Below are 72,089 nucleotides of genomic sequence, written 5' to 3' on the forward strand. Positions count from 1 at the left end.
GTTAGATTGACCACAATTCGTGTGCTACTTTCCCTAGCAGCCTCACATGGTCTTCTCGTTCATCAAATGGACGTTAAGACAACTTTTCTTAATGGAGAGCTGGATGAGGAGATCTATATGATCAACCTGATGGGTTTGTAGTTGAAGGTCAAGAAGGCAAAGTGTGCAAATTGTTGAAGTCTTTGTATGGTCTGAAACAAGCTCCTAAGCAATGGCACGAGAAATTTGACAAAACATTGACATCTGCAGGCTTTGCAGTCAATGAGGTAGATAAATGTGTGTACTATCGCCATGGTGGGGGTGAGGGAGTTATTTTGTGCTTGTATGTTGACGACATACTGATATTTGGGACAAACCTTGAGGTGATAAATGAGGTTAAATCATTCTTGTCTCAAAATTTTGATATGAAGGATTTGGGAGTAGCTGATGTTATCTTAAACATTAAGCTAATTAGAGGTGAGAATGGGATTACACTCTTGCAGTCCCATTATGTGGAGAAGATTTTGAATCGCTTTGGCTACATTGATAGTAAGCCTTCTCCAACACCTTATGATCCTAGCTTGTTGCTTCGCAAGAACAAGAGAATTGCTAGAAATCAACTGGAATACTCCCAAATCATTGGCTCGTTGATGTACCTGGCTAGTGCAACTAGGCCTGATATCTCCTTTGCTGTGAGCAAGTTGAGCCGATTTACCTCTAATCCGGGAGATGATCACTGGTGTGCGCTTGAGCGAGTAATGTACTATCTGAAAGGTACTGTGGAATTGGGGCTTCAATATACTAGGTATCCTGCGGTACTGGAGGGTTATAGTGATTCTAACTGGATCTCTGATGTGGATGAGATCAAAGCCACTAGTGGATATATCTTCACACTAGGTGGTGGTGCTGTTTCATGGAGGTCTTGCAAACAGACCATTTTGACGAGGTCAACCATGGAAGCAGAGCTGACGGCACTGGATACTGCTACTGTTGAGGCAGAATGGCTGCGTGATCTATTAATGGATCTGCCTATTGTTGAAAAACCGGTGCCGGCTATCCTTATGAACTGTGACAATCAAACGGTAATTGTCAAAGTGAATAGTTCTAAGGATAATATGAAATCGTCTAGACATGTGAAAAGACGATTGAAGTCTGTCAGGAAGTTAAGAAACTCTAGAGTTATAACGTTGGATTACATCCAAACAGCGAGAAACCTGGCAGATCCTTTCACGAAGGGACTATCACGAAATGTGATAGACAATGCATCGAAGGAGATGGGTTTGAGACCTGTGTGAGTTATACTATGGTGGTAACCCAGTCTATGTGATCGGGATCCCGTGAATTAGATCCTGGGAAGAACAAATCATTAGTAAACTAGAGGAGAGTACCAATATATACCCTCTCCAAGTGAAGATGCATGTACTCTCGTGCGCAGCAAGGCAGGTTGGCTATGCCTTAATGAGTTCTGTTGGCTTTAATTAGCGAAGATGTTGTCCTGCAGAGCATTCTTGAAAGAACTCACCTTTGTGAGCTTGACTGTTGGTCGCAGTCTATGAAGATTTTGGGTGAATCTTCTAGGAAGCTTACTAAAGACCTAGGAGTATGACTTGTACGCTCCACCCGAGGGGTAGTCTACAGACGGTCTAGTACCAGATAAGACTTTGAGTGAAACTTGCTTGCACAAGACTTGCAATTCAAGGTGTAGTCCATTGTTCAAGTTGTGAGTAAGTGCAGCTTGGAGTTCTAGGTGGATGTTCAACCTTAATCGGTCTCCATCGAATCGCTGGTATATAAACAGTACATTGGAAAAGGCAAATCTCAGTGGGATTTTGAGATTTGGTGGGGGATTGTTGGAATTAATGAATGGGCCTTAGCCCACTCGAAGATTAATTCTTTGGAAAATCACAAAAGCCCACCTCATGGGATGGCATGCATGTGGAGTTTAGTACCATCTTGCTTATTCTAGGAGAGGGGGACCTCCTTAAAAGGGAGGATGTCCTCCTAGCCACTTGAAGCATGTGTGGTGGAGAGAAGAGGGGAAACACACGCGCGCGCTCGCTCGCCTCGCCTGGCAGGGCAGGGCAGGGCAGGCGGCGCGCGTACACGACGTATGCGTCGAATGGTCCGAAAAATTGGCTCCTCACCCTTGCGTAGATGTAGCCTCCTTTTACAGTTTTGTTTTGCTGCAAATTCGGATTCGTTTTTGTTTTGGAAACGTTCCGAAAAATCCGGTGCGTGCAAACGGCGTGGAGTCCGGATAAGTTGCGCGCGACTTATCCGGTTTGGTTACGCGCACTAGATATCGTGCGGGCGCCTTGATCAAGCGACCCTTCTCTATATAAACCGACCCGCCGTCTTCACGCAACACACGCAAAATCAATCTAGGGTTTTGCCTCCTACTCTGTACTGCGCCGTCGCTCGTAGACTACTCCATCTCGCTCGCCGGCGTGCACCGGTGATCGGGAGAGCAGGTCTCCGGAACCTCTGCCTTCGACGTCCTGCACCGGGAGAAGGCGGCAATAAGGTTTTTGGGAAGCGCTTCGCGCGACTGCTCCCTGTTCGTTCGCGACGGCTCGCCTTCCTCTTCGCTCACGTGTTTCGTGCCTTCGTAGACACCTGCGAAAAGTTTCGACCAAGCAGTCGGTCTTTCCGTCACCTCGGTACGTGTTCAATATGTTGCGCATATTTGATCTGTTCATGTTATACTGTGTAGTTTACATGTGTAGATCTAATGATGCGTTCATGCTAGTTTCCATCTGTAATGTCATGATTTATTTATGGAATAGATTAAATCATTATATGCCTATAATCTCAACAGTTTTCGTGGGAGAGGACACCGAGCAGGCTAGGGTGGGGTCCACAGGGGAGAGAGGGAGAGCGATGAGATGGGCTTTCTTGGGCTCTCCCGTGTGGGCTATTCTAATCCATAAACAGGATCCAAGCCTTTGGGAACCATGATCTAGACCATTGAGATTTAATCTGATGGTTGCTGTACCGAGCGTTGAGATTCGATTGAACGACTGAGAATAAATGGGTGACGTGGCTTAACTATATATAGAAAATAGAAAGAAGGGATTTAGCATGGGGGGCGTCCAGTCGCGTTGTTACGCGCACCAACTCGGATCATATTCGCGCCATAAATTCCATCACCTCGAACCAAACCAAATGAAAACAAACAGAAACAAAGCCGTCATAATCGCTGCAGGGGCTGCTGATTGATGTAGCCGTACGTCTTTTGTTTTCTCAACCTCCCTGCAAATAGCGCCGGCCTAACTAATTCCACATTTCCACTGCATGCTGATCAGTGGCTGTCAGTTGTCACACAACAATTTTCCTTAGGGAGTGTTTAAACGAAGGAGAAACGAGAAGATTGAGAAGATACGTGAAATGAGATGAGTCATTAACGTATGATCAATTAAGTATATTAATTATTTTAAACTTAAACAATGGATTAATATGAAATTTTTAAAATAACTTTTATATAATTTCTTTTTCAAAAAATATATCATTTTAGCAGTTTGGAAAGCGTGCATACAAAAACAACAGAAATCTTCTCTATTTGTGCATGGTTCAATCACGAAAAACGACATGTCCGGTGAACGCAAACACTGCACTCAGTGCCAACTGCCAACATACACCACTTAGTTAAGTGATATCTTCGTTTTTCTTTACTCGTCACTTTTTAAAAGTTTTTTTTTCAATACTCCCTCCATTTCCCTCCATTTCAGGTTATAAAACGTTTTGACTTTGGTCAAAGTCAAAATGTTTTAACTTTGAGCAAGTTTATGGAGAAAAGTAGTAACATTTTCAAGCCAAGACAAATTATTATGAAAATATATTCAATTATTGATTTGATAAAATTAATTTAATATTATAAATATTATTACATTTGTCTATAAACTTAGTTAAGCTTGAAGACTAAAAGTTAAAATGTGTTATGACTTGAAACGGAGGTAGTACTTGTTACTGCGCGCTTGTTAAGGTGGTGATTCCTATTTTATTCATGGTGGGCCCAAGATGTATTTATATGTAAACTTCTAGATTCTCTGTCCCACTAAACATAAGCATGCTGGTCATTTTATATATAAAAAGTTAAACAACTATGATAAAAACGGTGGGTTTACGCTGTAACATATGCGTAATGGTGTAAAGAACTTATTTTATGTGGCAACACACACCTGTCGATGTGTGTATCCACTACTACTCACGATTAAATCTTACGAAAATTGGAGGAAATTACCTACGTATCCTTAAAATTTTGCCAATGAATTCCTTACCCCCAAACTTTAGTTTGCATTCCTTCCATGCTCTTTTCATTAATTTTTTATAAAAAGTCCTATTTTACCTTTTGGTATGAAAAACATATAAATTTATGAAGTACAGAAATTTGTTGTATGCTAATTATATATTTATATTTATGTTTGTAATGTGAGATGTTATCTACGACAAAATTTATTTCTAGATATGACATAAAAAATAATATTTATTTTTAATTACTAAAAATTGTATATTTTAGCATATTTTTTATAGTAGTACAATATATTTGTCCTATAAGACAAATCTATTTGTATGTCACACAAACAATTTTTAATAACTAATAAATTAATATTATTTGTGTATGTCACATCTATCTAGGGTTAATTGGATCTATGCCATTGTAAATATGCTGATTCAAATAAATGTCACTATAATGTGCCTATTCGTTGTTGTGTCATTGAGATTTTATAAAATTTGGACAATGCTACTGCTGTCACGTTCTCCATCCATGTCCTTCCTTCTCTGTCTTCTTCCTCATACGCACGTGGAACCTACACGTTAGATTCATCTTTTTCCACCATCCTCCCCTCTTCTTCGTGAGTCACTACGTGCCCGTGGGGGACGAGAAACGGAGGATCCACGTGGACACGAGCAAGGTCCTGTGCGGCGTATGGGGAAAGCTCGTCTGCTTCGAGCGCGCGGTGGTGTTGCGTTCGAGCTCCAGTGGAGGCCACAGTGACATTCGTCCGTGTTCCTCGGGCTACTCGGAAATGGGAGGTCATCATCACGCATGCTGGTGCGGGACGAGGTGCCTTGCCATTACGTCTCCACTGTAATACCGACACCGGCATCATCGGGAACCTGGTTAAGGCTCTCGCCGGCGTGCCACAAGCTAAGCGGGTGCAAGGCACCGAACCACGGATCCTTGAAGGCGACGAGGTCGTTCGGCGGTGTGAACCAGCAGTGTTGCACCGACAACGAGCGATGCGCCCTGTGCGGGTGGATCAGGACCAAGGAGAACATGTTCTTGTGTGGAAAAAAAAGAAGAGGGGGATGGAGGAAGAAGATGAATCTGACAGGTGGGTGTTAACGGCCAAATTTGGTAAGCCCCAAAGTCATCATCGGCCAAGAGTTAGTATCGGCTTTAGAGTCTTGGAATTGGCCGATGGGCATTATCAGTCCCAGTAGTCGGATTATTGAGGGGTTCAGTTAAGGAAATTAATTCATTAAAGGAAGCTTATCCAGAAGAGACCGAGTTCAAGGAGAATACAACATGGCAATGTATCTATTAATTAAGTAGAGTCAGTTAGTATCCGTCATGGTTATGAATACCACATACCCAATAGTAATCGACTAAGCTTGGTGGGGCTCACTATATACCAAATCTTATACGGAATATGAGAAGGAGTTCTGCATAAAGAAGGACAAATAGAGTTCAAGTTAGAAACGACAAGGACTAGTCGGATCGTATCCATATTTATCTCCTAAGAACAACTTGGACAAGGGGACATCTATGTGTATAAATACAAGACCCCCTAGGAGGAGAGGGGATACACAAGCCTGAACAAACCCATACGCCGCCAGACATCGACATCGGAGATGATCCTAGACAGACCCAATCTGGTGCCTGCGGAGGCCAACAAGACTATTGATCCTAGACAGACCCAATCTAGCACCTCTGATCTCGACGAGATCGTATTCGAGGAGGAAGACTACCCTGTTGTCTACTACGTGTTGGTGATCCATGCCGCAAAGTCGATGACAGCTAGATAGGTTATCCCAAATATTGTACTTGTTTGATTCTGATCAATAAGAGCAACACTGGCTTTGGCCAACAGGAGTAGGGCTATTATCTGATTCTGATGAATAAGGGCCCGAACCTGTATAAAAATCGGTCTCTATATCTTTTACCTCAATCTCGCATATACCCTAGTACCAATGATCCCTATACCATACAAATACCGTAGTCGTGACCTAAAACATCGGTAGTATCCTTTAGTTTTTAGGAAAGTGTGTTTAGTGTCCGATAAGGACTTTATGTTTTTCCTTTTATCTTTAGAAAATTAATTTTGTGTCCGATTAGGACTCTTATCGGCCTATGGGTATAAATATGTACAGCCAGGGTCCTTGTAAATTATCTCTTGATCAACACAATTTCAGTGCATCGCCACCCTTTTTATTTTCATCTTTTTCGACGAGTTCTTGTTTCGAGTTGGGCTGCATCAGCTTCGACCTCCGACGAGGGCTAAGACTTGTTATGGTTGTTTCCATCAAAGGTGCTAGGGTCTGAACACTCTAATCTTGTTGATGTAAACCCCTATTTATCATACACCCTCCGTCCCATAAAAAACAAATATAAGATCGGATGTGACATATCCTAGAACTACGAATCTAGACATACACCGTCCCATAAAAAACAAATCTAGGATAGGATGTGACACATCCTAGTGCTACAAATGTGGACATATGTATGTCCAGATTCGTAGTACTAGGATATGTCACATCCGGTACTAGGTTGGTTTTTTATGGGACGAAGGGAGTGTTTCTTAGTTAATCTAAGTCGATGTTTCAATTTACCTGTACCGACTAGATCTTTCTAGGGTTTTGATGATATTAGTTAAATTGTTTCATCGATCTAGATTAGCTAAGGTATCTATCACCCATAAAAAAAATCAAAGGCTTAATTGTCTAGATATTATGTTTCTTTTCATACTTAGTTCTACATCAATTGAGTTTGACCTACTAAGTCGTGCTTAGAACCATAATCTCTAGCCTGCTTTTTGATAGCCAATAAGGATTTAATTGGGGTTTCAGCCGATGAGTTATCTAGATGTTGCATCCACTCACAAGGATTATATACAAGTTGGATTTAGCCGATGACAACAAAGGTTTCATTGATTATCTGATCATTTGGATTTATTGACATCGGACCTCCAGCCGATTGTTGACGGTCATTAGCGATCAGTTTCGACCGTCAATATTACCGAAATAGAGGAGAACTAGTTATGCTTGGGAAAAATAGGTTTTGGGAAGATATTTCTAGTGCTCCAATTTGCAAGAAACCTAGGACGAATGATATCCATAATCCTACACTTAGGCTTATGCACAAATGGATCGCTATGACTTTGTTTCCTAGAGGTGATCTTAGATCCATTCGTGAGGATGAATTGATTATCATGTTTGCCATGGTTAGAAAAATCAAAGTTGCTCATGTGAAATGTATGATAAGGCAATGTTTTGAGATTTTCTGCTCCTGTTGAGTTCACTTCCTTGATTACTCGGATAGCAAAGGGGCTAGGGGTCATTAACAATGATCAAATTGTTTACATCTCAGCCGCTCGTCCCTTTATTGATGAGAATTATCTAGTGCAAGGGCATATTCTTAAACATGGAGTAGATGGATCTTTGATATACTTTTTCCCCGGTTGTACAAATGAAATCCCATTGCCCAACACGGGATATCATTTGTACAACTGTCATGAACTAACCATTCCCCTGTAGACCATAGAAAAATCTCGTGCAGGTGGAACATATAGGGAGACACGCAACATGGCAAGGAATGAACGAGAAGGTTGGAAACCAACTGGGGATGCACCCGGATGGATCCAAGCTCCACGCCACAACATCGGAGTCTCGAGCTGGGAGAGTGCCAGTGAGAACCGGTGGCGGGCGCCTCATGACATCCAGTGGGGAGGTATGAGCAATCAGTGCCCCAGATCAAGTACTATGTCTCCATCTCCCGGTGAATGGCGCTCAAGTTCCTCTCGTTGGGACTTGGGAGAAATCACCAGGGGAATGGATACCCTTGATATGCATATGGGAGAGATCCAGCACAACCTCGATGAACATATAGCACGGACGCAAGAATGACAACAAACTGCTGATGCTCAGTTCACCAACATCAACAACCTGATGCAGCAACAGCATGACGACCTTCAAGTATACTTCCCCTTGCAGGGGTTCAATCCTTAACAAGGACCCTGAGCGAAAGCCAAGCTTGGGGGAGATATCTCTCCCCTCACTGAGGTAACTTTAGTCACATTGCATATTTCCCTTTCTAATTGCATGTTTGCTTTTCAATTGCATTCTATAAATTTGAAAACAACATAAAAGATTTGCAAAATAGAAAATATCAAAAAGATAGGTTAGATTTTATTGTGCTAGGTAAGACAAATTAGTTCTCTTTGTTGAGATGATAGTTGCTCTGTTTTATATCTCTCATATATGGGTTCATAGGTAAGAGCTCTCTCAAAATCTGAATATAAGTAGCGAACAATTATCTGGGAACCTGAGGTAAATGAGCTGCATTTGCTAATCTGAGTCTAAGTTATTGCGAGATATGAGATAGTAAATAAGAGTTGCTATGATCTTGTTCTAAGTTTGACTTAAATTCCGGATGTTTCATTTTTCTAAATGATAAATTTTTAAAAGTTCCTCATTTGATATAAATTCCTACCAGAGCCAAAAATATTCCATATTGATTAAACTATATATATTTTGGTTACTTGCAATTCCATTGAACTTTGTCAAATTCTTGTGACTTGTGTAGATACTTCTCATGCTCTATGATCAAGATCATACACCTACATATATGCACATGCTAAACTCCTACACTGGGAGCTAGCAATTATCCATTCCATTTCCATGCTACCACCAAAATAAATTCTCCATGCTTTTATGTGCTTTCTTCTCCTAAAAAGAAAAATCCTTTCTAAAAAAAAGAGAAGAAGGAGGGAAAGGCATGATTATAAAAATAATAAAGTTACGCTCTCTCAAGCATGAGTATGATTGTTGGTATTTCTTAACGACATTACTAGAAATATAATTCCCAGCAATGACGCAGAAATACTTCTGGTATATTATGGTTATAGAGTTCATCCGCAAGCGCACGGATATACCATTGTACCATTTCACCTGAGAGTATTCCAAGGGTATCGTATTTATTTTATCCCATGGACAGATCATGTAGAGAGAACTTGACTAATAATTTATATATTACTTGGGATAATCATATTCTAAGCAGGGGTTAAGATAATCCAAAGGTAGAGTGATCATTCTCATAATATATTATCTAAGCTAAGTGGATGGAAAAGAGAAAGATAATCTATTCCTATACTTCTAATATACATAGTATACATACATTCTAGTTAACCGATATACTAGCTTATACCCTCTATCCGATGCCCTCCTGGTACTTTGAGAAGCCACCCCTGACTGCTGAGTTCCTTACGACAGCCCGTCATGACCATACAACCGGGGCTAAATACGGAGGAATACCCTCCCTAGGGAATTAACATAGAATTATATACCGGCCCGAAGGAATACCCATACTGAGCTGTCACCATCAGCGGCCCACCTCTCATCCGCAATATATAACCCCAAATAATGATATTCCGTAATCTAGACACCACGCCTAAACTACCAGATACTACTCTAGTATCATCGTCATGACATAGAGTAATTACATATGCAAACATTATACCCGCACCAAAGCATCTCCCAGATAAGCTAGCCGTATATTCAGTATACCATGAACATTATGTAAAGTAGGTAGTCATATACTCGGAGAGTATTTCTATACCATAAATGTATATAGAAGAGTATTCTAATAAAAGTACAAAGCTTACAGAAGAGGAAAGGAAAGCTACTAGAGCCGTACCCGAACTCTTCCGAAGGCTTCCGGACTCCTGATTTCTACTCTATTCCTATTCCACCAGCTAGATACTACTAAACTAAACTTGAGAGAAATGAGAGAGCTATTGCTTGAGGTGTATGAGTGAAGTGAGGAGAGGAACTCCTTAAATAGGCTGCCAATGACGGTTGTGGCAGTTGGAATGGTCGGAATTGCCCTCCAACCGTCATTGGGGAGTGATCCACGCCGTCCAGCCAAAACCTGGATCCAACAGCACTAGGGGAGGTTCGGCCGAACCCCCTGGTTTAAAATGTGTGTGTGGTGTATGATGAAAATGATATATGAAGAATAAAGAAAATGCTTTTCCTTTGTGTTTAGTTTCTTCTCCTAAAAATCCTTCTTTTATTGATTAGGAGAGGGCATGGCTACATTTTTTTTCATCATCATGCTCATGCTTGATGGAGCATAACTTTATTATTTTTTTCTTTTCATAACCATGCCTTTCCCTCCTCTTTTTTTTTGTTTTTTTAAAAATGATTTTCTTTTTTTTAGGAGAAGAAAGCACATGAAAACATGGAGAATTAGTTTTGGTGGTAGAATGGGAATGGAATGGAATATTGCTTAGCTCCTAGTGTAGGAGTTTAGCATGTGCATATAAGTGGGTGTATGATCTTGATCATAGAGCATGAAAAATATCTACACAAGTCACAAGAGTTTGACAAATTTCAATGGAATGACAAGCAACCAAAATGTATATGGTTTAATCATGATAGCACATTTTTGGCTTTGGTAGGAATTTATATCAAATGAGGAACTTTCAATTTTATCATTTTGAAAAACAAAACATTCGGAATTCAAGTCAATCTAGTATCAGGATCATAGCAACTCTTATTTACTATCTCATATCTCGCAACAACTTAGCTCATTTACCTCAGGTTCCCAGATAATTGTTGGCTACTTATATTTAACCTTTGAGAATGCACTTACTATGAACCCATATATAAGAGATATAAAACAGAGCAACTATTCATCATTTCAACAAAGAGAACTAGCTTGTCTTACCTAGCATGACTCAAACCTATCCTATCTTTTTGGTATTTTCTATTTTGCAAATTTTTATGTTGTTTTCAGTTTTAGAAGATCCAATTGGAAAGCAAATAAGCAATTGGAAAGGGAAATATGCAATGTGATACAAGTTACCTCAATGGGGGGAGAGATGTCTCCCCCCAAGCTTGTCTTTCGTTCAGGGTCCTTGATAAGGATTGAACCCCTGAAAACAGAAATATGCTTGAAGGTCATCGTACTATTGCTGCATCATGTTGTTGAAGTTGGCGAACTGAGCATCATCAGATTGTTGCCATTCTTGCGTTTGAGCTATGTGTTCCGTGAGGTTGTACTGAATCTCCCCTGTCTGCATATCAAGGGTGTCCATTCTCCTAGTGATCTCACCCAAGTCCCAACGAGAGGAACTTGAGCGCCATTCACTTGGAGATGGAGGCACACCACTTGATCTGTAAGGTTGGTTGTCCCCCCATTGGATGTCATGAGGCGAACGCCACCGGTCCTCACTGGCACTCGCCCAGGTTGAGACTCCGATGCTATGGCGTGGAGCTTGGGTCGATCCAGGTGCATCCCTAGTTGGTGCCCAACCTGCCTCATACATCTGTACGGGGTTGAGGATGATGAACTCTCTCGTTCATTCCTTGTCATGTTGCGCGTCTCCCTATATGCTCCACATGCACGAGATTCTTCTATGGTCTACAGGGAATGGTTAGTTCATGGCAGTTGTACAAATGATACCCTGCATTTGGCAACGGGATTTCATTTGTGCAGCCGGGGAAAAAGTAAATCAAAGATCCATCTTCTCCATGTTTCAGAATATGCCCTTGTACTAGATAGGTCTCATCAATACACAGACGAGCGGCTGAAATAAAGGCAATTTGGTCGCTAACGACCCCTAGCCCTTTTTCTATCCGAGTAATCAGAGAAGTGCACTCAACAGGAGCAGAGAACTTTATACTTTCTAACCATTGCCTTATCATACATTTCACAGGAGCAATTTTGATCTTTCTAACCATGGCAAACATGATAATCAATTCAACCCCCCTAATGGGTCTAAGATCACCTCTAGGAAACAAAGTCATAGCAATCCATTTGTGCATGAGCTTAAGTGTAGGATTATGGATATCATTCGTCCTAGGTTTCTTGCAAATTGGAGCACCAGAAATATCTTCCCAAAACCTATTTTTCTCGAACCCAGAAATTCATTTCTGGAGATCGATTTTACAGGGATCGTGAAAACCAAGAAGTGTGCTGAAGCCTTTCCATGTAAGTGTGTACTCCTTATGGAAAAAGCGAAAGGAAATTCCATCTTCTATTTCTTTCAAAGTGCACAGAAATTGCAGAGTAAGCAAACAAGAACCCGGCTCATCTACCACAACAAATCTCTACAACCAATAGCTTTCCAAATAGCACAAAATTCAACATCCATACCTATCTTTTTCAGCAGCTCCAGAGAGTATTCTCGCGTGTGAGCATACTCCCGGTCGCTCAGCATATAGTAGGCTTGTCTCTCCCGATCACTGACAAGGTTGAGGTCGGTGTCGTTCAGGAGTAGTCGCGGAGCCTCCGCGTCTTCCATCGAGACTTCGGCTGATGAACGAGTGCTAGACTCGTCATGATGACTTGATGAAGAGCCGGAACCCTTGAACAGATGAGATAATCGCATCCTCATTCTGCACAATGGAGCAAGAACGGACTAACTCGACGAGGGTTAGGAATGACAAGAGTTTCACCCGCCGGTTAGTTTCACCAAAGCAACTTGTATATATACAACTAAATATTTGAATTTGAGGGAAACTATCAAAGCTCTGCTGAACTTGAGAGCAAACATTGGAGAGGGAATGAAAATGTGTTGAAATGGGGTGGAGTTCCCTCTCCCGGCCGGTTGGCTTAAGTAGTGCACCCACAACGGTCAAAAATGACATGTGGGTCCCACTAGCCGTTACCCTACCAAAAGTGGCAGGTAACCGTTGCCTGGCCGGTTCGGCCGAACCCCTGGTGGGCCCAACCGGCCCCACTTTCGGCCGTTGGATTTCAACGGTCAGTGTGGTCGTGGCACAATAAATTTTCGTTGAAAATTTTATTTTGGTTTGCTCTGAAAAATTTATTTGAAGAATTTCCTCAAAATTCAAAAGTCCTAAATGCAACTTTGAAATTCAAACATGTGTTGATACAAAAATTCAAATTTTTGAAAGCAAAAAAATGCAGATACATACCAATTTATCTGTTGGCGTCATTTAAAGTCCGACGTGCAAGACCGTACCTCATTTCAGTTTAGTTTCTGGATTTTCTACCCATCTCCGGAGGTGATGGAGCGGGCGTCTTTGGCTTCTCCCTCCACACCTTCCTTGGCTTTGGTGCGGATGGCGGCTTCTTTTGAGCCGACTGCTCTAGCTTCTTGGCCGGTATGGGTGGTTTTACCGGCGTCTTCCAATAACGGTTCCTAGGCATCGTTGTTTCCTTCTCCAGGAAATTCTGCATGAACTTTACTAGGCTGTCCGTCTTGGGTGGCTCCACTTCGACCACTTGAATATTCTGCGGATTCGGCCCGTACTTTATCCTGACCATGGAGCATTGTTCCGTCCTCGGTTGAAACTCAAACTTCTCTTCCTTCCCGTTGGTGTGGAAACGGATACTCCCTGTTCCCACGTCGATGTTGGCTCCTGCGGTGCTAAGGAACGGGCGCCCCAGGATGAGCGGCGTCTCTTTTCCCGTGTCCATGTCCAGCACCACAAAGTCAACCAGGATGAAGAAGTCCCGTATCTTGACTGGCACATCCTCCGCTATCCCTGCTGGGTAATAGACTGACGAGTCAGCCAGTTGAAGGCGCATTGGTGTTGGTGCCAACACCATGAAGTTGAGCTTGTCGAAGACGTCTTTTGGCATGACTCTGATACTGGCTCCAAGGTCGCACAAGGCCTGGTCGAACTGTTGTGCCCCGATCGAGCTGGTGATCGTAGGACACCCGGATTTTTCTTCTTCTCCGGGAGCTTGTCGAGTATCATGTTGCTGCATTGCTCCGTCAGCTTGACCACCTTTGTTGTTGGGAGCGGTCTCTTGTTGTTGAGTATATCTTTGAGATAACGGGTGTATGTTGGTAGTTGCATAGCATCCAACAATGGCACGTTGATGTGGATCTTCTGGATTACTTCAACAAAACAAGCGAATTGCTCGTCCACTAACGGTTTCCTCATCCGTTGAGGAAACGGCAGCAACCGTGTGTCGTAGTACTCCTGCGGCACTATCTTTTCTGGCTGAACTTCCTTGTCAGCCAAGTCATTAGATGGCACTTCTTTTGATATTCCATTAGTTCCTGCAGGGTTAGGATACGGCGGATCACGAATGGACTTACCTCCCCTCGTCGTGATCGCCTAAACATTTTCAATGGAGGAGTCGGGCTGTACCGGAATCCTCCCAGTTTCATTTGCAGGGACTAAGGATGCCAACTAAGCTAGCTGGGTTTCTATCATTTTGTCAAAGCTCAGCTGATTTTGAAAAGCAGAAGCGAAGCCATCTAACTTGACATTAATGTTTTCAAGGATCTTATCATTGGCCGCAAGCTTTTTGCTTAGCGCATCAGTGGTTTTAGCTTGCGCAAAAACGAGATCCTTCAAGGAGGGTTGGTTAGAAAAATTACCGTTGTTGTTACCTCCTTGATAATATGAGCATGGTTGGTTCTACCCCTGACCTCCTTGTGGACAGTACCCGTTGTTGTTGCCCATGTACATCGCCTCCTCACGGGTTTCCGAGCAGTCATTCTCAGAATGACCCGTGTTGCCGCAGACCTCACACGTAATGTGAGAGTCCAAGGCCTTGACGGTGCCTTGTGGCCGTTTCTCGTGGTCATCCAATCGCTTCATGAGGAGGTCCAGCTTGGCAGCAAGTAATTCCGTCTCTTTGACGGTATGCATGCCTCGCTGACGGGTCTGGAGTCGTTCCTCGCTCCAACTCATATTGGAGACCATCTTCTCTATTAAATCAACGGCTCCTTGAAACATTTTAGAGAAGAAGGCTCCTCCAGCTGCCACGTCCAGGTGATCGCGGGACATCGGGGTGAGTCCACTATAAAAGTTCTGCAGGATCAGCCAGTCGTCCATCCCATGATGAGGACAGGCAGCCACGTACTCCTGCAGTCGTTCCCATTCTTCCAGAATAGACTCGTCCCTTGTCTGCTGGAAACTGGAAATCCTTCCACAAAGGGCATTGGTTTTGCCCATCGGGAAGAATTTCGAGAGGAATGCCGTAGAGCATTTGTCCCAGGTAATGACAGCAGCATGGTTGGCATAGAACCACTGCTTCGCTCTCCCGAGGAGGGAGAACAGAAACAGCCGCAGCCTGACGGCATCGGGACTGACGCCCTTGATGGTGTACGTGCTACAGATCTCCAGGAACTGTTGCAGATGAGCATTGGCATCCTCATTAGGCTTGCCACAGAACGGGCTAGCCTGCGCCATCGTGATGAGGCTGGACTTCAAGTCAAAATCCACGTCTCCCATGTTAATCTGCGGCCCAATGGCCACATTGTCAGCAGAGGGAGCAACGAACACGTGGAGAGTCTTGTTAGCCATAGTCTTGAAGGTCGGTGGCACTGGTACGGCTGGTTTCTCTATCGGTAGAGTTTTCTACGGAGCAGCGACTCGTGGCTTGACGCTCTGGAAGAAAGCTTCTAGATTTTCTTTGAACTTTTCCAGCAAGTTCAAACCAGTCATGCACTACCCTGTTTTCACAACAAAAAGTGAAAACAACCAAGGTTAGCCTGCAAAGGAAAATGATTATACGGAGGTAAATATAAAGTATTAGTTCAGGTAATCTCTATTATGAATCTTCCCCGGCAATAGCGCTAGGATTGCTTGTTAGTATTTCTTAACGACATTACTAGAAATATAATTCCCAGCAATGACGTAGAAATACTTCTGGTATATTATGGTTGCAGAGTTCATCCACAAGCGCACAGATATACCATTGTAGCATTTCACTCGAGAGTATTCCAAGGGTATCGTATTTGTTTTATCCCGTGGAAAGAACATGTAGAGAGAACTTGACTAATAATTTATATATTACTTGTCATAATCATATTTTAAGCAGGGGTTAAGATAATCCAAGGGTATAGTGACACACAAGCATTAGCTACTCATTCTCATAATATATTATCTAAGCTAAGTGGATGGAAAAGAGAAAGATAATCTATTCCTATACTTCTAATATACATAGTATACATACATTCTAGTTAACCGATATACTAGCTGATACCCTCTATCCGATGCCCTCCTGGTACTTCGAGAAGCCACCCCTGACTGCCGAGTTCCTTATGACAGCCCGTCATGACCATACAACCGGGGCTAAATACGAAGGAATACCCTCCCTAGGGAATTAACTTAGATTATATACCAGCCCTGAAGAATACCCATACTGAGCTGTCACCATCAGCGGCCCATCTCTCATCTGCCATATATAACTCCAAATAATGATATCCCGTAATCTAGACACCACGCCTAAACTACCAGATATTACTCTAGTATCATCGTCATGACATAGAGTAATTGCATATGCAAACATTATACCCGCACCAAAGCATCTCCCAGATAAGCTAGCCGTATATTCAGTATACCATGAACATTATGTAAAGTAGGTAGTCATATACTCGGAGAGTATTTCTATACCATAAATGTATATAGAAGAGTATTCTAATAAAAGTACAAAGCTTACAGAAGAGGAAAGGAAAGCTACTAGAGCCGTACCCGAACTCTTCCGAAGGCTTCCGGACTCCTGATTTCTACTCTATTCCTATTCCACCAGCTAGATACTACTAAACTAAACTTGAGAGAAATGAGAGAGCTATTGCTTGAGGTGTGTGAGTGAAGTGAGGAGAGGAAGTCCTTAAATAGGCCGGCAATGATGGTTGTGGCAGTTGGAATGGTCGGAATTGCCTTCCAACCGTCATTGGGGAGTGATCCACGCCGTCCAACAAAAACCTGGATCCAACGGCGCCAGGGGAGGTTCGGCCGAACCATAGACTTGTGAATTTTGGCCCAATTCATCGTGTGAATTCTGAGTTCTTGGCCTATTCATGCATAAGCCTAATTCTCGACACCGTCCGATTGATTTATCATCTGTGTTGATGTTGATTCTCCTCCACTTTATTGTCATTCTCTGCAAAAAGGTTAGTATACCTAATACTAGTGGAATATTATTATTCTAACAGATAAATGCATTGCAAGCATCACTAGTTCTCCTCTATTTTAGTTCTATTGACCGTCGAAACTAATCGATAACAACCGTCAACAATGATATAAAAAAAAGAAGAGAGAATAATGTAGCCATGCCCTCTCCTTATTTGTAAAAGAAGGATTTTTGGCAGAAGAAAGTAAGGACAAAGGAGAAGCATTTTCTTTATTTTTTCTTCACATTTCATTTCCACCATATATCACACACACACTTTGCACGATCTTGATCTTGAGTATGTTTAGTCATCTATTTTAATCTAAGTTTTTGACTTAGTAATAAATGTGAATGCAAGTATGCCATGTTTGATCCCTACCAAGCTCCATATATCCAACCTTACAGTAGGAATCAAAAAGGAAAAATGGTAAGGAATTCATATTAATACACTTGGAGAGATTGAGTGAATCATTTGAGGAACTTTGCTTTCTTTTGCAAAATCATTTGAAAACTTCCGGAATAAAAGTTTAATAAAGATTGGGTGATTAGTGCTCTAATTGTTGTTCTGTCTTTCAACCGCTCAAGGCAAGGAGAGGCAGTGTCTCGTGGGAATCAGGGGTAAAGGTAAGCTACCGTGCCAAAGATTATTTAATTTGAGGGAGAGAGTACATATACCTTGCACCTGTACATTTGAGATATACAGCATAGTAGCAACTCCTGACCAACAACCAAGTCTTTGTTTCCTTTCGTCCTTTACTCAGGACGAACAAAGGTTCAAGCTTGGGGGGTTTTGTTGACGGTCGTTAGCGATCAGTTTTGACCTTCAATATTACCGAAATAGAGAAGAACTAGTTATGCTTGCAATGCATATTTAAGTTAGAATAATAATATTTCACTAGTATTAGGTTTATTAACCTTTTGCAGAGAATAACCATAAAGTGGAGGAGAATCGACATCAAATCAGACGATCAATCAATCGGACGATGTTGAGAATCAGACTTATCAATGAACGGGCCAAGAACTCAGAAATGATACGAATAATTGGGCCAAAATTCACAAGTCTACAACAAGGATCAAGAGAGGAGGCCGCCAGCCGAACTGTGGGCTGGTTGGGCCAGCCCTTGGTTCGGCCGAACCTCGGGTACGGCCGAACCCCCCTCTCGGTTGTTTGATCCAGGGATTGGAGGGACGGCTGAGATGACTCCCCAATGATGGTTGGTGGGTATTACCGATCTTTCCAACCGTCATAACCGTCATTCTCAAGCTATATAAACCCCTCACTCTCTCCATTTCTTCGCAACATTCTCTCAAGTTAGTTTAGTAGTCTTAAGCTAGTATAGTAGAAATAGAATAGAAACCGGAGTCTGGAAGTCTTCGGAAAAGTTCGGGTATGGCTCTAGTAGCTCTCCTTTCCTCTTTTGTAAGCTTTGTACTTCATTTAGAATATTCTTCTTTATGCATTTCTGGTATTGAAATACTTTCCGAGTATATGAATGCCAACTTTTTACTTTATGTTTATGTTATACTGATTATACTGCTAGCTTATCTGGGAGATGCATAGGTACTGGTATAATGTTTGCTTATGCAATTACTCTATGTCATGACGATGATATTAGAGTAGTATCTGGTAGTTTAGGCGTGGTGTCTAGATTATTGGGTATCATTATTTGGATTATATGCTGCGGATGAGAGGTGAACCGCTGATGGTGACAGCTCAGTACGGGTATTCCTCCGCGCGTGTATATAGTCCTAAGTTAATTTCCTGGGGAGGGTACTCCTCCGTATTTAGCCCCGGTTGTATGGTCTTGATGGACTGTCGTAAGGAACTTGACAGTCAAGGGTGGCTTCTCGAAGTAGTAGGAGGGCATCGGAAAGAGGGTATTAGCTAGTTAATCATATAACTAGAATATATGTATACTATGTATACTAGAAGTATAGGAATAGATTTTTTTCTACTTTCTTTCCACTTATCTTAGATAATTTAGTATGAGAATGAGTAGTTCTATGCTTGTGTGTCATTCTACCCTATGGATTTTATTAACCCCTAATTAGACTATGATTATTACAAGTAATATATGAATTATTAGTACGGTTCTCTCTACTATAATCTTCCCATGGGATTAAATAAATACGATACCCTTGGAATACTCTCGGGTGAAATGCTACAATGTTATATCCGTGCGCTTGTGGATAAACTCTGTAACCATAATGTACCATGAGTATTCCCACGTCATTGTTGGGAATTATATTTCATGTAATGTCGTTACGAAATACCAACACCGATGTATGTTTTAACCTTCGAATCAACGTTTATTCCATCATATCATTGTTACCCGATTGGTTTCTACTGGTTTATATTTTTGTCTTACTACATTATCATCAGCCGATAGTCTTTATATCATTATTTACTCAAGTATCAGAATATACATTAGATATATAGCCGATTGTTCAAAACCCTATCGACATCGGCTAGTATTGCTCTATCGGCTCGATAGCCGATCGGCTCTTCGGTGATCAATATATTTATCTATCTTGTCAGTTGCACGATCAAATTGACTAGCACGTCCGCATCTTATCAATTTTAGGACCTACACTGGAGTTAAGCAGAACTTCCAGGCCACCGTGTTTTCTCACCAACAGTGGGACCCACGTGCCTATGAGGAAGAAGGCACAGAAGGAAGAAAATGGATGGAAAACATGACAGAAAATCGGAAATGGCAAGGTCCCAATTTTGTAAAATTTCAATGGCATGGCTACGAATAGACGAATTGTAGTGGTATTAATCTGAATTGGTATATTTACAATGATATGGTTTCCAATTAACCCTAAATAATATCTCACGTAAAAAAACTCACATCTATAGTATCATACAACAAATTTCTACCCTCCAATAATATACTACAAAATTTTGTAAGTTTCTTTTACTAAAGGAAAAATGGATATTTTAATAGGGAATGAGCAAAAGGGGATATACAAGCAAAATTTAAGAAGGCCAAAGGAGGCCATCCGAGAATATTAAGAAGAAATAAAGTTACAAGAAAAAATCGACAAAAGCTGTCAAGGTCGGAAGTGCACCAAAGTGCACAACCAAGAACCACGTGCTAACCACACAAGCACAAGCCACTAAGAGAGGACTCTGAAAACGATGGCCCCAAGAAGGTCACGACAACAAGGACACCACCATCACCCATCTATACAGATGTGGATTTTCACCCAGAGAAACTCGCCAAGGGAGAGAGGATCCTCAACAGCGCCCAAAGGGGGGTTCGCGACGCCCAAAGGTGTAGCCCCTGCCGGCCTGATGAACCACTAGGTGAGGCTTTCGCCTGGAACCCCTTCAACCTTGCTTTGAAGCTCGTCACCCATTAGCTTAGAAACCACCGCACTAGCAGTGACAGCATGAGGCCTCCACCCCACTGCACCGGCACCCCTCCACCGACAGACTTCCACACATGCTGCTGCACCTTGCCGCCACCCCTAGAGCTGGCCCAGGACTCCTCTGTCCCACCACCCGCTGGCCTCCTCACCAATTTTGGCCAAAGGAAAACCTGGGACTAGACAGCATCCTGTCGACGGCTAGAGCTTCCCCCATTAACCAGCTGCCACCTTAATTCAACTTAGAAACTCCCGGTAAAGAATAGGAGGACCTCCAAGGGCGAGGGTGCCCACCGGCAACGAAGAAGACGACCTACTGCTGCCAGCTCCCTTTGCACTGCCACCACTTCCTTGCACCTTGCCTCTAGGCCTGCACCAGTGGCGTCTGCGCCAGCGCCACCATTGCCACCCAACCTCCTGGTCATGGTGCCAGCATAGGTGCCACTCCGGCCGTCGCGATGACACCAGCGCCACTTCCGCCGCAACCGCCCTTCCGCCGAGCCATCCTAGGCCATGCCTCCACCGAGCAGGCCGCTCCACCACGCCATCCCCAGGTCACCGCACCATCGCCGTTGGGCCATTGCACCGCCGAGCCACCACCTCAGGCCGTCACGCCTAGGTTTCCGCACCTAGGAGGCCAAATCTAGACGTGGGAGGACCAGGTGCGTCCTCAGAGACGCTGGATCCACCGCTTGTCCACGCTGCCCCACCGTCTCCACCTCCGGCCGCTGAGGTCGACGTCGTCGTCTTTGCCCCATCCTCCTCGCGCCGAGGTGGATGCCACCGATCTTGATTGGCCTCTCTATCGCGTTCCAGGCTCGCCACTGGCTTGCTGCCTGCAAGCTCCGGCTGCGGCACGGTGGAGGAGAGGACAGGGTTTTGGCGGCGTAGGCGGCTAGGGTTTCGCCCCCTGAGCTGCCCGCACGAGAGCGACGCGGGGTCAATGGACCCTTTTTTCTGTAAAATCAGTTTTTACAGTTTGCCAAATTGGCTCTGTGAAATTCACGATCTTCATGGGTGGTTCTACAACTGCCTTCCAAAATTGAGGTTAAGCCGACCACCTTGGAAGATGTTTGTTAGCGAAAAAGATGATATACAAATAAAAAAAAAACCCACATTCAGTTGCCCTCTGCATACGTACGGTCCCATTTTCAGAGATCAAACACAATACAAATCAAATCAATATCACCACATAAACAAGGTTCAACAAGATTCAATATTTACATAGCCGGTTCAACATTCCACGCGGATAGGAAGAACAAATAGAGAGAAACAAAACAAAAAAATTATGGATCTGGTGCTCGTGTGGTGATGAGGTGGTGGTGGCGGAGGAAGAAGAGAGTGGTCTAGAGCCCCACCGCTGGCAAAACCACCTGTCCCAAGCTCAACGGAGCTTGGATCTGTCTCTCCTGAGCGTGCTGCAGGGGGATCACGGTCGTATTAGGGAGCCTAATCATTACTACAAGCGGCTCTCTTAAATCCTGATACAGTTTTACAGGTATGTTGTTTAAAAAAATTGCCTAAAAAATAACGAGGGTGTTATTGAAAATGGTTTTTTCTAAGTGCGGCCTGATGAAAAAATTACACCCTGACCAAGTTGTTGCACGAAAAAACCCAATTGAACCGTTCCCTTGAGATTAAGTACAATAACCCTTTAAGCACTTACCCTTAAGTTAAGTACCGTGTAAGCTTACAAGATTACATAAAAGAGAGAAATAAGGAGAGAGAAGAAGGCACCCCTCATGCTCATGCATGACCATCTCTATACAAACTAACAGAGATGAGACAGGACGATAATTTGATAGTAAACAAATAAACTAGAACTTGCTCTGACAAGTTTTGACATCTTGAGAGCATGCAATTAATTTACTCTCCTCCATTGGCTTTTTATCCTAATCTTTTCTTACCCTTGGCTGATTAATTAGCCTCGGTTCACTTCGAGTAAACTGGCACCTTTCAATATAGCGAGAATTTGGGATTTTTGTGGCAATTATATTTGCATGTGTGCACTGGTGGAGAAACCATCTTTCGTCGGTCAGCCGAATTCCACAATAATCCCGGATGCAATAAAAACCGGGGCTAAAGATGATCTTTAGTCCCGGTTCAAAAGGGTAAAGATCAAATTTGATCTTTAGTCCCGGTTGGTAACAGATCATCTTTAGTCCCAGTTCAAATGCTGTCAGGGCCTGTCAGGCCCCCCGGGATCTTTAGTCCCGGTTGGTAACACCAACCGGGACTAAAGATCGTAACTTTAGTCCCTGTTGATAAAGATCTCGGGATCTTTAGCCCCGGTTGGTAAAACCAACCGGGACTAAAGTCCCACCCCTATATATATGTCTTCTTCCTCCTTCAGCTGCCCGAGCAAGCTTCAAAATTTCTTCAAAAAAGAGGGGAGGTCATGCTAAAATTTCTAGTGAATTTATTTTGGTGATTACATACAAATCGGAGGTGCCTAAAAGGTTTGCAACTTCATCCTCCAATGTTTTTTTTGTCATATTACATTTGCAGCTATGTTTTGCACACTTTTTTGTCTCCAAAATTTAGTTGTAAGTTGATGAGAGAGAAAATTTGTGTGGGGAAGAAAGAATATATAGAAATATAGTTGATTTGCTAAAGAAGGTTTTATAAAATAGTTGAGAAGGAAAACTATAGTGAAAGTTAATCTTGAATACTAGAAAACAAACTAAAATGAAAATTAAAAGAAGTAAAACACATTACAATTAGTTTAAAACTTTAGAAATAGTAAATAAGAATTATTTGGTGTAATATTTTTTGATTTTTGTATGAATAAAGATATGTCATTATTGTATGACTGTTGAAACAGTTTGTAATTATCTTATAATTATTGTATGACTATCATTATTGTAAGAATAATTATTTGTGTATGATTTTTTTTTCGACTCATGTGGATGGATCGGCAATGGATGTACGCTGACCGGCGGTCCAAAGAGTTTATTGACAGCGTGCACTATTTTTTGAGAGTGGCCGAAGCTAACAGGCAAAGGGGTTTTATTTGCTGTCCATGCAATAAGTGTAAGAATCAGAAGGAGTATTCTGCATCCAGGACTATTCATTTCCACTTGTTTGAGTTGGGGTTCATGCCAAGTTATAACTGTTGGACATCCCACGGAGAGCAAAGTGTTGAAATGGAAGAAGATGAAGTGGAAGATGACAATATTCCGGACTTTGCTTAGTACGTTGGATTTGAAGGAAATCAAACGGGCGAGGAGGAAAGGGATGCTGATGGTAACGACGTTGCGGATGATCTTGGTCAGATGTTGCAGGACACCAAGGAGAACTGTGAAAGTAAAAAGGGGGCCCATAAATTGGACAAGATGTTAGAGGACCACAGAACTTCGTTGTACCCAGGTTGCGAGCAGGGGCACAAAAAGTTGGATACCACTCTGGAGTTCTTGCAATGGAAGGCAAAAAATGGGGTTAGTGACAAGGCATTTGGCGATTTATTGAAACTCGTCAAGAACATTCTTCCGGAGGGAAACAAATTGCCCGAGACAACGTACGAGGCTAAGAAGATAGTCTGCCCGCTAGGACTGGAAGTTCAGAAGATTCACGCATGTCCGAATGATTGTATCCTATATCGCGGTGAGGAGCATGAGAACCTAGAAGCATGCCCTGTTTGCAAAGCACTACGATACAAGATTAGACGAGACGATCCAGGAGAAGTTGACGAGCAGCTAACAAAGAAGAGAATTCCTGCAAAGATGATGTGGTATTTCCCTATAATACCACGGCTAAGGCGTTTGTTCAGGAACAACGGGAATGCTAGAATGATGCGATGGCATGCTGAAGAGCGTCAACAGGACGGGACGCTGAGACACCCCGCCGATGGTTCGCAGTGGCGAAACATCGACAGAAAATTTAAAGAATTTGGAAAGGACGCACGAAACATACGGTTTGGTTTGAGTACAGATGGCATGAATCCTTTAGAGAGATGAGCAGCGGCCATAGCACTTGGCCCGTTACGATGTGTATCTACAACCTCCCCCCTGGGTATGCATGAAGAGGAAGTACATAATGATTCCGATTATTATTCAAGGCCCCAAGCAACCTGGTAACGACATCGATGTGTACCTAAGACCACTGGTCGAAGATCTTAAACTGTTGTGGAAGAAGGAAGGTGTCCCCGTGTGGGACGAGGACAAACAGGAGGAGTTTAACCTACGAGCGCTGCTGTTCGTAACCATCAACGATTGGCCTGCACTTAGCAACCTATCCGGACAGTCCAACAAGGGGTACAAGGCTTGCACTCATTGTATGGATGAAACAGAAAGTACGTATCTTAAGCACTGTAGGAAGGTTGTATACATGGGTCATCGTCGATTCCTTGCAGCAAACCACCCGGTACAGAAGAAAGGCAAGCACTTCGAACATAAGGCTGACCACCGATGAAGCCTAAACATCGCAGCGGGAAAACAGTGTTTGCTATGGTTAAAGATCTTAAAGTAGTGTTCGGAAAGGGGCCTGGAAGCCAGCCTATAGAGAGCGAAGATGGTCACGCGGTGATGTGGAAAAAGAACTCTATATTTTGGGAGTTACCCTATTGGGAATTCTTGGACGTACGCCATGCAATCGACGTGATGCACCTCACTAAGAACCTTTGCGTAAACCTTCTTGGCTTCCTAGGTGTATACGGAAAGTCGAAAGATACACTGGAAGCACGTAATGATCTGAAGCATATGGAACAACGCGGCGACCTTCACCCGGAACCAAAGGAGAAAGGAAGCCATTACTTGAGTCCAGCCAGCTACACTCTTAGCAAGGCAGAGAAGGAAAGTATGTTTGAATGCTTGGAGAGCATAAAGGTACCGTCTGGATACTCCATGAATATCAAGCGAATAATAAGCACGAAGGAGAAGAAGTTCACAAACCTAAAGTCTCATGACTGTCACGTATTGATGACACAACTGCTACCAGTTGTAATAAGGGGTATCCTTCCAGACAATGTCCGGGCAACAATAACAAAGATATGTGCATTCATGAACGCAATTTCGCAGAAGGTCATCGATCCGGAAAGATTAGAAGCCCTTCAGAATGATGTGGTGCAATGTCTCGTCAGTTCTGATTTGATATTTCCACCTTCATTTTTCAATATAATGATGCATCTGCTTTGTCACCTTGTGAAAGAGATCAGTATTCTCGGGCCTGTGTACCTACACAACATGTTTCCTTTCGAGAGGTACATGGGCGTTCTGAAGAAGTATGTTCATAACCGTGCTCGTCCAGAGGCAAGCATCGCCAAGGGTTATGGAACAGAGGAGGTCATCGAATTTTGCGTAGAATTTATCGAAAAGGAAAGAAGGGCAGAGGGCCTGATGAGCCTAAGCGTCACGTGGTTCTCCCAGGCAAAAGAAAAATCGTCGGAGTTGAGGACAAGACTGACGAGGATTACGATCAGTTGGATGGGCAACCCCCTTTCACGGTGACGATTGACCCTAGCATCCTCCTATCAAATGAAGACACCCCTTACTCACGTAGCGATCACAAGGAGGAAACAATAGTGAGGAGAAAGTACATGCGGTCAACCGTCACCACCGATGTATTGCCGTAATTATTGTGTACACGATGTAAACTATTTTGGATGTATTGATTATCCATATAAATCAATTGATGTATGGCATATGTTAATTACGCACGATTATTAGAGGTTTTAACAAGTTTAAATCATGTATATGCTAGTTATATGCGATACTTACAATTTTTAAAAGTTTTAAATCACGCAGGTAGCAATTTCATATGTTAATTAGTGTTTTTAACATTTAATTTACTATCATTCATATGCTAATTATAATTGACTAGAGAATTTTTAAAAGTTTCAAATCATGCATGTGGCATTTACATATGTTAATTAGAGTTTTTCACAATTTAATTTACTATCATTCATATGCTAATTATATATGACTATTCGAATTTTTAAAATTTTTAAATCATGCATGTGGCATTTACATATGTTAATTAGAGTTTTTAACAATTACTTTAATATAATTCCTATGCTAAGTATATATGATGATTACAATTTTTATTAATTTTAAATCATGCCGTATGTATATACATATGTTAATTAGAGTTTTTACCAATTTAATAATATCATTCATATGCTAAGTAGATATGATTGTTAGAACTTTTATTAATTTTAAATCATATATTTTCTTATTACGTTTTATCCACTTAATTTATTACAGACAACAATAATTTTTCGAAGTAATTGTCATTAATCTTTGTACTTTAAATAATTGTAATGCATTATCTTCTATTTTAGAAACACATATGTAATGGAAAATAATATTCAGTGCGCTTATCAGTAGTCCCGGTTCTTAACCCTAACCAGGTTTAAAAAGAATTTAGAAATAGCGGGAAAAGATCTTTAGTCCCGGTTGATGAGAACAACCGGGAGTAAAGATATCTTTAGTCCCGGTTGATGAGAACAACCGGGAGTAAAGATATCTTTAGTCCCGGTTGTTCTCTCAACAACCGGGACTAAAGATATCTTTACTCCCGGCTGTTCTCATCAACCGGGACTAAAGATCTAGAGGTATATATATTCCCGATGCGCGCCCTCGTCTTCTCCACCAACACTTAGAAGTTTTTGCCCAATCGATCTCTCTTGGCTTCTCCTTCGCCGCCACTGCCTAGGGCATCCCCGCGCCGACGCCGCTGCCGTATCTCGCCGTCGTCTCACGCTCGTCGTCGTCGCCGCCGCCTCCGCCTCCTCCGCCGCCACCGCATCTCTGGGGTGAGAGCTGCCGCCGCCTCCCACGATCTCTCTCTCTCCCTCTCGGTTGGCGCCGGCCGCCGAGTTTCAGACGCCGACGCCAACCTCGTCACGACACGACGCCGCGCCACGACGACGCCGTGCCACAAGACGCCACGACGCCGCCGCGGCACGGCACCGGCGCCGCGCCGCTATGCTGCCCCCGCGCCACGCGCCACCGGCAGCGTACCGCCATGCCGCCGCCGCACAACGCCGCTGCCGCGAAACGCCGCCACTGGGCGTAGCGCCTCGACGGCACCGCGCCGCACGCCGCCGCCGCGCCACGCCGATGCCACGCGCGGCGCCACGCGCCGGCCCGATGCCGTGTGCGGCGCCACGCTGCCGCCGCGCCGCCCCGCCGCCGCTCCGCTGCCGCCACACCGAGAACGTGAACGAGCGAACGAATATGAACGAGAACAAGGTGAATGAACGTGAACGAGAACGAGCGAACGAACGTGAACGAGCCAACGAACGTGAATGAGAACGAGCGAACGAACGTGAACGATAACATGAACAAGCGAACGAACGTGAACGAGAACAAGGTGAATGAACGTGAACGAGAACGAGCGAACGAATGTGAACGAGCCAACGAACGTGAATGAGAACGAGCGAACGAACGTGAACGATAACGTGAATGAGCGAACGAACGTGAACGAACGTGAACGTGAAATGCAATTATAGGCAGGTGAATGAACATGAACGAACAAACATAGGTGAACGAAACGTGACCTTAACGAGAACGCGAACGTGAACGATATCGTGAACCAAACGTGAACGTCAAATGCAATATATCTTACTTCGCGTTTATCCTAATACATCTTTTTGTATCTTGCAGAAAAGACATTGTCAGAGTCGTCCCTCAAGCCGGAGTGGTAGAGCTAGCCCTCGAAGGAATTCGCGAAGGCAAGTGACGTAATTATATATATGATTGTTATATTTGTAATGCAATTAAGATTATTAGATTTGTAATTAGACTTAGCTTCTAAGATTGTGTAGGGTTCTAATATACGACAGTTACACTTAGCATACATGACTATTTTAGTCTTAGCATATAAGATTATTTGAGTTTTAATATAAGATTGTTAAAACATAAATGTCTCATGACTTAGCAGATGTTTCCTGTATGAACAGATGGCTGATCGCGAGAGGAACAAATATTGTACGATACAATCGCGGAGGAAAGCAGCTAGTACTGGAACGAAGAAGAGGGGAACGAGGATCCAAGCCAGTATTTGAACGAGGAAGGGAACGTGGAGAGGGATGCGGAGGGGAACCAGGAGGGGCACGTGGAATGGGATGTGGAGGGGAACCAGGAGGAGGAGGCTAGTGGAAGTCAACCCTCCGTTGGACAGAAGAGGGCATGCGGGCAACGAGGTGCCGCGAAGAAGCTTGAGGGTCGGCACATCATAACGGAAGTGGAAGAAGATGGACGACCTAGTGCCCCGGCGAAGCCGCCAAGAACTATGTACGTCACAGTGGTTGGGTTGTGCGGGATAACGTGCCTGTCAGTACGGTGTACTAGCGAAGAACAAGGGCACGCGGAGATCATGAGAGCTTTGTCCCAGATTCGGAGAAAGAGATGCTATGGACCACAATGCTCGAGACATTCACCCTTCCTGCGGGTACAGAGGACAAAGTGAAAAGGTGGACTCTGAAGAAAATGGCAGAACAGTTTCAGAGCTTCAAGGAAGATCTGTACTAGAAATATATCCTAAAGGGGCAGACACCGAACTTCGACACATTCCCAAAGCTAAGGGATCACTGGGACGAGTTCGTTGCATATAAGACAGGTGAACAAGGGCAGGCGATGATGGAAAGAAACAAAGAAAATGCCGCCAAGAAGAAGTACCATCACCACTTGGGGTCAGGCGGCTATAGCGTCATGATGCCGAAGTGGGCGGAGATGGAGGCTAGCTTGCTTGAGAGGGGTATCGGACCGGCCACCGCTAATTGGCCAGAACGATCGAAGTTCTGGTACTATGCTCACAGTGGAACGCTCAACCCAGCTGATGGCTCACTGGTCTTCGGCAATCAGATACGAGAGGTTGCGCATCGACTAACAGACGCCGTGGAAGCCTCTTCTCAGGGCACGTTCTGACCGGACAGAGAGAGGGACGATCTGTCACTCGCCCTACAGACTCCAGAGCATCCAGGACGAACACGAGGGAAAGGGGTGATTCCTAGGAAGATTGGGTTCAAGGAGGACATCCACACGTACAGGAGTCGGATAAGGAGCAAGAGAGATACCGAGGCGAAGATTGCAGATCTAGAGTTCAGGGTATCGACCTACGAGTGCAGCATGCAAGAGGAGGTGGCAAGGAAGGTTGATGAACGCATGGCAGCACATCGGTCCCATGATCCCCAGCCGACCATTCCTCCTGCAATGGTGAGCCCGTCAGGAAACCGTAGTAGCTGCGCCTCAACGGGGTAGGTAGGATCACAGAGCATGGACGCCATGCAAACCCAGGACGAATCCACCTGCCCCGTTGATGACATCACTCAGCGGACACCATGTGAGCTGCATATTCCTTTCAAGAACTTATCAATAAAGGTAGGCTCGTAGTTTATGTATTTTAGATTTGGCCATTCCGCTAGTTGCTGCTTATATATGTTGATTACTAATAAATAACCTCTCACCACATGAAGGTGGCGTCGGGCATGGCCATCCCAACGGATCCTTCAGGTACTTACCACTGCAGGCCGATTCCAGCAGGATACTCCAAGGTCGAAGTTGAGTTGGTCGAAGGCGTGTACGAGGACCTCGAGCTGGATTACCCTGGAGGAGACGGTGAGACGCATTTACGAGACATAAGCCATGCCATTATTCTATGGCGCAGGCGGTACATCATCCTCCCTGGGCGACAAGCGGCGTCTCGTGCACCATCTCCTCCGGCTCCGCCATCTCCTCCTCAGGATCCTGCACCGTCTCCTCCTCAGGCTCCTGCACCAACTCCTCCTCAGGATCCTGCACCGTCTCCTCCTCATGCTCCAGCACCGTCTCCACCTCAGGCTCCTGCACCGACTCCTCCTCAGGCTCCTGCACCGACTCCTCCTCGAGCTCCTACACCGACTCCTCCGCAAGCTCCTCCTTCGGCACCTTCAAAGTCAAGGGCCCCCCAAGATCCACTGCCTGCCCACACAAGGGCAACGAAGAAGGCGAAAGTTGACGCCGCCAAGAACAAGGACCCGTGGTACGATTGCAAGAGGAGCTTGACGCTTACGTGGCATCAGAAGTCAAGAGACAATTCAAGCCTCGAAGTCCAGAAAAGAAGATTCCTATAGACCCGAGTGTCAGGATCTTCTTCAAGGGTATGTCTGCACCTGCCAAGGAGGCCATTAAGCTATCGGACTATGAGCGAACGCTGAAGAAAGCATCTTCTGGAAAGTCCAAACCAGTCCCTCAGCTTGGAGAGCAACCAAACCAGGAGATCGAGCCGTTGGTGACCGGTGAAGAAATGACGATAGAAGAATTTATTACTGACACCGGTCTAACTACGGATCAATTGCTAGGAGTCGCACCAATCGAAAAGGCGGAAGTGAAATATATGTACGAACTCGGTAAACCGCTTGTCAAGCCTGAGCTGGTACAGTCCCTATCCACACAAATGTACAAGTTCCATCAGCTGTACATGGAGATGAGCGCCAACGGTAGAGAGATGATCGGAGCGAGGATAAGGGACACGGACTTCTTGCAAGGAGATGACATTCTCTGGATCAATTTCAAGGCAATCTACGAACTATACCAGCTGGACGCCCTCGACGTCTCTATTGTGAGTTGCTGGATTTTGTAAGTATATCGTTCAGTTAGATTTCTTACTACGTCTCCTTTAATTAATTAGGTCCTTGTATATAAGTAGACTATAGAAAATAATATACTCCCTTTTATATGTAATGCATCCCACGCACATTGCAGATTCCACTGGGTGCTTTTACTCTTCGACTTGTCGGCCTGCACCGTCAACGTATATGACTCAATGGATAAAAAAGAGTCTACGGTTGACAAGGTTTTCGAACTTATAGACAGGTACTGTCATAAGTTCCTCTGTTAATTAAGAAAATCTTGTTATGTTAATTGCTACTACGAATCATAGCTTTAAACTCCATGTAGGGCTTGGTATCGGTTCTGTCATTTGGTCCGCGGCAACTGGAGAGAAAGACTTAGGCGGAAGTTCAAATTTCCTGTGAGTACACATGCTCTACATTTATATTTCTCCGATTCAAATACATACAAGTGTATATTAATTAGATCTCTCGTCGTTTGTCATTTATTTGTAGTGCGCAAAGCAAAAGCAGGGAACTAACTTGTGCGGCTACTACGTGTGCGAGTATTGCCACTGCCTTGCAGACCAAATCATCACCACAAGAGAGCTCAATGTACGTACAAATAAATTCAAAATTTCATTACGTATCGATTTCTTGTTTAATTACTAATCAATTTCATATATTCATATAGTTTATTCGCATGAGGGATAACCTGACCACACACAAGGAATTTATCGCGGCGGTTCAAGAACAACTCATGGGATTCATCAACGAATAAATCCTTGATCCCATGGGTGAATTCTACTATGACGGAAACACAATTCATAGGTCCTTAGCTTCTGAGCTAGCGACTACTGCTACGTCGAAATCATAGCTAGCTAGGACATATAATGGATTGTAATTAATACATGACTACATATGTTTCTATATGCATATGTACACATTTTCTATAATGTAAATATATTTTGGTCATATATATAAATATACATATGCATTTGCATAACATATATATGTATAAATACATATATATTATGCATGTACATATGTATTGAAACATATATAAATATAATATAATATATATATATATGCATATATTATATATGCATATATATGTATTGGAACATATATATGCATGGTTTATAAATTATATAAACCATGCAGCAACAGGGCCATGCAAAAAAAAAGGTCAGTTCGATCTTTAGTCCCGGTTGGTAACAATAGGGATTACTTGCCTATACTATAATATGTTCATTTGTATGAATGGGATAAAATCCAAAGAAGTCAGTTCGGATCCGTTTGTGAAAGAGTAGAAAAAGAAAGATAGTGAATCTTGTTTGAACCATTAATGAAAAATAGAGGTTGGTACAATAGTTAGGAAGTAAAATGGGCTTTTTATTGGGGATAGAGGGACTTGACTTGAACCCTCACAATTTATAAAGTCGACGGATTTTTCTTTTACTATAAATTTACAACCGGGCCTAAAGATGGCTCAGCCCACGTGGCTGAGCCATCATCTTTAGTCCCGATTATTTCACCCGGGACTAAAGATAGCGATCTTTAGTCCCGGATTGGTAGTCCCGGTTTGGAAACCGGGACTAAAGGGGGGTTACGAACCGGGACTACAAAGGGTTTCTCCACCAGTGGTGGTAGTTTGGGTAACATAGTCACAGTCACCTACCTTATTATTTCCTTAATTAATTTCTCTATATACATAGGCATCATGATGTCCAGACATCAAGATTTGAAATATACAAATTGACTTAAATTTTTGATAATTTTTAACTTACGATTATATGCCCAGTGTACAAATTTGATCCATACCAGCAACTAAACAACTTAAATTCAACTTTATTTTACAATACCATACATTACTACATTTCTAACAAATTATATTTTTGGATGGTAAATATCTAAAATCAAAATCTAAAAAAAAATCCATTCCGTTTAAATTTATTTGAACTAAACAAGTCAATGTTTATACCAACAATTTTTTTTTAAAAAATTATATTCGTTTAAATTGGGTATATACTTAATTTAAAATTAATTTAAACCTTAGAGTTCGTTAAGTGAGTGTAGCTCAATTGGTTAGGTTCTTTATGGTGGAACCAATCCACCTAAATTCAAATCTTAGACTTGACACGTGTAATCACATTTATAGCTAATATTTTTTAGTGGTAAACAATATACCTGTCGACAACAGTCTTTTAGTGAGCATTTGGTTAAAGGGTTGGGTTGGGTTAAACCTATTTTTGAGTGTGTTTCGACAGCAGTCTTTTAGTTAACGTTTGGTTAAACGGCTGGGATGGGTCGGGTTGGGTTGAACCGTTGAACTCATTTTTGAGTGTGTCAACAACAATCTTTTAGTGAACGTTTGGTTAAAGGGTTGGGATGGGTCGGGTTGGGTTGAACCTATTTTTTGAGTGTGTTTGGTTTGGAAACAGGTGGGATAGGATGGTTCCTGACAGGGAATATTCTCCGAAGATCCTGATTGGCATGGCCCCTCAAAAACTGGCGAACTAATCCAACTCACTTTTTTCTCTCGCTGACATGTGGGCCATTCCTTTAAAAGTAAAATCATCTCATCCCTTATGCCAAACAAATAGATGGGATCATCCCATCAAACAGGCAGATCCCATCCTAAATATGGACAAGTACGACCCATCCCACCTTGTTCCCAACGAAACACATGCTTAGAGATGCTCATAGGCTATGAGCGCTTGCGTTTATTAATATCAATCGCTCACCTTTGGTCCTTCACGAATCAGCTTCTTTCTCCCTTGTGCCCAATACAAATCGTATCTAAAACCAGCAGATCAAGACGAGACATACCAGATCATATATATATATATATATATTGGCGCCATAAAATCCAAAAGAGAAAAACAAAATATCTTCCACTACCTGCAGCACCAATATACCAACTCAGTGATGTACACCTTTATTATTTATATTATTTTATCAATTGGAGAAGCTTTAGTATACTACTCTGTACTCTCCCTCTTATTTCAAATATACTAATTAAGTTAGGAGTATATATTTTAGTCTGTGTGCACAAGAATTAATTAACAATGTAACTGATCTTCTATTTATTTGTGAGAGGAACTATTTATTTGTGAGAGGAATGGCGTTATTTGATATGGGCAAACATGGATAAAAGAGTGAAAAAGCGCATACAAGCTCCACAAACAGCTTATATTTGGGAAAGGGTTAAAGAAATTAAAGCAAAACAACTTACATTCAGAGTCAATTTCATAAAACACCTATATAGATCCAAGTTGCACAAAACCATATGATTATTAACATGTAGCACATATATAGCCCCAGCTATTATGGCCTTAAAGTTTCACAAGACTGGACTGTTGATCATTTTGACTTTGATCTATCAGAATTTTAGATTATACAATCACATATCAAATTTATGAGAATTTTATTAATCATATAAATGTTGCATCCACTTTTTAAATTTTAATATTGGAGTATATCAAAATGGTTAATAGTGTGGCCTTATGAAACTTTAGAATCATATAATACCTAGGGTTATATGCCCCGCTTATCAAAATCCGTGATTTTCTACAACTTGAACCATAAAAATAGGGTTTTATGAAATTACTTTTTAAAAATAAATTAAAGTGAATATAAATAAATATATATATAGCGGAAACTGACATTAATTAAGTTGTGCGGACCTTAGAAAGTTATAATAAGGTAGTTAAAATATACGCACATGTTTACCTTCCAACAGAATATCTTTATTTCTACTTGGTCTATTTATTTTAAGAGCAATTTTACGGTTCTTAAGGAGGTACCATGAGGTACCACTTTTTCTATTATAAATTTGGTATCTCTTAGTACCTAGGTACTATGAGGTACCATGAAGTACCAAATTTTACACTAAATTTTTGGTACCTCATGGTACATCCTTAAGGACCGTAGAATTACTCTTATTTTAATGTACAAACATTTTCTAATATTTAAAATTTATGTACAGCATATACAATAACATAAAGGTTAGTAGGTAATACACGTCTTTATTTCGGAACTGATCGAGGCTGAGCGGGTTGCACGTCTCAGTCCCCGACGTACGAAGTGGCTACTTCACATATCCACTCACGACCTGTCTGTACCTTCCACTACTCAAGAAAAAGAAACGATGTTTTCTTCATTGATCCGATCGATCACGTACGTGCAGGTTAATTAGCTCCATCAGACACAGCAGGGAGGAGGATATATATGATGCGTATACTATCACACACGTGCACGCGTACACACGCACCTTAATTTTCAAGTTATTTTAGTGTGTCAACTTCTGATGATCGAGTGCAAATATCACAATTATTGTACTAGTGTTTTGTCAACTCTGTTGGTGAGCATGCATTTGTATAGAAAAGAAAAAAAAAACTCTGCTGGTGAGCTAGCGGATCGATCGCAACCCATGCGCATGCGCATGTACGCCGATCGACAAACATGGCGCCCCCAGAGCATGCGTGCAAAAGGAAGACAGCAAAATCCAGCTGCATCTGATCTTCATGCATATGCAGAGCATGGAGTAACTCGGTGCTCCTCTATATATATGCTCTTTGTCCTTTTTGCAGATCACAACGTGTATTATGGGCCTGCAATAATGGGATATATAGATATATGCACATAAATAATGGTGGTAGTTATTAGTTGAGAGAATCTACTGATCAGTACCACTGAGTTCGGCACAGTTCAATAATATGCCACTGACTTCGTCGGCATCCATAATGTACCATCGCCTTTCCTTTAACTTCTACGATTTACCATCACCGTCCACGGTCTGTCAACTACACGTTGTACTGTTATTTTGTTTCGTAATGACCGAAATACCCATTGAGTCATCTAACCCAAGCACCAATCGTTCAATGCCCCAACCCAGTACCTTTATTCCTCTTCGTACGCCGCCCTTCCCAGCGCTACCATGCCGCATCGCCTCCCTTCCCAGTGCTGCCACGCGCACCTCCACCCGCCACTGCCTATGTGCCCTCACCGGAAAAGCCTCCCGTCCACTTCCCCCCTCGGCTGCCTCACCGACCTTCCCCAGCGCCGCTGTAGCCAATGGCTACCCTGGTTCCAACGGGAGAGCCGCCTTCCTACCTAGCATCGGCCCAAGCGGCGTCCCAAGCGGCAGCCCAACCACCATCACTAGCGCCGGTGCAACCGATGGGAGACGACACCCCTGCTGAAGAGCCGCCGTCGCAACCGACGGGAGATAACGCTGCTTGTCATCAGCGCCGCCATCACAACAAAGGGGACACAACGCCCCTATTGGAGAGCTGATGTCATTGTCATCGTCACCCCTAGCCGATCCTCAACCTTCATCGCCGATTCATCCTGGGATATATGCTAAACTTACATGGGGATTTTTTCACCTTTTTGTCAAATTTTGCAATGCATCTTCCATACATGGGGATTTTTTCACCTTTTTATCAAATATGTGCTCATAATTATTTTTAATAATGTATTATAAATAAAGATATTTTTCACATGTTTAGTCATATTGTAGATTCTCTGTACAACTATTATCACTTTCAGCACCCTACATGGCATGGTCTCAGTGCTTCTGGTCTTCACATTCCTAAGGGCATACTTGTCTTTTACTCGATGCAATCTAATAGTTTGTGACAGTAATAGTAAATCGTAGAGGTTAAGGGAAAGGTGATGCATATTATAGATGTCGACGAAGTCAGTGGCATATTGTTGAACTGTGCCAAACTCAGCGGTACTGAGTAGATTCTCTCTTATTAGTTTGCTTATTTTTACCGTTACACGCTAGACGCATGCACATATACACCACTATACTAAACTTGTAACACCGTATTCATACTATCATGAACACATCACCTAACACGTGCTTTAAAATATAGAAACCAAGAGACACATCCCTGATCTTACTAAATTCTTGTTAAAAGTTCACCTGTATGTGTATAATATTTGTGGGTATTAGGGTTTGAACACCTAAATGTGTGCAATATGATGTATAATATTCGCCACCACCAAATCAATGGTACTTTCTCCAATATACTCATTTCTTTAGCTGTACTAGTGTTATTGCGGTTAGTTGTACTTGTGGTATTATACAATAGTTCAGTGATGAATGGTTCCCCAACACTAGCTGCGTAATTAGTTAGGATGATTATTTTGGCAGGTTTGTTTCTTTCTCTAAATCAAATCAAGTCGGAATCAACTAGTGTCAATCTCCCATTTCACTGAACCTAGCTAGCAATATGCATCATAGGCGCTCAAATTTATGGCTAATTTTTTTTAATGATAAGTAATACCAATTAAAAATGGGACGTTTATAGTGATTTTATCAATATTAAGATATATCCGTTTAGTTTCTCGGAGGTACTTATAAGGGTAGTATATACATGTGTGGTGCGTGTTATAAAGGTGATTATACACTTTTATGATCACATACTTTTATATTGTGGGAAAACTCTATATTGTGTTTCTTTAAAAATTTCAAAACAAGAGGTACACCAAACTCTTCATATCTTGTATACAACACAGATCATCCGGTGACCTAGCCTTTACTTAGTGTGTGCTTGGAAAAACGGGTATATCTATTTTCGTTTTCATGTGTCTGATCAATTTTCAATTTACCATGTTTTTTTTTTGTTACAAATTGCGATTGAATTGAGCAGACTTGGTATAACTTCCATCAAAAGTTGGATTCCAAATTATATTCATAATTTTATCCACTCTACGTTACGTTTGACTTTATGATTTCATGAATTCCCGGACTACGACAAATTTTCTTTCTTGCTACTAGGATCGTGTGGTACACCTATACTTAGTGGTTTGGTGGAACAGTTCCAAGGTGACAATGATTGGAGCTATCCCATATAAACTATCAACTCATATACTCCCTCCGTTTCGAAATATTTAACACCGTTGACTTTTTAGCACATGTTTAACATTTCGTCTTATTCAAAAACTTTTGTGAAATATGTAAAATTATATGCCTACATCAAAATATATTTAACAATGAATCAAATGATAGGAAAAGAATTAATAATTACTTAAATTTTTTGAATAACACGAACGGTCAAACATGTGCTAAAAAGTCAACAGCGTCAAACATTTCGAAACGGAGGGAGTATAAATCTAGCTTGTCCAATAATGTTTTTGAGAAATGAGGAATAGTAATGTCACTGTGTGACTTTGTGGAAGAAATAATGGCACTAGAATAATTGGAAATGAATCTCCCAGAGAACAGCACAACCCAACCGGCCTGACGATCGGGTGTATCATCAATGCTGTTTCATATGCTAGCTAAACCGGCAACGATGATGCTATATCCATGGCCCTTAGCTTCTTCCTAAATGCTTCCAGCTAGGATCACTGCCGGGGCACTGTATCTAGGAACAGACACCGGTAGCCCTTCTCAACTGGTAATAATGAGTTGTACTGTGCTAGTGCAACTTTCATTCTGAAATTCGATTTCAAATTATATTCATGGTTAATTTTATTTATTCTACGTCTGGCTCTAGGATCTTATGTACAGCGGTACACATTTGTGAATTTCTTCAATAAGCTTTTTCAGAAATGACACTAAGTAATGTCACTATGACATTGTGCGGAAGAACTAATGGCACTAAAATAATAGGAAATTAATGAATCTCTCGATTGAGATCAATGTCTTCCGTGACGAGCTTGGCTTTAAGGCTCAATTGAGATAAATGTCATCCGTGACGGGTTTAACAATAAGCCCGATTGAGATTAGTCATCCGTGATGGGCGCGTACCTATTCTAGTTTGACTCATCTGCTAGGTTAAACCTATCTGTGACACACATTATTATTGGCCCGATTGAGATAACTGTCATCCGTAACAGCCCAATGCCCGATTGAGATATTTTTTCACATCAGTTATCTTTGCTTAGTGACGGGAGCCCTTGCCGACAGAGATGAGGCTTGCCGCCCGATTGAGATGACCGATCTCGTGTTAGTGCATAGAAAGTAAAGCCAAATGAGTATATCATCAATTCCGGTTCATATGCTCAACCGGTTACTAATTATGAATGATGCCATCCAGATATACCACTATTACAAAATACTTCATAGGTATCGACTCATAGTTATGGATTCATTAATTTAAAACCGGTACCTCTGAATCTTTTTCCACCTCCATACAATGAAAAAATCTAGAACCAGTACCTTTGAGCACTATAGATGCCGGTTCAGAAAAGAGGCACCAATACTATAGGTACTGATTTTTAAAAAGAATCAGCACCTATATCAGTTAATTAAAAACCGATACCTATAATTTATTATATGCAGGTTTTTTAAAGAACCGATAACAATCTAACCAACCCTAGCCGGTGAGGTGGGAGCCATGGGGTGGGAGAGAAATTTTAGCAAGAAGCCTTATCTGCTAGCAGATCTCTATCTCCACCGCCCCTCCCCCCACCCACCCCCCTCCATTCGCTACCCCTCCCCCTCCCTCTTCGTCCTTAAATCAAGTGAGTTAGAGTTGGATTGTATTATATGCTCTCACTTAAATAGAGAGGGGGTACAATGTAACCAAGACAACTACAATGTAGCATACACACGCAAGTAGATGATGGCGGCGAGACCATGGACTCATAGTGACTATGTTCTATGTTGATTAGGGAGGAGCACCTATAATCAGAGCCACGGGGATTAGGCTTCGGCTAAACCTTGTTAACAAATATCATATATTCTTCTATCGTTGTCTAATATATCTTGGGTGATCGAAGTCATCAGGAAGGTTAGTCATCATTACGATATATCGACTAACTTTTATAAATTAATCCATATTGCCCAAAATCTAGCTACCACCATCTACTTTTGATAGTCATATTTCCAAATCTGAAAAATTTATTTTTGATAGGCATATTTCAATCCAACAATTTATCCTCTTAATGACTTTTTTAGATTTAATGCGTGACTCTCCATTCTTGCACACGAGATTGGCTACATAGGCATCGAGAAATGTAAATATTAATGAATCGCTTGTTTATGAGAAATAACTAGTATTCCCTCCATTCCAAATTGATCTACATATAGTTTTTTTAGGTAATTCCTAAATAATCTACATATTTGTGCTCTTTCATTAAGTCTATTCATTCTTTGTGCATTAGAGTGAATGGACATTGATGCATGCATCCATGAACACAAGTATTTATAACCAACATGCAATATCTTGATTTGCTATTGGCTAGAAAATAGTGGGGATGGTGCATGCATTGAGTTTGTTGCTAGAGTAAATATAGTATGAGAGAGTTATTAGCTTTTCTTGGTCTTGGTGTACCTATAAAATATGTAGATCAATTTGAAATGGAGGGAGTAGCATGTTTAAATGGATGATAAATGGATGATAAGTAGAATTATTTATCCTTTGTCTGTATGCCAAGATGAAATATGACTATCAAAAATAGCTGAAGAAAGTATATTACAGTACACTTTGTACTATTTCACGCATACAATATATGTGTGTATTATTTCGTGAACGTATATAAATACTATCTATCCCGGCCACAAATTACAATATTATTAAAATGAAATTGGACTACTAGACATTTTGGTAGGAAAAAATAAAATTGATGTGAATATTACACATGTGGCTATAATTTATATATGCCAAAGGTGGAATGAATTTTCACAGATGACCCTATATAGTTAGGGACACCTACAAAGATTAATTTTCGCATGCATACGTCTTAACCTAACCATCTACGAAAATAGGCATATGCAGGCGGCTGACTACCCGCCCATAAAAATTTCTATGATCTTTATTAGTGACAGGAGAAGCGTCTGGCCACATGTGAAAATGGCTTTCATAGTAGTGATTGGTGTTGGTTCTAAAATTTAAACATTGTGACTTTCCTTATCAGTGCCGGTATAGCAGTGCCGGTTGGCGATAGCCCTTCCCAAATGGTACTAATGAGGTTTGTTGTGCTATGCTACTGCGTTCATATTAAAATTTTGATCCCAAATTATACTAATTATTTTATTTATTCTAAATTTGACTTTAGGATCTCGTTTATACCCCGGGATACTATAAAGCTTTTCTTGCTACTAAGAACCTACATACGGTGGTACTATACGTATACACCTGGTGGCAGGTGGAACAGTTCCAATTAAAGTGCCAATGATTGGAGCAGCCCTGTATAAACTATCAACTCATATATTATTTATATCTAACTTTCTCCAATAACCTTTCTGATAAATGAGAGGACTAGCTAGTAATGTCACTGTGTGACATTGTGAGTAAGAACTAATAGCACTAAAATAATACTAGCTAGGAAAATGAACCTCACAAAGGAAGAAAAATAATAATGGGTCATGAAGGAATAGTAGCTATAGCAGTGAGTGACAGCTGAACGCCAAGATCATGGGATATAGTATATAGGTGGCCAACTCGTTCCTCTGTTAATAACCAATTAATTCGTGATCAGCTCATCATTATAGCCAACCTACACTGTCACTGTGTGGATCTTTGTCCTAACTACCCCTTGCACAGTGCTCCCCCCTGCTGCCACTCTCAGTGACCACGTGCGCTCGTGCCAATGCACTACTATTATATTAATCCATCTCACTAATCAATTCATTTGCACCATAATATTATTGATTTTTCATTGCAGCTTATATATATCAGTCATATATATCGTTGCCATTGTAACAAGATCGATCGATCGATCATGGAGGAGGAGAGGTCTCGGGCCGGCGGCGCCGCCGTCGCCGTCGACGGCGAGTCGCTGCGGCGGCCGGAGGAGGAGGGGGGGAGGAGGAAGAAGGGCGGGTGGATCACGTTCCCTTTCATGGCGGTGTCGCTGCTAGCGTTCGGGCTGTCGTCGGCGGGCGCCATGGGCAACCTGGTGGTGTATCTGGTGAAGGAGTACCACGTGCCCAGCGTGGACGCCGCGCAGATCTCCACCATCGTCTCCGGCTGCATCAGCGTCGCCCCCGTCGCCGGCGCCATCGTCGCCGACGCCTTCTTCGGCTGCTTCCCCGTCGTCGCCGTCGCCATGGTCTTCTCCGTCCTGGTAAGTGCACATCATGTGTTCGACGTGTTGTCGTGCCGTGCGAGCTAATGATGACCATGCGCGGGCCGGCGCGCGGCGCAGGCGTTGGTGGTGTTCACGCTGACGGCGAGCGTGCGGGGGCTGAGGCCGGCGGCATGCGTGCCCGGGGCGACGGCTTGCGAGGCGGCGACGGCGGGGCAGATGGCGGTGCTGTACGCGGGGGTGTTCCTGCTGTGCGTGAGCTCGGCGGGGGCGCGGTTCAACCAGGCGACCATGGGCGCCGACCAGTTCGACGCCGCCGCCGACCGCGACGTCTTCTTCAACTGGTACTTCATCTTCTTCTACGGCTCCGCCGTGCTCGGCTCCACCGTGCTCGTCTACGTCCAGGACGCCGTGTCGTGGGAGCTCGGCTTCGGCCTCGCCGCCACCATCGCCGCCGCCGGCCTCGCCGCGCTGCTCCTCGGCGCGCGCTACTACCGCCGCCCCGCCGCGCGGGGGAGCCCCTTCACGGGGATCGCCAGGGTCGTCGTCGCCGCCGCGAGGAAGAGGAAGATCGACGTCGCGGCGGCGGCGGCGTCGGGCGACTTGAAGTTTTACTACGGCCCACGTAGCGGCGACGGTGACGACGACGGTGGCAAGCCGAGCGACGACGATAATTTCGCCCCAAGCGACAGCTTTAGGTAAGAAATTAACTTAGTAAACCATTTTATCGTTTCATATTATTAGTGGCATTTTTCTTAATTAAATTATAAACTTTTTGAGTTTAATTAAGTTTATAAAAAAATATACTACTATTTTAATACAAAACATACATATTAGCATTAAAATATCTTTAATGCTAAATTTAATGGAACTAATTAATTTATTAATTTGATGTTGCAGATATGTTGCTGATTTTTTTATAAACTTTATCAAATCTTAAGAATTTTCATTAAAAAATAAAATAACTTATAATATGAGATCGAGGAAGTACTAACTTTCTCTTAGTTAGGCAAGACATCTTTAAGTAATTATAATTAAGTAGGATAGTAGCTTAACAACTACTAATTAATAGCTATTATGCATACATATTTGGACACCAAAAACACACACCATGTGCCAAGGAAGATTAATTGATCTGCATGGACCAGTAATCGTGACATATATATGTCCGTTCTCATTATATTTATATATATAATCATTTCTGAAGTCAAAATAAAATTTTCACTTCTAAGCTCTTCTTTGAAATTAATATTATAGGATTTTCACGAGATAATTCAAATCTTTCATATTGAAAATTCACGCCCCCCCCCCCCCCCCCCCCCCGGCGTGAGGTCGTAGGAGAGCTCACCGCATTATATTAAGGAGGAAATAAAGCAAAATCGCAGAGTTTGCACACAATAGAATAAACAAGTTACATAAGCTTTGCTTTAAATTAAACAAAGGCATATACATAACTTCTCTAACACGTACAAAAGGGTAAACAGCAGCACGCTATGATAATATTATACAGAGAACCGGCTAAATACTGTACTAGTTTCTTTTTAAAAAAAAAACATGGTACGTCTTCGTATAAACATGCACATATTCACACCATAAAAAACACGTAAACATATACCATATCCCTATAAACTAGATAAAACCCCACACATTAATATGGGAGTTTAGTATAATGATAATAAGTAGAAATAATGAGTTGCATTGTTAGACAATGCTCTCCCCGTCTAGGAATATAAGGTACTATGTTTAAAATAGCACAAATTAAAAAAGAGTAAGCGGTACATCCGTGTAGTTTGAGAAAACATCGTTGGCACCATAAACAAGTAGTACTAGAACGTTCTTTGTATTTTTTTTTTAGTTTTTACATGGATGGTGTGTAGTAGTACTACTACTGGACGTTCTCTGTATTTTTTTTATTTCCGACAAAAACCGATTGATGGGTCACTGCAATCCTTGCTTGCTTTGAGAGGAGAAAAATATGTGGGGGTTTCTAAAAACACCGGATGAAATATTTTTTGGTGAAATAAAAAATAAACCATATTTTCTTAATAGGGAGTTTCTAAAATATGTGGGTTTTTTTTCAATGGAATATTTCGTTCACTGTAACATGAGATCTATACATAGTGAAACATTATGAGTATACTAGGTGAAACATTTTTGGTGGAAAAAAATAAACCAAATTCCCTTAAAAGAGAGTTTCCAAAATATGTGGGTTTTTTGTTGCAAAAAGTATTTTAATTCACTGCAACATTAGATCTATAAATAGTAAGACATTGTAAATACACTAGGTGAAATATCTTTTGTGGAAAAAGGAGAGAGAAGTGGGTGGGTCCAACAGTACGCACGTGGGGGGAGGGCGCGCGGGGGAGCGTCCGATCTGGCTCCCGCCGCACCTTGCGACCGGCGTAAAGTATTTTTAGAAAAAACCACTATTTTTGGACATACATAGGGAGCAAAATCCCCTATACTTCTGAACAATAGGAGTATAAGCTCACATAAGTTGATATGATTTATGATAATTTAAATAGTATATAGAATGATGATTCAAGTGAAAATGTAACATGATGTGGCTTTATGAGAGAAGAAAAAAGGAAGATAATTTAGACCATAGATTAATTATCTAAGGGCTAAAAACAATTGAGATGATAATGACTTAATGAGAAAGGAAAATAAGAAAGATAATTTGAACCATAGATTAATCATATAAAAGCTAAAAACAATTGATATGATATGGCTTGATGAGAGGATAGAGAAATAACATTAACTAAGAGAGGATAAACTAAAAAGGTATATATGATATTATAAAAATGATGGAGAGAGATATTGAAATATTATGTGAATTATGTGGGATAATGATTTAACATGTTTATATTTTAAAGCTCTAAAACCTAAAAAATTATAGAATTATAGAGAATACAACATACTTCCATGATGTTTAAGATATAATAATTGTTAGTAGATAATGATGTGATATTTTTGCACGTTGAGTTTTAGTATTTAATTGTTGTAACTTTATAATAAGATAGGATATCTCTAAAGACTGCGATGATATATCTTGAGATTCACGATTAGTGCATTATATAGAAAAAATATTTTATGGCCGGTTGCTAAAAAAGGGCAGGGATATATGAACAAGATGGAAGGTAGAACAAGAAAAGGCGGAATATAGTTAATAATGCAGCAAGTTCATCACAGCAAATCGGATTTATTCCAAAACGCCGAAATTCCAGCTATCGTGAGTCTGACCACCCGTGCTTTATTCCGAAACACCAAAATTCTCTCTTTTATAATATATATATATATATATATATATATATATATATATATATATATATATATATATATATATATATATATGCATGTGCACGTACTACCTGCCACCATTGCTTTCGAAAATCTTTGCTTGATACATTTTAAATGTTCGAAAATTCAGAACCGTGAATGCTACTCCTTCCATCTCTCTCTTTCTAGTTTTGTCCTACTCCCTCCGTTCTAAAAAAAAAGATAAACCCTGGTTTCTGTAACTAACATTTGACCGTCCGTCTTATTTGAAAAAATTATGAAAAAAAATTAAAAAGATAAGTCACGCATAAAGTATTAATCATGTTTTATCATCTAACAACAATGAAAATACTAATTATAAAAAAATTTCATATATGATGAACTGTCAAACGTTGGCACGGAAACCTAGGGTTTGTCTTTTTTTTTTTGGACGGAGGGAGAAAGTCCGATCTAACTCTTTAATACTTGGGACAAAACGTACTTATACTTGTCGCTAGTTACCCAACTTTTACATTTCGTAGCCAAAATTGTCACTGAGAGCTCTGTGTGTCGCACGCACTCATATCACGTACTCTCCCTCCGTCCCATTATACTTATTGTTATATGTTTATTTAGCGTAGATTAAGGATTAAAACAATAAGACTATAGTGCTCTTTTTAAATAATGTATGATTGAGAGTTGAACGATGGTTGATGATAGAATAGGGAGAATATTTGATTGTCAGATGATTAATGTGATAAGTTGTACTCTACTATAACAATTATTTTTGGGATAAAACTTAAATCTTATAAAGACAACTATTTTAGAGTGAGAGAGTAGGTAATTAATTAACAGGTATTGTTAGCTATCACAAAAAATATCAATTTTGGTCCTTACGTGCGGGACTAATTCTAGCTTACTGTGTATAATCAATTGCTGTCCTCGTCTCCAAGACGTGTTTTGAATATATAGTGGTGACTGGGGGTGTCTGAATCAGTACAGCTCATTTAATTAATTATTTAAGGGAGGGGTCCGGCGAAATTAATTAACGGAAGTGTACAATGGTTAAAATATAATACTATCACTGAGCAGAGAGCACCGATCGATGTCAATGTCAAATTTAAGGACTCAAATAATGGTATTGATTCACGTTGTAATTGGATATTTATTTATTTTATTACACTCTGAAAAGTGGGTAGATTATGTGTTTTAGTTGTCCTTTCGAATCAAATACTATGAATTTCCAACAGCCTTAAAGCAAAAAATGACATGGACAAATTAGTGGAATAAGCTATTTTTTTACTAAGAGCCTTGTTACATAGCCAACGATATGGGGATCACGACACGAAAATTTTAGATTTTGTTTTCCAACCAAGACGTCAGTGCCTTGGAAATTTTAGGTGATAGATCGAACTGATTAGTCTCGCCTCACAAAGTTGGCTTTTCTGCCTTTTTTTTTCGCCGGGCTGACTAAAGCTGATCGAATTTTATTAAGAGAGGGAGAATGTACAATGTGCAAAGTATAGATTATAGCCTATCTAGCTACACAAATATTTTTTAAAAAGAAATTATGAACGTGTGTTGAGAATTGAGCGTGGGACCTAAGAGTTAAAACGGCGTATCTCTTGCAACTGCACTGTCAAGTGCAACTCAAGGAGAAATTAGTACTAACAAATAGTCTAACTAAAAAACCGAAAAATTAGGTTACAACGTTTCGTATATACGGGCTGCATGTCTCCTTTTCTACGACTTCCATTCGAAAATTAAATGACATGTACACCGAAGATGCAACCATTTCGTACGATGTGACAAATTTGAGAACGACATACCAACCATATCAAAATTAATATGTTTGTTTGCTCTACAGAACTGAAGATGATTTTGAAACTTTCAAATTAGATTTTTAGGAATAATTCGATATAGTGTTTTGCGTGTTTAGTTATACTAGCAATCAGGAAAATTGATATTGGCAATTAAAACCACTACCCCTAAAGTTAATTATTCTTAAAAGATAATCCTAAAATTTAGAATCTGCTACACGATAGGATAGATTACTTTATTGGGAGCTAATCCACTTGCTCCCTCCGTCCTAAAAATAAAGTATTAGTGGAAATGATAATGCATACTCTGCTACACGATAGAGTAGATTACTTTATTCGGAGCTAATCCACTTGCTCCCTCCGTCCTAAAAATAAAGAATTAGTGGAATTAGTGAAGATAGAGAATGACTAAAATAGCTTTGATCATTGAAAAAAGTAGTAAGAGTGATAGGTATGTAAAGGGTATTAAAGAAATAAACTTCTTATTTTGCGTGCTAAGAGTATGTAGGATAGTAGAAGTTTGTTTTTTTTTACAAAATTTAAAATTTAAACTCTATAAGTTGAGTTTTTTTTTTACTTTTACCGAGGGAGTAGGTCACACTCCGATTTGATACTTATTTAGTACTGTAGAAACACTGACTTGACAATGACGTCCACTTTGAACAATTGACGCGACCTGCATGCATCACACAGCTTCCTGAACCGCGCCGCGGTGATCACCGACGGCGACGTGGACGCGGCGGACGCGGCGGCGCCGCTCCGGCCGTGGCGGGTGTGCACGGTGCGGCAGGTGGAGGACCTCAAGGCGGTGCTCCGCATCCTGCCGCTGTGGAGCTCCTCCATCTTCCTCAGCATCTCCATCGGCGTGCAGCTCAACTTCACCGTCCTCCAGGCGCTCGCCATGGACCGCGCCATCGGCCGCTTCCACGTCCCGGCGGCCTCCATGGTCGTCTCCTCCTTCGTCGCCGTCGTCGTCTCCCTCGGCCTCATCGACCGCGCGCTCCTCCCGCTGTGGCGCGCGCTCACCGGCGGCCGCCGCGCCCCGACGCCGCTGCAGCGGATCGGCGTGGGCCACGTGCTGACCGTGCTGAGCATGGCCGCGTCGGCCGCCGTCGAGCGCCGCCGCCTCGCCACCGTGCGCGCCCACGGCGAGGCGGCGCGGGACAACCCGGCGTGGGTGTCGCCGCTGCCGGCGGCGTGGCTGGTGCTGCCGTTCGCGCTGTCCGGCGCCGGCGAGGCGTTCCACTTCCCGGCGCAGGTGACGCTCTACTACCAGGAGTTCCCGCCGTCGCTCAAGAACACGGCGTCGGGCATGGTCGCCATGATCGTCGCGCTCGGGTTCTACCTCAGCACGGCGCTCGTCGACGCCGTGCGCCGCGCCACCGCGTGGCTGCCGGACAACATGAACGCCTCCAGGCTGGAGAACCTCTACTGGCTGCTCGCCGTGCTCGTCGCCATCAACTTTGGGTACTACCTCGCGTGCGCCAAGCTCTACAAGTACCAGAACTTCGGCAAGTAGACACAGCCATGGCTGCCATGACCATGAACATCTTCAGAGCTCTGTACATTACAAAATAAACTGCTGACATGATCAAGATCATACTATCACAGAGGTTGTGTGATCAATGTATTATCGGTAGTGTATTTCCATCTTCTTCGTTGAGGAGAATTGTGCAAGCTAATTTGCCTATGATCTTCATCTGCATGCCTGGCTGAATCATGCTGCTCCAACGGTTTTACAACCATCTCCGAATTTTGCTGAAGATGTTGGGAAGGGCAGAGTTGTTGTGGCTATGGCCTGACTCGGTTCAGAATTGTGTGAACCTTCTGCTGGTCAGCGATTCTTCTGAAACATGGGTAAAATTGCACACTGAAACTTCCATATAGTAAACAAAGAAAACGCTTAAGTATGATATCTTCTATGATGCATAAAGTCAGGTTTTACCATTCAAGAAATCTCCATGACAGAGACTGATGCATTATATATCTTGTTTTTTGGCATAAATTATTTATCAACTGGCCAGCATGCCTTTCAGAAGCACCAACCAAATCAATCTGGCATGGCGAGAGAAATCTTCACAGATAATCTGACCACAAATCAGAGCTCAAGACAAGCAAAGTAATGTTCGCAGATAGACTACTCCCAACAGTTTAATATTCCTGTGTCAGAAATCTCAGAATTATGTCTTGTATGGCGAGGATGCGCCCCCACCAACGCTACCGCCCACCTTCATCAGGCTGCCATCAGCATTTTTCTCAAACAGATCATCGAAGTATTTGTTAGAAGAAACATAAGATGGCCTGCGAGCTCCTGCAGACATCGGTTGCTTAGTGCTCCCGTTTATCGGCGATTGTGGCCCGGCACTTCGAAGCGGAACCCCGAAAGAATTTGATTGCTGTAGAGGCCTCAAATTCAGTGGTACATTAACCGGCGAGGCGGAAGTAGGTTGGTTCTTCAGTGAAGCTGCAATGAAAGGGTTGGACTCGGCGGTGTCCTCCGATGCCCATGGCGGTGGCGGGTAGGGAGATGAGTTGTAGGGCAATTGTGACTGGGATGGTTGTTGATGCTGCTGAAGCTGAATGCCTGGAGTTTGACATTGAGGCTGAGCCCAAGGAGCAACATAGCTGTTGTATGATGCAGCAGCAAGTCCTTGGTTTGAGTAACTAGGTTGTGGATGATCATTGGCTTGCGAGCCACCTTGGTTCATGGTGGTGGTAGCTTCAGGTGTTGGTGGAGTTTGAGGTGGTGAAGGGTTTGATATGGTGAGTGCAAGAAGGTCACTCATAACTTGCTCTTCTGCAGTTCTAACAGGAGCTGGAGGATCAGGCAGTGCCAATGCATGGCTTTGAACAGGTGGTGAAACTGTAGAGGTACCAGAAGATCCTGATCTTGTTATCTCATCGTCATGGGCGGTCGACAAAGATGTTGCTACGCCAGAAGGGGTGCTCTCAGCATTTGTAGACCTGAATTTCGAATTCCTGATCACAAGATTGACTCAGGTCTGGATGATTTCAAGGATAAATGGGTAGGAAACAAGAATATTGTCGGCAATCAGAACAACCTGCGAGCGAGCTGAGAGAACTCGTCATCTTCATCTTCCTCCTCTTCATCGAAAACATTAGTTGGTACTATAGCAGCAACTGCAGCTCGAGGAGCCCCTGTTGCCACTGGAGTTGAAGTTGTTTCTGCTGATGATTCATTCATGATATCTGTTTCTTCATCTGGTAGAGGAGAACCTGATGCAATTGCATCATGTTTGCCAAGCAGAATCTGCATCCTATCATTCAAGTCAAGAGCTTGGCCCAAGAGCTCCTCATCTCTGTAATAATGCAGCAGATGAACTTGAGACAATGATAATAACACCAAAATAAAAAGAATAATGTATATATTTAAACAATTTTAAAAGGAAACTGGTGGCTCATTCTTTATTCCCTCCCTCTTCCACATCCCTAAAAAATCTCTAAACAAAACAAAAAAGTAAAATCATCTCCTTGGAGAATATTTATGTCTCTAAAAAAAAGTGGGAACAACACCTCCCAGGCTTCCAGCAGGAAAACTAATTACAGTTTTATAGTTACCTGAACCCCTCCCTCTTAAAAATCTGGTGGGGCATGGTAATAGTCTAATAGAGGCTTAACGAGTGCTAGAATTCGGGGAAGCATGGTTGGCAGCAGGCCAAGGGTGTGTGAGTACTGAGTGAAATTATGGTGCCTTGTTGTTGTAGGCAAACTCAATAGGTTACATCATATTCTTATGAATGAGTCATAAGGTCACAAGCTTTCAGTTCATGCAGCAGAACTTTCAAGCAATACACAACTTTTAACTTTTTAATTTTTAATTTTTCGTAGCCATTATGCATAGCTTCATCTAACCAAGTCGCATGGCTACTAGATCCATATAATATCGTATAGAGTCCATCTTATACATGAATGAGAATAATTTTATTATCTATTCTCCTTCAGGTTTTTATGAACAAAATGGCTAGAAGATGTTCTGTAGACCCAGGATTTTAAGATGTTGCTCTGTTCTTTTCCTCACTTTGTATGCATTGCAAACCAATCAAATTTTATTCACGCCTAGCTTCATACATTTATACTCTAAAGTAGGTAGATTCATGTGTGTTAGTTCTACTTTGGAATCAAATAGCAACTTCCAGCATCCTAACAGCAAAAGATGACATCACCAAATCAATGGAACTGTCCAATCTGAAAAGATAACAGAGTAAATATGCAGGGCAGAGTGTTTATAGAAGTATATACCTTAATGAAGTTACCAAACTTATTATCTTTTTCTGGTCTGACCGGCATTGTTTCACAAGCTCTGTGATAATTTCATCGTTGACAGCCTACATTGCCAAAAAGGTTTTTAGTTTCAGAAAAAGAGCAATAAAAAAATCACTTGAAGTCTTCAACACCAAGTTAAAAGGAAGGTACATGGCAGCCAAGGATTCTACAGTAAAAAACTGAAACTGTTGATCTGATAATAACGATGACCCTTTTTAACATTAAAATAAAATAGGGACAAGAAATCATCAAATAGACATCACATGTCATACCCCACGATCATGTGGATTCACTGCTTTCAGCATCTCGCTTAATAGTTCAACAGCACCTAACATGCGTTCCATCTCCGATGAACTAAAGAAAAATTAATTGTCATACAACATGGGAGAGAAAAGGAATAGTATTTCCATTAATAAAACATATTAAAATGATTTTACCTCAGGGAAGGCCCGTTAGATGGCATTGCCTCATCAAATCTAGAGGAAGAATTAACTGGCATTCCATAACTTGGTTGATGATAAGATTCCAAAGATGTTGGGCGTGTGATTGGAGGAGTAAGTATTGGTGCAGCATCAGGTGATCGCCGAGGAAATTCCAAGCCCAATTTCTGCAGATAAAGATACTCATTGATTTGTGCGAAAATAATGTTCCAGAATAGAATAGAACAATGATACAACTTCATTTATCTGAAGGTTTCCATATAGGTATAATATTGATATATATTGTAAACATGAACAAATTGTAAAGCATGGATCCTCTCTTGGTTCATATCAGGGTAGCTATTGTGCAAAAGATGGCCATATAATAGCATGGCTAAAGGGGAGGGATGGAGAACATGGGACCATAAAGGCTGATAATTGAACTTTGAGAAAAGGATCAACAATTATTCCTTGATTGATAATAATGCACATTATCCCTCTTGTCTTAGACACCTAAGAAACAATCCTAGACAAGGGAAATGAATCAATCTTATAAGGAAACTAACTGTTGTCGTCTCTAACTCATTCTAAATCTATTCATACATGTATGGAATTTTAGATTCCTCATAATCAAGCTTCTTTAACTTTGAGTGCTATTATAGAAAATTGTAGTATTCTACTATTAGTTGTCATGAAAAGTATTTTTCATACAGGGATGTATTTCAAAGATTTTATGAAGTCGTCCATTTGGTAGTTAATCATGTGTTTAACTTATGATAAATACCACACAAAATAGTTATCCTGACAGGAGCCAGACAATGAAGGTGCAAAGAAAAATCCAAGTTAAACTAACCTCAAACATTAATTGTATTTGTACCATAAACTCATTGAACTTTTACACTTGTTGTTAAAATTTGACAGTATAACAATTAAATAATCCAGTCATCAAGCTGCAGGTTATCTAAAATCAAAATGTAGTCACAGGAATCCCTTTAAAAGGCAGCATAAATAATTCCCATGTAGCATGACAACAGTTCATGACATATTGAACAGACCTTCATTTCAGCATATGCCCAGTAGTACTGGGGATGCTTCCCACCATTCCCACCAAATGCTTCTTGCCAAGATTCAAGGAGTACTAGAATTTTGTCCCTCAACTGCATATCAGTCTGAAAACAGCCATGACTAAAAAAAATTAGATCAGCATGGCGAAATGAAGAAAGTTAAAAGTAAAAGATCTTCAAAATTATTTTTGTCGGGCCGGCATAAGCCGGCTGAAAGATCTTTCAAATTAAGGACCTCAAGTCTCAGAAAGATCTAGTTTGTATGTGATGATTCAGTTATCCAAATATTATTACCAATGGTCCCAACAGTAAATTATTAGCATGTATAAAGTTTCCTGTGAGAGCAAAGATTAGATGAATGGATAAAAACGCCAAATAAAAAACAGATCATGCGATGTTATTGAAAAGAATATTTGCTCCCCATGAAAAATTGAAAGTTCAAGGAGTATGATTCTCCCATGACTATTCGGTTCCTGCTTGTTCAATAACTCAGAGATAAATCACTATTTCTAAGTCTTGCAGCTATGTGATGAGTGATTTTAATAGTATTCATTTAGACCTTTTTTTTTGCGGGGAAGTATTCATGTAGACTTTGGATAAGAATAAAAAAATTATAATCTGATTATATGCATCTTGCAAAATGTAAATTACAGCAATGTATCTCATAGACAGGTTTGGTGTTGAATCAAGTCACATCAGCTATAACATTTAACCATATATGTACCAAAGAAAAGGAATTTCACATGGATACCACCAAGAATGTCTTGATTCAGAAAATTCCCAACAAACTAGTATAAGGCCGTAGGAACACATGGCAGTGAAAGATCAAGTGGCATTTTATTACAGTGGTGCGTAGATAAATGACCCCAAAATTGCCATAGGGAAAAAATGTTACCTTCTTCTTAACAATTTTGATCATCTCCTGCAGTATATCACGCTCTACAACTTGTGAATGCACATGATCCCCACAATTCTTCATTAGAGTTTCCAATAGCTGCAAAAGCAATTGCATGGTGTTCTCACAGAGACAAATAACAGAGGACGTTCGAGAACATAAAGGTTATTTAAGCAGGGAAGCATACCGTCAAAGCAAAAAACTGAACCTTTGAATTTTTGTGCTGGAGACGCTTCTTCAAAGCTTTAATCACCTCTTTTGCTTGCCTGCATTATTTTAAACTCAGCCATTTACTCTTGTAGTATATCATTGATATACGATATTTTGTATTGTTTGTACTTTCAATGGTGAAGTCTCCAAAGAAGGATTCAAACATGAACAGCTATAGCCAATTAGCTATTCCTATTGGAGTTTCCTACTGAGATTATAAGCCGAACTTCTCAACATTGGTTCAGCTACTATAGTGGTGAAGTTTTGAATCCTGACAATTTGGAACTTATTGTTGATGACGAATTAGCAACGCGATGTTTGGTCAAGTCAGTCGCACAAGTTATTCCACACATGTATCATATTTGTATATCAGAAATCAGATTCCCCTGCATCCTCAACCGCTTAAGCTTCGCTGGCTAGCCGTGACATGGAACCAGAGATATCATTATCATGTATCATGGTTCAGTGGTCCTGTCTGTCTCTCTAATATTTAAGGAAAAGAATAATGTCAAAAGGATGAAGGTAATTTAGATTAAGATGGTCCATCTGTGCCTATGTTGGGTCTAGATTGACACCTGGTTCAGTCTAAACAACAGGTGCTGCATTGAAGTATGAGCATCATTCTTGAAAGGGGGAAAAGCCATGTATGTTCTCAACTTGTTTACCTGTTGCATATGCATTTTTTTAAAAAAAAAAATTGAGAACTGGTAACAGGAAACCATCCACAAAAATGAACTAGACCGAAAAGGTATAAAGAAGGAAGACTCAGATTTTATATTTGTGGGTTCTATTAAAGAAGGGCTAGTTGAACCGATATTTGAAGTTCAAGTTTTCTGTTGACAAAATGATCGTTCACGCCGCCTGTACTATCCAGTATTTGCCATGATCAAGCAAGGGGCAACTTTTCCACAACAGCAAAAGTCAAAAAAGAAAGAAGAAAAAACGAAGAAAAACGAACATACTGATGATGTGCTACTGAATAGTACTGATCATGAGAGTAGGAGTAACCGATCAGATCCTAAAATTCTGGCGATTTGACGACGAGTGGAGCAAAAGGCACCCTTCTGATCATTTGCTTTCGCCCGTTTCTCACGAGACATTTTCAGATGATGATGATGGTAACGTTGGTTTTTTCACATACCAAGAACCGATTCTTTAAGCCCCATCAACCCACGCCCTTAGAAAAAATAACACTAATACGCATATCGATCGTAATTAGAGAGAGATAAACCCACTTATCTTATTTCTTGAATTATCCATCCATCGTGATCAAAATCCAAATAAGCAGAGGATTCCATTCCCATTATTTACACACCATAATTTTGGGTTGCACGAGAACCAAGAATTCAAAACTAAATCATCGAGAGAGAGAGAGAGAGAGAGAGAGGAGGGGGGGGGGGGAGTGACACACCCGTGATCGGAGTTGACGGCGTCGCAGATGTCGATGTTGAGGGTCCAGTCGGGGCCGAGCAGCAGCTCGCTCGTGGCCTTGTCTACCCGCACCGCCGCCGCCGCCATCGGTCACCGATCGCCGGCGCCGGCGTCTCCCTCTCGCGGGTGGTGGCGGAGGGAATCCGAACCCCGCGTGGGCTGGGGCCTGGGTGCGGTGCGAGTCGGAGGGAGGGAGGGAGGGAGGGAGAGACGAACAAACAAGCAGGTGAGAGAAGCGAAGGAATGAGGGGGGCGGAGGGAGTATTAAAGATGCTGCTGTGCTGTGTGTTTTTGTTTTGTTTGGGTGTGGGTGTGTGACTGTGCATGCGTTGCCGCTGTCTACGCAACGCGGCGTGCGCCTCGAAGCGGCGCGGAAAGGCGACACACAACGGACGGCTCTGGCTGCTACTGCCGCTGCCTGGGTGCGGCCGTGCGGGCGATATGATCACTATCTCGGTTGCGAATATGATCATATTCTGAACGGAGAGAGTACTATGTATTTATTCTGAACGGAGAGAGTTTTATGATAGTTTAGTTACTAAATGTGTAGTTTTGTAACACTTTATCTTAAATGTATAGTTTTATGATAAATTTGGTATTAAATATGTAGTTTTGTGATACAACTCCTTAAATCTATAGTTTTGTGATAGTTTAGTCATAGTACCTGTAGTTTTGTGAAATTTACTCTTTATTTTATTATATAGCTGGTGCATATTTTTTTATTAGACTTATTTTATAAATAGATACTAGATAAATTTAATTTAGGGATACATCTTTTTCTTGGAGCCTTTGATCCTAGTGTCTAGGTCTAACACCTTGATGTCGACCTCCCTAGCAGCTGAAATATACTACTTTCGTCCCATAAAAAATCAACCTAATACCAGATGTGACACATCCTAATACTACGAAACTAGACATACATATATCCAGATTTATCGTATTAGAATATGTCACATACGGTTCTAGATTCATTTTTTTACGGGACGGAGGGAGTATAAGGGTAAGGCCAAAGAGAATAGTGTCAAACTTTTTCTTCAAAAAGTTCAAAATGTAAATATATTTTCTTACATATTTCTATGAGAAAGGATTGCACTAAATAGCCTATTTTAAACCACATCTTTTAATTTTTCACCCTCTTCAAGAGAATATATTTTATAAATAGGTTCTCAACATAATTTATCAACCTCTTCACATCAGCGACTTAGTTACCATGAAGGACGAGAGTGTTAAGGTTATTGGTGTCGAGATATAAAACATCGGCATCAATAATCCTGACACTGATAAATATATTTTATTCCTAAATTAATAAGCTTTTTAAAATAAGTTTTACAAACACTAAAATGTTTTAAAAAAATCTAGGGTCGGTCTCGTGTTTTCTTTTCTACCTTCCAAAAGAGTAGAATCAATGATACACTTTCTTTTTCTGATTAAAACAGATGATACATATATTTGTCTGCTTGAGATGTAGGGGAGACAGTCGTCTCACACGCCATGTACGATAAGATCACACAAATACCACATTGCCCACAATAGAGACAACCCTCATATGTGATTCTACTTTTTTTCAACCCTTATGATATTTCTTATTACAAAATCAACTTGAACTTTTATATTCGGACCTTATAGCAATTAAAAGAAATACATATATAACCTAGCCTACACACGAACCCACTATCAGCCTCTCCCACCTTTTCCTATCTCTTCCCCACCCTCTCTCTATTCCCACCAGCCGCCGATCTCGAAACCACATCCCCTTTTCGCAGCGGTGCCGCCTCATTGTCCGCCACTGCAACGCTACCTCCTCTTCCATCACCACAGCACTGCCTCTCCCCTTCTCCCCATCCATCGTGGTGCCACTCTTTTCTTCCATTGTCGGCCTCTCCTCCACTTCTCCACATATTTCTCCCATTGCCTCCTCTTCTTGTAGTTGTTGAGGGGCCACAGAGGCAGCAGATCTGGGCTATGAACTCATTGGATCCGGCCATAGGTTTGTTGGATTTGCACCTACAATGATCTCGGCATGAGTACTCCTCGGCGATGGGGAGCGGTGATGGCCTTGACGGTAGACCTTAGTAGCGGTGGGAGCGACAACGTCACCTCGACGTTGGAGAGAGGGGACGATAACCATGGCAAGTTGGGTTCTTGCTACTTCTCTTTTTTTCCAAGCAAATTGTGGGGCTCCGAACTTGTCCAATGCACGGCCATGAGCTGTGTCTTTAGCTAGAGCTCTCGAGATGATGCATGATGAGGCAACCGGGACCTCTACAGGTCCCGCGTGTTGCCGTGAGACCACAGATCCTACTGTCATGAACGCTCAGCTCTAACGTGGAGGTTTGAGACCACTGTTCACAGTGTTGGATTGAGCAAGACCACTGTTCATGCTGTAATGGTTCCCTGTGTCAGCTTGGCACCTGCGTGGCTGTGACCATTCTGGTGGGGTCCACCTACTCAGGATAATTTTGTGATCATTCCACCCACAGTGGATAACGTGGCCATGGAGCGTGAGGTGCCATCAGTTGACCATCCACCGCCCATCGATTGTCCACGTCAACATATTTCAGCATATATATACACAAGTTGACAAAAGAAGCTTTCATAATTGAAGCGTTTGACTCAGAATCCCATTACCGTATTTTTCTTGTGCGATGACGATGTGGCCGATATGGACCTTTGGTTTTTGCTCTTGATAGTGATATGGACAAAAGGTCGGTGCGGCTTTAAAAAATGGAGAGAAATTTACCTTTGCTCGAAGAGGGCAACCGATAAAATCTACGAGCCCAACTGTGTAAAACTTTGTTTGGCGATTAGTAGCCATATTTATACCAACGTTAAGAGTAATTAAGAAGTATGGGCCCTCCCTTCATTGATTTTTTTTATATGACGTATGTTACTCTTTAAAAAGCTAAACTTCATAAATTTTGACTAATAATCACTAGTCAAATTTATACAAGCGGGCGTATAAAAATTATACCGATATATTTACATTTCAAAGTGTTTTCATACAATAGTATTGTTTTTTATAGCAAAGGAACAATTTGATAAGTGAGAAATCAATTATCAATAGTATTTCAAAATGTTTTCATACAATAATATTGTTTTATAGCTATCAAGAATTTAATTTATGATAAATCAATTATCAATGTTTAAAGGCAAAATTTGCGATCTTTGATGCGACTGTAAAACACCAAAAAAAGGGGTAATTTTCTGAGGACACTAACTAGTATTTTATCATTTGCAAACCAAATAGAGATAGAATTCGTATTAAACAGACGATGTTGTTCCTTGGACCCTGTTGGACCCTGCCCATATGTATAGGCCGGACCATACAAAGGGCACAATCAGAGACTGGCCTGCCATATTTGTAATAGACCCGGCTCACTAAGGCCCATTCATGGAAATTAAAAGCCAGGATTAGTTGGGAAAATGATAGCATTGCGGCAAAAAGAAATAATAAAATGAAATTGCTAACCTTCTGCTGACGGAAAATGCATCGCTAAATCTTGCAGATTTTAGGCTGCCAGATGAGCTTCGCGATTTATGCTCCAGGCCTTTTCCTCCAACTCTGACAACCTCCTCTTCTTCTCCGACGCCGGCGACACTCTAGACTCAAGCAGAGGACCCCATGTGTTAGGTTCCCAGGTTGGGGTGAGGGTAGCACGCCCGCTTTAGAGGGATGGCCGTGAGAGGCGGCAGCTCGGCGGTGGGCGGCAAGGCGTCAGAGCCATGGGGACGGAGGACAGGAGGAGAGTAGTTGGCCGACATTGGTGGTGGAGGTATCTTGCCTCCGACGACTCGAGGAGGAAGGAGAGAGCGGAGAGGGGGAGGGGGAGGGGTGACGCCCTCCGGCTAGCCGGCGGAGGCGGGTGGCCGCATGGTGGGGTGGTGGCGGCGGAATGCGTGACGGGGAGAGGAACATGAGGAGGAGAATTAGGGTTAAGGGCTCTACACGAATCTTAAAACATATCCAACGGTCTAAAATTCAAAAGATGAGAGGTGAGATTTTTCGTTAACATATGTATAGATAGTCCCATAATAAAATCCTGAAATTATGGTAGGTGGGCATACGTCCAACTCAAATCCTGAAACTTTTTTCTTTTGCAAAACAACACAGGCCCCGTTTAGTTTCCAAAACAAAGACTTTTCACCCATCACATCGAATATTTGGACACATGCATGGATCATTAAATTTGGGAAAAAACCAATTACACAGTTTACGTGTAAATTGCGAGACGAATTTTTTAAGCCTAATTGTGCCATGATTAGACAATGTGGTGCTACAGTAAACATTTGCTGATGACGGATTAATTAGACTGAATAAATTTCTCGCAGTTTCCTGGCGGAATCTGTAATTTGTTTTGTTATTAGACAATATTTAATATTTCAAATTCCGACGTGATACCCCAAAACATAAAATTTTGCCATCTAAACCGGGCCTCAATCCTGAGACTAAATCCTAAGAAAATGCAAGTACAATGTACATGTGAACCATCACCACAAGAACCCTATCTCAGTTCACGCGTTAAATTGATTTTTTTTCTGTTTGTTGATGGACGGGAAAAAAAGAACAAAAGAACATTTCTAATAGTAAAATTTTGGTATAGCAAATGGCTAATAGGCAATAGCTGGCGCATGGCGGTGATTGCAAAGTGCAAACCAAGTGATCACAACCCCATGGTACGCGTTCAATAAAGTCGAAGTAAGTTAGGGGCAGTTTAGATCCCTGCCAAGTTTTTTCACCTAATCACATTGAATGTTTAGACACATGCATCAAGTATTAAATATAGAAAAAAAACTAACTACACAGATTGCATGTAAATTGCGAGACGAATATTTTAAGCCTAATTACTCTATGATTTGACAATGTGGTGCTACAGTAAATATTTACTAATGACGGATTAATTAGGCTTAATAAATTTGTCTCGCAGTTTACAGGTGGAATCTGTAATTTGTTTTGTTATTAGTGTTGGCAACTTTTTGTGACAAGTCGACAAGCACGATCGCAAAAACCTAAACGCCTTGCGGTGATATGGAGTTACCAGCCACCTCAATCTAGCCAAGCGGCCAAATCAAGATGGGTTTTGTAGAAAAATAGCTAAACCGGCTAATGGAGCCGATTTAGAGATCAAAATCAGCCTCTAAGACGATCTAGATCGATATGAGGATAACTACCCGTCTCGTGGGCAAAACGGAAGGTTTTCAGGACAAATCTACAAAGAGGTGTCGCACTCTCGCAGCGGCGGCGGATGGTTTACGGCGCAAACCGACAAAGATGGACTAAACTAGCGTAAAATAGAAAACATAGTAAAAGAACGATTCAAGTAGATTGTATTCGGGGGTTTTACAATGAACCGGCCTTGTCCCTTAAAGAGGGGTTGGTCTTGCCCTCTACAGGCCCTTCTCCACGTCCAACTCGGGATAGAAACCAAAGGAAACACGAAACATGCCTTCCCGAGTAAGGAAACCCGAGACCCAACGAAAACGGACTCGGACCCTGACGGTCTGACCGCCCACATACCTGCGGTCAGACCGGCCCTACTAGCTGGTCAGACCGCCCACACACCTGTAGTCTGACCGGCCCTGTGAAGGAAACCCATCACTTTCCAAACTTTGGCAATTTTCCCCTATTTCGTCCATAGGTGCCAAATTTGGGTGTAAACACATGCCCCGCTACCTTTTTGGTGAACATACTTGAACCTAAAAGCATAGAACATGTTATCTCAGGGCGATAATCCAATTACCGGCCATAGGACTTCCTAAGCATCTTGCCAAATGCTCGGGAAGTATTTCTTCAAGTATTTCTCATTAATTGCTCTCTAAAAACACCGTCTTGAAGTGTCTTCATCTCCTTCAAAGTCTTCAAACGCTTGTCGATGACGTCTTCAAAATTGCTTCCCATCAAGGTCTTGTAATCTTCAACCGACAAGTTGTCTTGCTTGAAATACCGAAGAGAGCCAAGATTTACCTCAACTGGCAAAACGGCAATTTCAACAATGTTTTATTACTCGACTCGGCGTATCCATTAGCCTGAGCGTAGTAAAGAGAAGAACTCAACAACTTAATATCATAAGATTCGGCAAAACTTCTCATTTCGTTGGACATAAAGAAGCTCCTTTAACGTTTGAGGAATACCGAATCTATGAACAATATGTTTCAAAATAAAGTCAATTACCTCCGTACAAGTAATATTCTCGAGCGGCATGGCTTTGGTCCACTTAGTGAAGTAATCCATTGCAACTAGCACGAACCAATGCCCTTTTTATGACGAAGGATAAATTTGACCAATGAAATCCAAAGCCCAACTTCGGAACGGTTATGATTTGATAATAGGATTCAATACAGCGATAGGCGCTAATTTGAACATTGCCGATCCGTTAACAAGCTTCACTCCCTCTATAGCATTTGAAACAATCATCAATTATTTTCGGTCAATGAAACTCCACTCTCCTAAGCAACCAATTTATCTTACGGGCCGATTGATAAATTCCACAAATCCCTTCATGTACTACTCTCCTAGCAACTTTAGATTGACCATTATCTAAGTAATACTCCATCTATTTTTCGGCGATATAATATTTGAACACTTGCCACCGAATCTTTCGATCAACCTTAAGTGTAAGATCTTTCAAATATCTAATCAAAGGAATTCTCCAAGCTATTTCTAACTCATGGGCACAAATGTCTGAATTCACAATTAATTCGGCCTTTTAATCAATTGTAACGTGCCCCCCAGCTCTCTGCCCGAGATCGGTCAGACTGGACACGCAATGCTGGTCAGACCGCCCTATCTACACGGTCAGATCGGCCATGCAGAGCCGGTCAGACCGTCGGTACCACCGGTCAGACCGGCCGTGCAATGCCGGTCAGACCGCCCCTGGTCTATGACTTTGCCAATTTCGTCCAAACTTTTGAAATCAAGCATCGGCCTTTAGTATATAATTTTTCTTCACATAATAGCCAGATGCTTGGTGTATCAAATTATTGGACCAAAATTCCTTCTCTCTAGACATATGAAAAACTATAACATCCAACTAACATGTCTAGATGAATACTAATTCAAATGGCTTTTGAAACTATAATCATCATGGCATCAAAACTCTTAGCCAATTGAAGTGTGATCAATAATGAATCACCAAAGTCATATATGTCACATGCATAGATTCCAATAAACTACAAATGTAAGTAATCGGCTTGAGCATGTATGTAAAATATTAACAATGCCAATGTTCCTAAAGAAAACCACTCTAGCGCAAATCATCACATTGACCATTGACATTAGCCGAATTACTAGTAAGCAAAACTTTCATGGTGCAATAAATATGAAAATCATACGATTTGGCTTTAAATAAATATCAAAGAGTCATGAGCCAAATCATACTTCAAACAAATTATATGCCAACTTACCAATTCCACTACTTAGAACTGGCATTCGCAACATGTATGTATAATATCAATTTGATAAGCAAAAACACACATGTGCTAGATAGCAAGCAATGTTGTAATATGGCATAGGCATATAATATGCTGATGAACACAATAAACCCATACCTTGCCTTAGCATCCAACAAACGGCGGCTCAAATATGTGATGTAACCATCGCCATTCATCCCTCTTAATTTCTTCATAAGCATATTAATGTCTTGCCCCCCAAGCAAAATCGGCTTTCTTGATTGCACGATTTCGAAGGCACGATGAATACCGCACTAACACCCATAGCATCATGTGAAGGAGACTTATCTTTAATGACCGATGATTCTTCTCTCATCAAATTGAATCCATCATTACTCCGTGAAATCACCGATCTTTTAACTTTTACTTCTTTAGGTCTCCACACTCGTTTAGGTGTCGTTCGAGACTCTAAATCTTCACATGTTTCGTCCTTCACATCTTTGGCCTCCTTTTCTTTTTTACATATGGCCCGAAGACGTTGTAGCCTCCTCTTTTGGGAGCGAGATAAGCCAAAAGGTAGCCACTTCGGCTGTGGTTGTTTTCCAGGAACTAAGCAATGATTCTTGATATTTTTGGTCGAAGTGGAAGCTCCCGCGCTGCTCTCAATTTTCCCACTCTTCTCCAATGCTCCCCGGTCAGATCGGCCTCTGGGCCCGGTCAGACCGGCTACAAGCCATCGATCAGACTGGCCAGACATCTCGGTCAGACCTCCGCTTTTGACAATCACGGTGTCGGCTTCGATCTCCTTTGCTTGTATGGTTTCCACCGCATCTCCAGTAGATACATGAACATCTTGAGACTCCTCCTTAATAGTAGCGACCTCCAGAGCTTTGGCTTCTTTCCTCACCCACATCTTCTTCACATTTTTCACCTTTGATCTACCGGACCAATTCTTTTGTGGGAAACGGTCTTGTCTTGAGTTAGATGAATGATTTGGCACTGTCCTAGGTGATTCCTTCCAGTCCTGATAATGCGGCATAGGTGGTTGATGCATCCACGGTACGTAATACATAAAAGGATGACCAAACGGTGACATTGGATATGGATACCATGGCATCACAACCGGAGGTTTGTATGGAGTTGGTATAGTTGATGGCTCCGATTGCTTTGGTGTTTGACCAAATCTTTTTCTACGAGATGATCTTGGTCTTTTTGAATCACTAGTTTGATTATCAAATCGTTGACCGGCTAATCCTTTATTGTACTTAGCCATAAGCATCTCAAAAGTGAGCTTCGGCTTTTTGGTCTTTTGGGAACTAGATGACTCACCCTTTGCAACTTTATGATCTTCGGCCTTCGCATTTTTGATCCTATTCTTGGGCCAAGGATCCCCAATAATAACACTTTTCCCTTTCTTTTTGCCAACATCAATAGAACTAACAGGGAGAGGATCACTAACAATTCCGATCTTAGGCATAGATGTAACCGAAATAATTTCGCAAGTGACCGATGAAGTATCAATCGGTCTTTGCTCCATCAAGCTCGCATCTTTGAAATAATCATGAAACTCACACTCCATTTGTGACCATGTAGAAATTGAATTAGGAGCAAGTAAACTATACCATGTAGATGCAAAGTTTGACAAAGAAAGGGGAAACAATTTTAACTTAAGCAAATCATTACTACCGGCCTTACCACATTGATCAATAAATTGGCCGATATGCTCCATTGTTGTTCTAGCATCCTCACATGTGAATTTCGTGAAGTTGGGCACCTCAAATCCTTGCGGGTATGGGACCGAATCTACATGTTCAGGATACGGCCTTTGATAAGTATGCATGGCTACTTTGGATTCTATTTCGCTACTATCCCGCAAGACATTATCATCATCTTTTCCAACATCCACATGAACAATTTTTGATTCGGTCTTAGGTGACAATGCTATTTCATTTTCGCTTGTAATATAATCCGAACCATCACTTTGTTCGGCTATATTTACAATGATGCTATTCTCTAAACTAGCAACACAATCCGAATCATCACTTGGTTCGGCTATTCCATCATTGTCTAAACTAGTAACACAATCCGAACCAACACTTGGTTCGGCTATAATCGCTATGGCATCATTGCACAAATTATTAACACAATCCGAACCGTCGCTTGGTTCGGCTACACATGATATTGCACTATCATCTAAACTAGCATTTAAGCTATTATCATCTACTCGACTTTCCTGAGCCAGAGCTTCGTGCAACACATGATCAACATTAAGAAATATTTGGCCATTCAACCTCTCTTTAATAGAATCAAGCAATCCATCATATGCAATGTTGGCCAAATCTTTGTCAGTTATTTTCAAACTAAAACATCGGTTTTTAACATCTCTAAACCTTTCAATATAATCAGCAACAGATTCATTGTATTTGTGCCTAACCGATGTTAAATCAGACAACCTAAGCTCAGTCTCACTAGTGTGGAAATAATCATGAAATTTTTGTTCTAATTGAGCCCAGGAAGAAATAGAATTTACCGGTAAAGAAGTAAACCATGCAAAAGCAGTACCAGACAGAGATAAAGAAAACAAGCGCCAATTTACATGTATCCCAATTAGCCTCACCATATTGCGCTAAAAATTGATCTACATGCTCCCATGTGGTCCTACTATCCTCACCACTAAACTTGGTAAATTTAGGAATTTTATAACCACGAGGATATAGGATAATGTCATAAAAATCAGGATACGTCTTTTGGTTCTCCCTAGCACGATTCCTTAGCTTTGCGGAATTCTCCCTAATAGTATTTCTAAACCAATCCTCCACGGTTTCAGGCCTTGGTGGATCTGGTGGTAGACTTGGTGACCTAAAAGGTGGTTGTTGTGGCACAATATTGTTATATTGGCCATACCTAGTATCGGGAGGATATCCCCTATTAATATCATTGTAGGCATTAGGGATATGTGGACTAGCATGACTAACAGTATTAACAGGTGATGGATAATAATTAAAATCAGTACTGCTAGTCGTGGTATGAAAACCTGGAGAAACTCCCAGGGAACCGGTCTGACCGGTGGTCAGTGGTGCGGTCAGACCGGCCACAGGAGGCGCGATCTGGCCAGGATAGGGCACGGTCTGACCAGCGTAGTACACGGTCTGACCGGCCATGGTGGGCGTGGTTTGACCGGCAAAGGATGCGGTTAGACCGGTATCACGACCGGTCATACCGTCAGCTCGGTTTTGCATATAGCCGATTCCTGTATAATCGGCTGTATAATCACCCATTGACCCTCCTAAACATTATAAGCATATTGTATAGGAGCAAAACTAGAAGTAGCATATACATATGTACAATGATTATTAACGTTTTGAATAGCAAAGGACGGATTGGGTGAATCGAAAGTTACCTTTGGTGAAATTACAACTTGAGGTAGCGGGACGTTTCCTCTCATGACGCCTTGATCGGTCCTAATGTATTGTGTAGCAATATTGTTGAACCCGTTCTCGCTAGTCATAGTTGATGAAGAAATTCCTTGATTAATTTCGGCCATATAGCTCATAGCCGAAATATTTGACCGAATAAATTAATATACGATCTTGATTTTTTTTTGGTATAACAAGCGTATGTGCAACTAGCAAATTAACCAATTTGATTTATTTGGAAGTAACCGATGTACTGTACGTGCGTTGATTTTTTTTTTACCTGTGCACAGTAGATCGGTCTTTGATCTGAATTACTAATCCTTCTCGGTAGTGCTTGTGACCGTGTGTAGTACTGCTGCCTCCTGTTGAGTCGGCTTCGGCTTGGTAACAGCAAACACGTCGGCGAAACAGATTCGGCGAGGGATAATAGCCAATCAACGTTATCACCGAACCAATCAATTCGGCGAAAAAAATAATTCTGTGGCAGATTGATCTCCCAAAGCCCGAACAGCTAATGACACCACTAAACCGATTAATTCGACAACAAATTATATGCGGCGGTGGTAATTAATTTTGGCCGTTCGGCCGAAACTGTTTGATTTGACGAAAAGGACTAGATTAAACGAAATTCGGCCGTAATATGGCCGATTAGATCGTTCCCCAGCGAAGTCGCCAAAAATCGTGTTGACAACTTTTTGTGACAAGTCGACAAGCACGATCGCAAAAACCTAAACGCCTTGCGGTGATATGGAGTCGTCAACCACCTCAATCTAGCCAAGCGGCCAAATTAAGATGGGTTTTGTAGAAAAACAGCTAAACCGGCTAACGGAGCCGATTTAGAGATCAAAATCAGCCTCTAGGCCGATTTAGATCGATATGAGCATAACTACCCGTCTCGTGGGCAAAATGGAAGGTTTTCAAGACAAACCTACAAAGAGGTGTCGCACTCTCGCAGCGGCGGCGGACGGTTTACGGCGCAAACCGACAAAGATGGACTAAACTAGGGTAAAATAGAAAACATAGTAAAAGAATGATTCAAGTAGATTGTATGCGGGGGTTTTACAATGAACCGGCCTTGTCCTTTAAAGAGGGGTTGGTCTTGCCCTCTACAGGCCCTTCTCCATGTCCAAGTCGGGATAGAAATAAAAGAAAACACGAAACATGCCTTTCCGAGCAAGGAAACCCGAGACCCGACGAAAACGGACTCGGACCCTGACGGTCTGACCGCCCACATACCTGCGATCAGACCGGCCCTACTAGCCGGTCAGACCGCCCACACACCTGCGGTCTGACCGGCCCTGTGAAGGAAACCCATCACTTTCCAAACTTTGACAATTTTCCCCTATTTCGTCCATAGGTACCAAATTTGGGTGTAAACAATTAGACCATGTTTAATAGTCCAAATGTGTATCCGTATATCCGATGTGACACGATAAAAATATTCACCCCTGATCTAGCCTTGCTCCTCCCAACCAACTAATGAACAGCTCCTAAAGTCGTAACGCCAAAGTAGCAATACATAAGTTTTTCTTTAAAGAAACAAGGTTGTAAACACATAAAAAAACCTGTTAGATATAGTACTAGATGTAGAAAGTAATTAACCGTAAAAATAGGAATCCGGAGAGTGATAATGATTGAAAGAAAAAAAAAATCTTATGAGATTAACTTCATGTTAAAATTTTCTAGGTTCATTAATGCATTCCACCTACAAAATTCCTGGGGCTTTTGGAATTTCATAGGACTAACTTGCACGAAACAAATCCCATAGAATTTAATACCTATAAACTTTCTTTATAGATCATCCGTTTCGAAGAAGGGCCTACGACATTTTTTTAAGTGCAAGGACTTCAGAGGAATTTTACGGAAGTCGATTGAATCACCTCATGTAGAAATATTAAACTTTTAGAGGTCCGATGAGTGAAAACTGAAGTAAATTAATTTAACTCTGTTTAACTCTGTTTTATATTATAAATCTTCTTGAAAATTTATAAAAATTTATAGCCACACTTATAACAATAAACTAATTTTATTACACCTAACGTTGAATATACTTTGATAGTTTATTTGTTTTGTATTGAAAATGTTATTATATTTTTTATATACTTAATCAAACTAAAAGTAAAAGAGTTAAAATGATTTATAATATCAAATAGAGATAGTATTTGCTCAGCCATTGGTGGTCCGTAGGAGCACGTAGCTCTCTGCAAGAGCATCCAGATATGCTACCCGTACTCCATCCGCATTTTGGCGTATAGGAGAAAAAAACATGGTCCATGAGATGCGCCATCCAGTGCGCCAAATCAAAGTGGCGGATGCGCTAAACACGGAGAGAGAAAGCCCAAAAATAGCATGTCTCTCCTCATGGATAGTTGAAAGATATTACTAAAATATAGGATGATGGGATATGGATAATGTAATATGGATGATCTGTTCGAGTTGGAAGGGATATGGATAAGAAATTTTTTTTTATACTCCATATGGGTATTTAGAGGATCAAATATAGATGAACTCTTGGGATGCTCTTATCTCCCGATTTTGTGCGTGCTTGTAACTGCTAAGATGAACATTATACAACTCATCTCTCTTCCTCCCCGGCCTGGTACGGTTCACCATTGAGCGAAGAGCATCAACGCCTTTTCCACAGAATCTGTTCATCCGTTGAGCGGGAGGTAATGAATGTTCCTTGTTCCACTACAATAAGGGATAGAAGCATTGTGTACGCGGTCGCTGTCATGGCTTCCGCTTGTGAGTTTTTCATGTTTGATGAGCTTTTTATTTTGATAATTTCAATAATAAACCACCGCAAAACTTATTTCTATATCATCTTTTTGGCCGTGCCAATTTAACCGGCGTGGACCCGAGAGTAAGATTGGCCGTGACGAAAGGATCTATTTGTAGGATCTTTTGATATATAGTTGTGGCTTTTCGTAGAATATAAAAAAAAACACCCCAAACAATTTAGTTTTTCGTCTATAATCTGAGTAAATGTAGTTTTAGAATCAATGGAGTGAATTAGAGGCTTGTTTATTTTATGCCCAAATCAACCATACCAGATTTTAACACATTTTGATAAATTTTAATAGAGTTTTTAGAGAGGGAGCTTTTATAACTATCAGAATTTGGTAAGGTAGCACTTTTTGAATTGTGTTTAATTTTTACCAAGTGAACAGGCCCTATTTACCATCTTCTCAAAATTCCCACTATTCCAATCTCAAAATGAAACAAGTCTAAAATAACATGTTATATATCCACCGTGGCATATTAGTGTTGTACGGCGTCATCAAAACGTTCATATTTGAAAATAAGCGCGTGTAATTGTTTACTTGTTAAATTCTCTCCGTCCCAAAATAAGTACAGTCTTGCATTATTCATCTCCAACGTTTGACCGTTCGTCTTATTTGAAAAAAAATATGATTACTATTTTTATTGTTATTAGATGATAAAACATGAACAGTACTTTATGTGTGACTAATTTTTTTTAAAATTTTTCGTAAATTTTTTAAATAAAACGGACGGTCAACCGTTGGACACGAATTTCTACGGCTGCACTTATTTTGGGACGGAGGTAGGAGGTAGTATAGTAGAAGTTAAAAGGTGTTAGAAAATAAATAAAGAAAGATTGACAAATAGACGCCACCAAAGGTTAGCTATACTTCCTTCGTACTCGTAAAAAATATCGTTTTAGACAGCGACACGGTCTCCAAAACACAACTTTGACTTCTTGTTTCTATAAAAATATTTATTGAAAAATGATATATGTATACTTTTATGAAAATATTTTTCAAGACAAATCTATTCATATAATTTTTACATTTTCAAACTCAAAAATAATGCCCATGGGAAAGAACCTTAAAATAAGGATTTTGAATTTTTTCTTGCACTGTTTGACCACTCGTCTTATTAAAAAATTTTAGAATTATTTTTTTTTGACTTACTTTATTATCCAAAGTACTTTAAGCACAACTTTTCATTTTTTATATTTATACAAATTTTAAATAAGACGAGTGGTCAAACAGTGCAAGGAAAATCTCAAAATCGGAACGGAGGTGGAACGGAGGGAGTAGAAGTTAAGGTCTCAGATAATAAATAAACAAAGATTGACAAATAGACGCCACTAAAGGTTAGCTATAACTCTCAGCAATTAATCAACCACTCCACCGCGCGTCTTCTTCTTCGCTTCTTCTTCCTCCCTCTCCTCGTCGCCCCCCGCCGAATCGTCGAACTTTCCTTCCTAACCCGACCAACCATCTCTCTCTCTCTTTCTCCCTCTCGGAATATTGATTCTTGCCCTCTCGCCCGCCTTCCTGTTGCTTCTTGGGAGTTGGGACGGAGGGAGGGGATGGAGTGGCGGCCGGACGGCGCGGCGCCGCCCGTTCCGGTGGCGGCGGCGCCCGTCGTACCTGTGGATTTCACGGTGGTCAAGAGGCGGCTCGGTGGCGGCGGCGGCATGGAGGTGCGCGACGCGTCGGGCGGCCTCGCGTTCCGGTTCGTGGCGGCGGCGGGGGGCGGGGGCAGGGCGCTGCTCGACGCCGCCGGTGGTGTTCTCGTCACCGTGAGGAGCGGCGAGGTGATGGTGATTTTTTTTTTTTTTGGATTTATCCTCGAAATGGATCGGAATATCGGTTGCCTAGTTTTGTTGCAGGATTGCATCATGGACAGGTTAATTTGGTTTCTTGGACCAAATTTTTTCGTTTCAGCTCCGTACATCTACTCAATAGTGTCATTCAGACATTCAGTTAGAATGAGGATTTCAATTAGCACTAGGATGGGTTCTAGAGCTGAAGTCAAAACTAAGCTAGTTGTTAAATTGTTTCTGCGATCTTGATATTAGCAAGAAATTTCATTATCCATACTCCATAGGAACGAGAGGTGAAAAATCGAATCGTAAATTCGCCATATGAAATGCATATGAGAAGAGATGCTAGCTGAGCATGGTCCTGATGGAAAGGGAAGAAAACGCTATCGAACTTGTAATGTGAATGGAGCAATGAAGATTGGCAGATCATGGAGCACCTCTAGCTAGAACCAGCCTCAGAGGTGTAAGTCGGGACAGTATTTTGAAGCCCATAAAATTCTCTTCTTAGGAGATCATAGAAGAACTTACAATTAGACCATCCTAGTAAAATGTATGTCCATTATCTAAAAATGGGTGTAGAGGCCGGGCTCTTTCCATTATCTAATAAAGTTTTTGTGCATTAGTTATTGATGTAGCCTGGTGTGTCTGATGCATGACAATATTCTTTTAAGTTAATGTGCATGTTTCTTCATAGAGGCACTTTGTTTGAACTTTCTGAGCATGATGTAGAATATCTTAGAGTATATTATTAAGTGCTAAATTGTCTTTCCAGGGAGAGTGGCAAGCATTCAGAGGAAACAGTTTGGATTATAAAGACATCATTTACACGGCAAAATCAATATCAGTTTGTTCAAATCGAAAGGAAGTACATGTATTCATGCCACCAAGAAGCAATTCTCAAGATACGAAAGCAAGCTACAGGCTCATAGGAAATACATCCCGGAGAGCATGCACAATAATAAGTGGGGACTCCATTGTTTCTCAGGTAAATGTGTACAAGTTTCACCCATGGTTTGAACTTTGGACATATTTCAGTCTATCGGATTAGCGCTACAGTTGTGCTTCTTTTTTTTCTTTGTGCAGACAAATCTCCTATATAAACTCAAGAAGGTTGTCTATTCAACACGGAAGTTTAGAGTGACCATTTACCCAGGAAATGATACACTTCTTGTCATGGCAATGGTTATGAACTTCTTTATGGAAAAATGACACACAATCGGAATGCCTTTTTGAGGAAATGATAACTTCCTGCCAGCATAAATCCTGTATATATTTTTCTTTATTATTGACCAGATTGTTTACGCCCTTAATATGGAATTATGGATGCCTCATTCTTCTGTCAT

The 72,089-nt window shown here is 41.5% G+C and overlaps 4 protein-coding genes and 1 non-coding gene across 6 annotated transcripts in view; 3 read left to right on the forward strand and 2 right to left on the reverse strand.

Moving 5' to 3' along the window:
• Positions 1-12,543: 12,543 nt before the first annotated feature.
• On the reverse strand, positions 12,544-13,816 carry LOC127774189 (uncharacterized). Its single transcript, XM_052300462.1, has 2 exons — positions 13,421-13,816; positions 12,544-12,603 (listed from the first exon to the last, which is right to left on the reverse strand). The coding sequence occupies exons 1-2, from the start codon at positions 13,814-13,816 to the stop codon at positions 12,544-12,546; spliced, it is 456 nt and encodes a 151-aa protein (XP_052156422.1).
• Positions 13,817-15,025: 1,209 nt separating this feature from the next.
• On the forward strand, positions 15,026-15,132 carry LOC127775240 (small nucleolar RNA R71). The gene has a single exon (XR_008017916.1). It is a non-coding gene; the product is annotated as a small nucleolar RNA R71 (small nucleolar RNA).
• Positions 15,133-41,577: 26,445 nt separating this feature from the next.
• LOC127773980 (protein NRT1/ PTR FAMILY 2.3-like) lies at positions 41,578-48,758 on the forward strand. Its single transcript, XM_052300232.1, has 3 exons — positions 41,578-42,026; positions 42,108-42,685; positions 47,759-48,758. The coding sequence occupies exons 1-3, from the start codon at positions 41,682-41,684 to the stop codon at positions 48,582-48,584; spliced, it is 1,749 nt and encodes a 582-aa protein (XP_052156192.1). The 5' UTR covers positions 41,578-41,681; the 3' UTR covers positions 48,585-48,758.
• A 254-nt stretch (positions 48,759-49,012) lies between these two features.
• Positions 49,013-55,612, reverse strand: LOC127773978 (TOM1-like protein 6). 2 transcript variants are annotated; one of them, XM_052300231.1, is made up of 9 exons: positions 55,349-55,612; positions 53,915-53,993; positions 53,728-53,826; positions 52,824-52,937; positions 51,787-51,956; positions 51,622-51,703; positions 51,326-51,411; positions 50,128-50,385; positions 49,013-50,029 (listed from the first exon to the last, which is right to left on the reverse strand). In XM_052300231.1, the coding sequence occupies exons 1-9, from the start codon at positions 55,453-55,455 to the stop codon at positions 49,246-49,248; spliced, it is 1,779 nt and encodes a 592-aa protein (XP_052156191.1). In that variant the 5' UTR covers positions 55,456-55,612; the 3' UTR covers positions 49,013-49,245. The 2 variants fall into 2 exon arrangements, with proteins under 2 accessions (XP_052156191.1, XP_052156190.1); XM_052300230.1 differs by having other exon boundaries at positions 49,013-50,044; positions 55,349-55,611.
• Positions 55,613-70,295: 14,683 nt separating this feature from the next.
• The window catches only part of LOC127773021 (protein LURP-one-related 15-like), a 1,849-nt gene continuing 55 nt past the window's right edge, over positions 70,296-72,089 (forward strand). Inside the window, exons 1-3 of the mRNA XM_052299033.1 lie at positions 70,296-70,737; positions 71,519-71,731; positions 71,830-72,089. The exon at positions 71,830-72,089 is cut by the window's right edge and continues 55 nt beyond it. Of these exons, the coding sequence (XP_052154993.1) occupies positions 70,510-70,737; positions 71,519-71,731; positions 71,830-71,955 (567 nt within the window). The 5' untranslated portion in view covers positions 70,296-70,509 and the 3' untranslated portion in view covers positions 71,956-72,089. The remainder of the gene's footprint in view (positions 70,738-71,518; positions 71,732-71,829) is intronic.

This window comes from Oryza glaberrima, chromosome 5 (genome assembly GCF_000147395.1).
Source record: "Oryza glaberrima chromosome 5, OglaRS2, whole genome shotgun sequence".
Taxonomy (NCBI): domain Eukaryota; kingdom Viridiplantae; phylum Streptophyta; class Magnoliopsida; order Poales; family Poaceae; genus Oryza; species Oryza glaberrima.

Coding starts and splice junctions, on each gene's coding strand:
- LOC127774189 (XM_052300462.1), bottom strand. CDS start 13,816: ATGCCAAAAGACGTCTTCGACAAGCTCAACTTCATGGTGTTGGCACCA. Junction 12,604..13,420: donor CACCCAAGACGGACAGCCTA/GTAAAGTTCATG, acceptor TCCATTGTGCAG/AATGAGGATGCGATTATCTC.
- LOC127773980 (XM_052300232.1), top strand. CDS start 41,682: ATGGAGGAGGAGAGGTCTCGGGCCGGCGGCGCCGCCGTCGCCGTCGAC. Junction 42,027..42,107: donor CCATGGTCTTCTCCGTCCTG/GTAAGTGCACAT, acceptor CGCGCGGCGCAG/GCGTTGGTGGTGTTCACGCT. Junction 42,686..47,758: donor GCCCCAAGCGACAGCTTTAG/GTAAGAAATTAA, acceptor TGCATCACACAG/CTTCCTGAACCGCGCCGCGG.
- LOC127773978 (XM_052300230.1), bottom strand. CDS start 55,455: ATGGCGGCGGCGGCGGTGCGGGTAGACAAGGCCACGAGCGAGCTGCTG. Junction 51,704..51,786: donor TCTAACGGGCCTTCCCTGAG/GTAAAATCATTT, acceptor ATTTTTCTTTAG/TTCATCGGAGATGGAACGCA. Junction 51,412..51,621: donor TGAATCCACATGATCGTGGG/GTATGACATGTG, acceptor TTGGCAATGTAG/GCTGTCAACGATGAAATTAT.